Source organism: Salmo salar, chromosome 18, assembly GCF_965601325.2.
Source record: "Salmo salar chromosome 18, fSalSal1, whole genome shotgun sequence".
Taxonomy (NCBI): domain Eukaryota; kingdom Metazoa; phylum Chordata; class Actinopteri; order Salmoniformes; family Salmonidae; genus Salmo; species Salmo salar.
Window position 1 is genome coordinate 78,230,844 of NC_138308.1, and position 60,948 is coordinate 78,291,791.

Genomic DNA, 60,948 nt, shown 5'->3' on the forward strand with positions numbered 1-60,948 from the left:
ATTTGGAGATGGAGACATTCTCATTATTAAAGGTACACAATCTGAATTTAGAGAGCAAACAAATTGAAACTAATGTTCTGCAACTATAATCTATAATCATTTTTGCACTTTACGTTTTGGATATACTTACAATGTCTTAATAAAATTTGAGGTATTTGCAAAATCAGAAATTGCTGCAGCTTAAGTTTTCAACAAATGTTCAGTTAGCACACAAAATAGCAAACATTACTGACATGAAAACCTTTTTATCAGGTTCAGCATCCAGAAACATAATTGTTGTATAGCAGTCTATGTCTGAGTCAGTCCAGCCAGGAGAATCTGTGACTCTGAACTGTAGAATATACACTGAGACCTGTGCAGGAGAACACAGTGTCTATTGGTTCAGACATGGCTCAGAAGAATCCCACTCAGGAATCATTTACACCCATGGAGACAGGAGTGATCAGTGTGAGAAGAGCCCTGAGGCTGGGTCTCCTACACAGAGTTGTGTCTACAACCTCCCCAAGAGGAACCTTAGCCTCTCTGATGCTGGGACTTATTACTTTGCTGTGGTCTTATGAGGGCAGATACTGTTGGAAATGGGACCAAGTTGAAGATCAAGTGCAGGTGAAACAACTTACATTTTTGTTTATATCTATTGTATAATCTACTGTGTAAAACTGTACATAGTACTAGTTATTTAGATCACATAAGAAATTGTGCAATCATTTTCCCAAACAATGGCGCAGAACCTATTCTCTTGGTGTACTGCCTAAGTGCAGCATTGGGTCTCTCATTTATCCTGATCATTGTCCTTGGTAGCATCATGTACAAGATGAACAAGAGAAAGTGTCTGCAGTGTAGAGGTAAGTGAAGTCCATATAAAAAAATGAATGATGTATGTAACAGGTATAATCCTTCATAGAAGTTGCTCTTCTTTGATATCACCAGATGTATCTGTAATGGAAGAAGCAGTTGTATCTTTATATTTTCAGTCTTTCTTTTCAGGACCTGTCTCTCAGACAAGAGGTCAAGCAGTCTCTTCTTCAGATGCAGCGGTAAATAGAATTCCTGATGTTGTATTACCATATAAATAAGTGTGAAAGGGGTTACAATAAAAACATATAGTAAAATTCTCCTCCATTATATAATTGTTCTTCAGAGGCCCAAGATGCAGACAGTCTCCATTATGTAGCTCTGAATCTGAGAAACAAGAAGAACAGGTCTAGAAGACAGAGAAGCAACATGTAGGATGAGATGATGTACTCTGGGATCAGACAGTGGAACTGGATGAATGATACAGCCTTAATTGCTAACTTTGTTAGCTGTAACTGTAATGAATTAGGTTCATTGCTTCTTTGACACACTCATTTAACAATTACTTACTTGTGATAAGATAAATTAAGCGTTTAACAATAATCAAGACAAAGGAAGTTGAATGTATTTATGTAGGCCATATTCAGGCATCTTTATGCTGCAGTGATGAACAGTTGTTTCTCTTCTCATGCCACTAGCACCACCTCACACACACAGCAACCTATTTACAGGTACTCTGATGTCATTTCTTAATTCAGAAGAAAATAAGACATGGTAGTACGCCTTTTGAGAAGAGGTTTCAAGTATTTTGCATGTTATGTAATTTGTCTTTTAGTGGGGACCCCTTCTCCTCAAAGCCAGTATGGGAATCCTCATGCCAACACGTCAGATCAACAGGTTAGCAGAATTGCTGTATCAAGAGTGAGACTGGATAAGAGTATTAAAGCAAAAGAGTACAGTATTAGTTTTGACCTAGAATCTGAACTGAGTGTGTGTTTCATCCTCATAGCTCCACGGAACAATGGTGCCCTGAACTATATTGGCATGAAGTTCACTGACAAGAAGAGTACCATACCCAGGAGACAGAGGAAAGAACAGAGAGAGGAAGAAATCTACTCTGGTCTGTCATAGAGACAGGATGTGACATGTGAGAGTCATCCAATAGGCATCATTCTAAGTTAAGACCCACCCCTCCTCTGAACTCCACATTGATCTTGACTGTTCCTGTCACATCCTGACCAGTGTAAGGGGTTATTGGTTATTGTAGTTTGGTCAGGACTTGGCAGGGGGTATTTGCTTTATGTGGTTCGGGGTTTAATGGGAGATGTATTTATGTAAGAGGGGTGTTTGATTTATGTGTTCCTGGGTTTTTGGGTATGTTCTTGTTTTGTATTTCTATGGTTTTCTATGTTGTGTATTTCTTTGTGTTGGCCTGGTATGGCTCTTAATCAGGAACAGCTGTACATCGTTGTTGCTGATTGAGAGTCATACTTAGGTAGCCCTGTTTCACCTGTCTGTTTGTGGGAAGTTGTATTCGTGCACTGCTATGTTTAGCCTGCAGAACTGTTAGCTGTCTTTTGTTTTTGTGTGGTGTTCGTAATAAAATAAATATGAGCAGTCACGTACCCGCTGCATTTTGGTCCACTTCCTACGACGACTGTTACAGTTCCAGTGTGACCTGGCGATTATATACATTTCTAACTTGCTGTAGGATGCCATTGCAGGGGCCAAGCTTCGCCTCATTTAATTGTAAAAACACTCAGATGCAGAGCATAATTTTTCAGCAAGTGTGAAAGCTGATGCTAGGATGGTTTCATGAGTCTCAAATCCTCACCAATAGTGGCTGAGGTTGACTGACTGGATACATTTGTTTTTGTAGAAGTGTACCACAAAATGTATATAATAATTTGGCATTTATCTGAACTTTTACTTTTGATGATAATAGTTGTAAAATGGACCTCTGGAACCTGCCTTTATGCCTGTGTGATATTTCAATGAACATATTTTTATTTCCTAAGTTTAATGACTTGCCTAATTCTTACCACTTACTTGCACGAGGTATCAAAGTATCGCATCTTTATTTTATTTTTAAAAGTTACCGAACTCATCGGAGTTCACTTCCTATGATGAAAAAATACAAACCAGTAACTCTGACAGTACACCGTTTGAAGGGCTGCTGTAACTATGGTATGCTACAGGGCACATGTTAGATTGTAGTTTTTATCACATGTTTTATGCCTGTTCAGACAGCCAATAATATCACTCAGTTCAGAGTTTCCGCCTACTTCATAATGATTAACCAATGAGTGTCATCATATAAAAGGTGCCCCGTTGTCAGACCCCACACTCTATACTGTTCAGAAAGGACATGATTATATATTGGACAATCTTTTTGTTTTATGCCAATTTTGGTAACTAAGAAATATTAATATGGTTCCTTTTATTTTGTATATCATAGTCTTTTGAATCAATTTTGATGACTATGTAGTCTGAATAATTTTTTACATTACATTTACATAATGATAATAATGTATATTTCTGTACTATAACTTTGTCTGATTTATTTAGTTTGTTTGCTTCACAGGTTGTGCACTTAACAAGGATGTAATCCAACCAGACCCTGTGATGGTTACACAACTGGGACAAAGTGTATCTCTCACTTGCTTTTGTCAATCTAATTTGATGGTCAGAATCGCTTGGTTCAAGCAAACTGTTGGAGAGAAGCATTTTCTCATGGCATCATCATATTATCACACTAAAAATATTTTTTATTACAACAACTTTAACAAAGACTTTACTGAGACTAAACGTTTGAGTGTGAAGAGAGGAGTTGACAGCTTTAACCTGACCATCTCCAAGACAGAGTCAGGGGACTCAGCTACATACTATTGTGTTGCTATGGTAGTGAGTGAATTCAAATTTGGAGAAGGAACTGTTTTAATTGTCAAAGGTAATATAAGTTGCTTTTGAAAAAGTTTGTAATGATGTGTCTTCATATAATGCTAAATTAACGTATCCAGCAGGAAAATAGAATGTACACACAATGATCTTACGCACTTTCTTCAAATTCAGGTTCCAACTGCATGTCTGTGCTCCAGCAACCTGTGTCTGAGTCAGTCCAACCAGGAGACTCTGTGACACTGAATTGTACAATAAACACTGAGACCTGTGCAGGAGAACACAGTGTCTATTGGTTCAGACATGGCTCAGGAGAATCCCATCCAGGAATCATTTATACCCATGGAGACAGGAGTGATCAGTGTGAGAAGAGCCCTGAGGCTGAGTCTCATACACAGAGCTGTGTCTACAACCTCCCCAAGAGGAACCTCAGCCTCTCTGATGCTGGGACTTACTACTGTATTGTGGCCTCATGTGGGGAGATACTGTTTGGGAACGGGACCAAGCTGGACATCGAAGGTAAGCTGTGCATAACCAAAATACCAAACATTTTCTCTCAAATGGTGGAAAATATCAATATTTAATTCCATGACTTTCAATTCGTATTAGATTTTAAATATAAATTGTATATCTAATTGTTATGCCAAAATCACTGAGGAATAAAGAATAATAGAAAATAATCAAGCCTTGTTTTTTAAGTTTCAGACATGTTGCGCGATCAGAGTAATCTTCTTTTCCGCATCAGTATATCTTGCCTGACAACTACTGTGATTCTGAGTGTGATTGTCAACGTTATCCTCTGTGTGAGAATGAAGAGGTCACGATGTGAACACTGTGCAGGTACAGTAAAAGTCTTCATACTAATAGTAATAGTAATAATAGTTACAGATCAAAAAGAGGAATGAAGGCTCGCCCTCCTTTTACCACTTCCCTCTCTGGCCTACTTCATTTTGAAGCAGAAAATATGACATTCACAGCAGTATGTGTTTTTATTTGTAAAGAAGAAAAGGTTTCCAATATATTGAATGTTTTTACATTTGCCTTTTAGTAGGGACCCCTTTTCAACAAAGCCACTATGGGAATCCTCATGCCAACACTTCAGAACAACAGGTTAGCAGGATCAATTGTACTGTATCAAGAGTGAGTCTGGAGAAGTTTGTTAAAGCACGAGATTACAGCACTAGATTTGACCCAGAGTCTGAAATGAGTAAATCTGTGTTTCATCCCAATAGCTCCACGGTGACGATGATGGCCTGAACTACGCTGGCCTAAAGTTCACTGATAGGAAGCCCAGGAAACAGAGGAGAGAACAGAGAGAGGAAGAAACCATCTACTCTGGTGTGAGTCATCAAGTCAGGATGTGACAGTCCTCCAATCAGCATCATATTAAGTTGAGCCCTACTGACCTCCTTTTTGAGCTTGACTGTGTCCGTGCGACTTGGCTATTTTGTACTTTCCTCATTTGTTGTAAAATGTAATATTTGGGTCTAGCTGAAGAGACTGTCACTGCATTGGCATACTCTCCCACTATCAATGTATAATCACTCAGATGCAGAGTATAATTGATCAGGAAGTGTGAACGCTGATACTAGATGGTTTCAGAACTCTCAAATCCTCAGCAATAGTGGTTGAGGTTGACTGACTGGATACATTTGCTTTTGTAAAAAGAAGTGTAGCACAAAATACTGTATGTTTAATGATTTAGCAAATGTCTGAATTCACGATAATGGTTGTAACATGGAACTCTGTAACCTGCCTTTATGCTTGTGTGATATTTCAATAAACATGTTTTTATTTCCTACGTTTATTGACTTATTTGAATGAGGTAATATTATGTTTGAATTTCTTCCACTTTCACATTAGTGTTTTGTGTACATCGTTGACAATTGTGTACAAATTACAATTAAATCAATTTTAATACCACTTTGTTACGCAATAAAAATGTCATCCAATGTTGGTGTAGACTTTCTATAGGCACTGTATGTGCCACCAGTCTCAGCAACCAACCAAAATGATGAAAAAATACAAACCAGTAACTCTGACTTTACACCATTTGAAGATGAATATCAGAACTCTTTGATAGCGGAAGCATTTTAAAAGAAACACACCATTGATTCATCAATGAATACAGACTGTATCTGTATGTAAGTTGGGAATCCTGTCTAAGAATCATTTACACCTATGGAGACACAGAGCTGTGTCTACAACCTCCCCAAGAGGAACCTCAGCCTCTCTGATGCTGGGCCTTACTACTGTGCTGTGTCCTCATGTGGGGATATAGTATTTGGGCATGGGACCAAGCTGGACATTGACCATAAGCGATATTTCTGACATTTCTGAAAATGTCTAACATACTTTCACGTTGCTGTGAACAAATTGTATGTCTGGTTTAACAAAATTTCCTGATTCTAATCTAATGATGAAGATGACACAAAGAGCCAACGCTACACCCAGACAGTACACCAAGAGAACCTGGTCCTCCTTACAACCATCTGTATTTCCACAGATGGTTGTAAGGAGGACCAGGTTCTCTTGGTGTACTGTCTGGGTGTAGCGTTGGCTCTTTGTGTCATCTTCATCATTGTCCTTGGTTGTGTTATTTAATAGATGACCAAGAAAACATCTCTGCTGTGCAGAGGTATGCGTTGTCATTGCCTACAATATATGTAGAATGGTGCCGGAGAGGATGGCTGACGTTTTACGTACTCCTAACCAACTGTGTTATTTTTTTCTTTTTCTATTGTTTATAACTTATTTTTTTACTTATTTTGTTCATAATGTTGCTGTTACCGTCTTTTCTGACCGAAAATAACTTCTGGACATTAGAACAGCGATTACTCACCACGAACTGGTAGAAGCTTTTTATTTTAACCTCTCTTGGGTAGGGGGCAGTATTTTGACGCCCAGATGAAAGGCGTGCCCGTAGTAAACTGCCTGCTACTCAGGCTAAGAAGGTAGGATATGCATAGTATTAGTAGATTTGGATAGAAAACACTCTGAAGTTCCTAAAACTATTTAAATGATGTCTGTGAGTATAACCTGTTTGGGATAGGGGGCAGTATTTTCACGGCCGGATAAAAAACGTACCCGATTAAATCTGGTTATTACTCCTGCCCAGAAACTAGAATATGCATATAATTAGTAGATCTGGATAGAAAACACTCTAAAGCTTCTAAAACTGTTTGAATGGTGTCTGTGAGTATAACAGAACTCATATGGCAGGCCAAAACCTGAGAAGATTCCATACAGGAAGTGCCCTGTCTGACAATTTGTTCTCCTTCTGTTGCATCTCTATCGAAAATACAGCAAAGGTAATCCAATTTTTCTTATAGAAAATCTGAGTTTGGTGAGGGCCAAACTTGGTGGGTGTCAATGATGGCCGGGCTATCTACTCAGAATATTGCAAAATGTGCTTTCACCGAAAAGCTATTTTAAAATCTGACACCGCGATTGCATTAAGGAGTTCTGTATCTATAATTCTTAAAAGAATTGTTATGTATTTTGTAAACGTTAATCGTGAGTAATTAAGTAAATTCACAGGAAGTTTGCGGTGGGTATGGTAGTTCTGAACATCACATGCTAATGTAAAAAGCTGGTTTTTGATATAAATATGAACTTGATTGAACAAAACATGCAAGTGTCCCACCTTGCGCAGGGAGGTTAACCTAGCAAAGACTTATAGATGACCTGGAGCCAGTGGGTCTGGCGACGAATATGTAGCGAGGGCCAGCTGACGAGAGCATACAGGTCGCAGTGGTTGGTAGTATATGGGGCTTTGGTGACAAAATGGATGGCACTGTGATAGACTACAACAAGTTTGCTGAGTAGAGTGTTGGAGGCTATGTTTGGCGGCATGAATGAAGGAGGCTTTGTTGCGAAATAGGAAGCTGATTCTAGATTTAAATTTGAATTTGAGATGTTTAATATGAGTCTGGAAGGAGAGTTTACAGTCTAGCCAGACACCTAGGTATTTGTAGTTGTCCACATATTCTAAGTCAGAACCGTCCAGAGTAGTGATGCTAGTCGAGCGGGCGGGTGCAGGCAACGATCGGTTGAAAAGCATGCATTTAGTTTTACTTGCGTGTAAGAGCAGTTGGAGGCCACGGAAGAAGTGTTGTATGGCATTGAAGCTTGTTTGGACGTTTGTTAACACTGTGTCCAGAGAAGGGCCAGATGTGTACAGAATGGTGTTGTCTGCACAGAGGTGGATCAGGGAATCACCCGCAACAAGAGCGATATCGTTGATATATACAGAGAAAAGAGTCGGCCCGAGAATTGAACCCTGTGGTACCAGGCCCTCCGATTTGACACACTGAACTCTATCTGAGAAGTAGTTGGTGAACCAGGCGAGGCAGTCATTTGAGAAACCAAGGCTGTTGAGTCTGCCGATAAGAATACTGTGATTGACAGAGTCGAAAGCCTTGGCCAGGTCGATGATGACGGCTGCACAATACTGTCTTTTATCGATGGCGGTTACGATATCGGGCGGTTACGATATCGTTTAGTACCTTGAGCGTGGCACAGCGGAGAAGGTTAGGTGAGATTCGAAATGGTTGGTGATCTGTTTGTTAACTTGGCTTTCGAGGAGCAGGATGGATATAGGTCTGTAACAGTTTGGGTCTAGAGTGTCACCCCCTTTGAAGAGGGGGATGACCGCGGCAGCTTTCCAATCTTTAGGGATCTCGGACAATACGAAAGAGAGGTTGAACAGACTGGTAATGGGGTTGCAACAATGGCGGCGGATAATTTTAGAAGGAGAGGGTCCAGATCGTCTAGCCCAGCTGATTTGTACGGGTCCAGGTTTTGCAGCTCTTTCAGAACATCTGCTATCTGGATTTGGGTGAAAGAGAAGCTGGGGAGGCTTGGGGAAGCATCTGCGAGGGGTGCGGAGCTATTGGCTGGGGTTGGGGTAGCCAGGAGGAAAGCATGGCCAGCCGTAGGGAAATGCTTCTTGAAATTCTCGATTATCGTGGATTTATCCATGGTGACCTTGTTTCCTAGCCTCAGTGCAGTGGGCAGCTGGGAGGAAGTGCTCTTCTTCTCCATGGACTTTACAGTGTCCCAAAACATTTAGGGATTTAGAGCTACAGGATGCAAATTTCTGGTTGAAAAAGCAAGCCTTTGCTTTCCTAACTGACTGCGTGTATTGGTTCCTGACTTCCCTAAAAATGTTCATAACACGGGGACTATCAGATGCAGGTGCAGTCAGTCACAGGATGTGCTTGTGCTGGTTGAGGGCAGTCAGGTCTGGAGTGAACCAAGGGCTATATCTGTTCTTAGTTCTACATTTTTTGAAAGGGGCATGCTTATTTAAGATGGTGAGGAAATTACTTTAAACTTCTATGGGAAACGTGGGACGTGAGCGTCCCACTCTATGCAACAGCCAGTGGAAGACTGTGGCGCGAAATACAAAACCTTAAATATGCTTTAACTTCAATTTCCCAAACATCTGACTATTTTACACCATTTGAAAGATAAGACTCTCGTTAATCCAACCACATTATCCGATTTCAAAAAGGCTTTACAGCGAAAGCAAAACATTAGATTATGTTAGGAGAGTACCCAGCCAGAAATAATCACACAGCCATTTTCAAAGCAAGCATATATGTCACAAAAAACAAAACCACAGCTAAATGCAGCACTAACCTTTGATGATCTTCATCAGATGACACTCCTAGGACATTATGTTATACAATACATGCATGTTTTGTTCAATCAAGTTCATATTTATATCAAAAACCAGCTTTTACATTAGCATGTGATGTTCAGAACTAGCATACACACCGAAAACTTCTGGTGAATTTACTAAATTACTCAGCATAAACGTTCACAAAATACATAACAATTATTTTAAGAATTATAGATACAGAACTCCTCTATGCAATCGCGGTGTCAGATTTTAAAATAGCTTTTCGGCAAAAGCACATTTTGCAATATTCTGAGTACATAGCTCGGCCATCACAGCTAGCTATTCAGACACTCGGCAACGTCGAGGCTCAGTAAACTCAGAATTACTATTAGAAAATTGGATTACCTTTGCTGTTCTTCATCAGAATGCACTCCCAGGACTTCTACTTCAACAAAAAATGTATTTTGGTTCCAAATAATCCATAGTTATATTCAAATAGCTCCGTTTTGTTCGTGCGTTCAGGTCACTATCCAAAGGGCGACACGCGGGCGCATTTTGTGACAAAAAATGTCAAAATATTCCTTTACCGTACTTAGAAGCATGTCAAACGCTGTTTAAAATCAATTTGTATGCAATTTTTCTCGTAAAATAGCGATAATATTCCAACCGGACAACTTTGTATTCATTCAAATAGAGAAAGAAAAACATGGTGGTCTCTCGTGACCTCGCATCTCCAGGCTCTGAGCCACCAGGCTGACCACTCACAAACAGAGCTCCTGAACCTTGCCCAGAGACAGCAGACGCCCCAATCCACTTTCTGGCGCCTTCTGAGAGCCAATGGAAGCCTTAGAACATGTCACGTAACAGCAAAGATACTGTAATTTCGATAGAGATAACCCAGAAGGAACACAAATTGTCAAACAGGCCACTTCCTGCTTGTAATCTTCTCAGGTTTTTGGCTGCCATATGAGTTCTGTTATACTCACAGACACCATTCAAACAGTTTTAGAAACTTTAGCGTTTCCTCTGTGAATCTGCCCCCTACATGAACATCCTTCAACTTCTTCTCTCTGGTCTGTAACAGAACAACTGAGATGAGGGTCAAGAGACAAAGTGAAGTGACAGCATCAGCAGAAATGTGAATCTACATGCACCACAGGAGGCACAACATTTAGGTTGGCTCCATTGGTTGTTTGAAGAGGAAGTGAGGTTGAGAAAATGTCCCACCTTACAGACAGATACAGTGTGTACTCATTGATGAATCACTGATGCGTCTCTCTAAAAATGCTTACACTATCAAGAAGGTGTATCTTCAAATGGTATAAAGTCAGAGTTACTGCTTGTATTTTTTCATAATTTGAGTTGGTTTCTGAGACTAGTAGCACATACAGTGCCTATAGAAAGTTTACACCAACATTGGATTTCTTCACATTTTATTGTGACACAAAGTGGGATTCAAATGGATTTAATTGTCATTTTTTTGTCAACGATGTACACAAAACACTCATGTCAAATTGGAAGAAATTCAAACATAAGATTAATGGTAAGAATTGGGCAAGTCATTAAACATATGAAATAAAATCATGTTTATTGAATTATTACACGCATATAGGCAGGTTACAGAGTTCCATGTTACAACTATTATCATCAAAGGGAAGAGTTCTGACATTTGCAAAATCATTATATATATTTTGTTGTACACTTCTACAAAAACAAATGTATCCAGTCAGTCAACCTCAGCCACTATTGCTGAGTATTTGAGACTTCTGAAACCATCCTAGTATCAGCTTTCACACTTGCTGGACACTTATGTTCTGCATCTGAGTGATTCTATGTCATTATTAGGAGAGTATGCCAATGCAGTGACTGTCTCTACAGCTACACTCGACTGTTACATGTACAAAACAGCCAAGTCACACGGACACAATAAAGCTCAAAAAGGAGGTCAGTGGGGCTCAACTTAAATAATGATGATGATTGGAGGACTATCACATCCTGTCTTGATGACTCACACCAGAGTATATGGTTTCTTCCTCTCTCTGTTCTCTCCTCTGTCTCCTGGGCTTGATACTCTTCTTGTCACTGAACTTCAGGGCAGTATAGTTCAGAGCATCATAATCACCGTGGAGCTGTGGGGATGAAACACAAACTCACTCAGTTCAGACTCTTGGTCATATCTAATGCTGTACTCTTTTGCTTATCCAGACCCACTCTTGATACAGTGGAACTGATCCAGCTAACCTGTTGGTCTGAGGTGTTGGCATGAGGATTCCCATAGTGGCTTTGCTGAAAAGGGGTCCCTGCTAAAAGACAAATGTCAAAACATTCAATATATTCTAAACCTTTTCTTGTTTACTAATTAAAAGACATACTACTGTTAATGTCATATTTTCTGCTTCAAAATGTAGTAGGCCAGAGAGGGAAGTGGTAAAAGGAGGGCGAGCCTTCACCCTACATTATGATCTATAACGATTATTACTATTACTATTAGTATGAAGACTTTTACTGTACCTGCACAGTGTTCACATCGTGACCTCTTCATTCTCACACAGAGGATAATGTTGACAATCACACTCAGAATCACAGTAGTTGTCAGGCAAGATATAATGGCAAGGAAAATTATATTACACTGATCACCCAACAGGTCTGAAACTAAAAAAACAAGGCTTAATTATTTTCTATTATTATTTATTCCTCAATGCATTTTACAAAAAAGTTAGCTATTAAAGTTATATCATTTGAAATATACTATATTTCAAACCATTTGAGAGAAAAGTAGTGCTGTATTTTGGTTATGCACAACTTACCTTCAACATCCAGCTTGGTCCCGTTCCCAAATAGTATTTCCCCACATGAGGCCACAGCACAGTAGTAAGTCCCAGCATCAGAGAGGCTGAGGTTCCTCTTGGGGAGGTTGTAGACACAACTCTGTGTAGGAGACTCAGCCTTAGGGCTCTTCTCACACTGATCACTCCTGTCTCCATGGGTGTAAATGATTCCTGGATGGGATTCTCCTGAGCCATGTCTGAACCAATAGACACTGTGTTCTCCTGCACGGGTCTCAGTGTGTATTGTACAGTTCAGAGTTACAGAGTCTCCTGCCTTGGCTGATTCGGACACAGGTTGCTGGTGCACAGACATGCAGTTGTTCCCTGAATCTGAAGAGAGTGAATAAGATCATGGTGTGTACATTCTTTCCTGATATATTAATACATTTAACATTATTTGAACGCACTTCAGTACCAACATTTCTAAAAACGTAAGATACCTTTGACAATTAAAACAGTTCCTTCTCCAAATGTGGCTTGCCTCGCTAACATACTAACACAGTAGTATGTAGCTGAGTCCCCTGACTCTGTCTTGGAGATGGTCAGGTTAAAGCTGTCAAATCCTCTCTTCACATTCAAACGTTTAGTCTCAGTAAAGTCCTCGGTAAAGTTGTTGAAATAAAAACTATTTTCAGTCCCATAATATGATGATGCCATGAGAAGAGGCTTCTGTCCAACAGTTTGCTTGTACCAAGAGACACTGATCAAATGAGATCGACAAAAGCAATTTACTGATACACTTCTTCCCAGTTGTGTAACTATCACAGGGTCTGGTTGGATTACATCCTTGTTAAGTGCACAACCTGTGAAGCAAACAAACTAAATAAATAAATCAGACAAAGGTATAGTACAGAATTATAAATTATTCAGACTACATAGTCATTCAAATGGATGAAAAAAGACTGACATAAAAAAGCAAAAGGAACCGTATTAATAAGTCTTACTTACCCAAATTGGCGTAAAACAAAACGATTGTCCAATATATAATCATAATTTCCTTTCTGAACTGTACAGTGTGTGGGTCTGACAACAGGGCACTTTTTATATGATGACACTCATTTGGTAATCATTATGAAGTAGGCGGAAACACTGAACTAAGTGATTTAATTGGCTGTCTGAACAGGCATAAAACATCTGATTAAAACTACAATCTAACATGTGTCCTGTAGCATACCATAGTTAGAACAGCCGTTCAAATGATGTAAGGTCAGAGTTACTGGTCTGTATTTTTCATCATTTCGGTTAGTGGCTGAGACTACTGGTACATATGTCCTCTTTGACATACACAGTGGGTTTACATTGTTTTTCTCACTACATGTCTGTAGATGGCAGTTTAAGCTTTCAGGAGGAAGTGAACTCTGGTGAGGTTGGCACTTTTTTGAGAAAATAAAGATGTGATCCTTTGATACCTGGTGCAAATAAGTGGTAAGAATTGGGAAAGTCATTCAATTAGGAAATAAAAACATGTTTATCAAAACTTCACACAGACATGAAGACAGGTTACAGAGTTCCATCAACTATTATCATCAAATGGAAGAATTCAGACATTTGCAAAATAATTATATATATTTTGTTGTACACTTCTACAAAAACAAATGTATCCAGTCAGTCAACCTCAGCCGATATTGCTAAGGATTGGAGAAATCTGAAACCATCCTAGTATCAGCTTTCACACTTGCTGGACAATTATGCTGTGCACCCGAATGTTTTTACATTTATATTAGGCGAAACTAAGCCCCTGCAATAGCATCCTACAATAAATGAGAAATGTATATAATAGTCAGTTCACACTGCCTCTGTCAGGATCAAAGTGGAGTTCAGAGGAGGGGTGGGGCTTAATTTAGAATGATGCTAATTGAAGGACCCTCATATGTCACATCTTGTCTTGATGACTCATACCAGAGTAGATAGTTTCTTCTTCTCTCTGTTCTCTCCTCTGTCTCCTGGGCTTGGTACCCTTCTTGTCGGTGAACTTCAGGGCAGTATAGTTCAGGGCATCATAATCATTTATCTGTAGGGATAAAGCAAGGACTCAGTAAATTCAGAGTATGGGACAAATCTAATGCTGTAAACTTTTGTTTTAATACTCTTTCCCTGTCTCATCCTTCTAACCTGTTGGTGTGACGTGTTGGCGAGAGGCATCATATTCTGGCTTTGCTGAGAAGGGGTCCCTGCTAAAAGAGAAATGTCAAAACATTTGAAACCTCTTCTTGTTTACTAATTAAAGGCATACTACCATGTCTAATGTTCTTCTTAATTAAGAAATGACACCAGAGTACATGTAAACAGGTTGCTGTGTGTGTGAGCAGATGTTAGTGGCATGAGAAGAGAAAAAAACGGTTCATCACTGCAACATAAAGATGCCTGAGTATGGCCTAAATAAATACCTTCCTTTTGTCATGTCTACTCTCGCCGGTTTAGGAACCACCGGTCCTGGCCTTCATCATTACGCGCACCTGGAATTTATCATTAGGCACACCTGGACTCCACTTCACTGATTACCTCCTCTATGTCTGACACTCCTTTAGTTCCATTCCACAGGCAGTTCTTTACTGACTTGCCTAGTTAACCTCTCTAGGGTAGGGGGCAGTATTTTCACGGCCGGATAAAAAACGTACCCGATTTAAACTGGTTACAACTCTTTTCCAGAAACGAGAATATGCATATAATTGATAGATTTGGATAGAAAACACTCTAAAGTTTATAAAACTGTTTGAATGGTGTCTGTGAGTATAACAGAACTCATATGGCAGGCCAAAACCTGAGAAGATTCCATACAGGAAGTGCCCTCTATGACCATTTCTTGTGCTTCTGTGGCATCTCTGTCGAAAATGTAACGTGACAATTTCTAAGGCTCCCATAGGCTCTCTGAAGGCGCCAGAAAGTGGAATGAGATCTCTGCAGTCTCTGGGCTAGGTACAGGAGCGCTGTTTGTGAGTGGTCAGGCTGGTGGCTCAGAGACAGGAGATGCGCGGCCCCGAGAAGTGGCCATGTTTTTCTTTCAGCCTTTGAACGAAAACAACGTCGCCCGGTTGGAATATTATCGCTATTTTACGAGAAAAATAGCATAAACATTTATTTTAAACAGCGTTTGACATGCTTCTAAGTACGGTAATTGAATATTTTGAAATGTTTTGTCACGACATGCGTCCACGCGTCACCCTTCGGATAGGGACCTGAACGCACGAACAAAACGGAGGATATTTGAACATAACTATGGATTATTTTGAACCAAAACAACATTTGTGGTTGAATTAGAAGTCCTGGGAGTGCATTCTGACGAAGAACAGCAAAGGTAATCCAATTTTTCTACTAGTTATTCTGAGTTTACTGAGCCTCGATGTTGGCGAGTGTCTGTTTAGCTAGCCTTGATGGCCGAGCTATCTACTCAGAATATTGCAAAATGTGCTTTTGCCGAAAAGCTATTTTAAAATCTGACACCGCGATTACATAAAGGAGTTCTGTATCTATAATTCTTTAAATAATTGTTATGTATTTTGTGAACGTTTATCAAGAGTAATTTAGTAAATTCACCGGAAGTTTTCGGTGTGTATGCTAGTTCTGAACAAAACATGCTAATGTAAAAAGCTGTTTTTTGATATAAATATGAACTTGATTGAACAAAACATGCATGTATTGTATAACATAATGTCCTAGGAGTGTCATCTGATGAAGATCATCAAAAGTTAGTGCTGCATTTAGCTGTGGTTTTGGTTTTTGTGACATTATATGCTAGCTTGAAAAATGGCTGTGTGATTATTTCTGGCTGGGTACTCTCCTAACATAATCTAATGTTTTGATTTCGCTGTAAAGCCTTTTTGAAATTGGACAATGTGGTTAGATAAAGGAGAGTCTTGTCTTTAAAATGGTGTAAAATAGTCATATGTTTGAGAAATTGAAGTTATAGCATTTTTAAGGTATTTGTATTTCGCGCCACTCGATTCCACTGGCTGTTGACTAGGTGGGATGATTTCATTAAGTAAAGGTTAAATAAAATAAGTGTTGACTATGTGTTTCATGTCTATACGCTACTTGTGTTTGTTATATTGTTCTATGTTCCACTTATTATTAAACTCACCAGCTGCACTTCTTTTCCGACTCCCAGCGTCTACATTACAGAATACTGCCTAAAGAAATGGAAGCAGCAGGTAATCAACACATCTCCCAGAAGGTTGAAGAGAGTGAGCCAGCAACCAGCGAGCCAGCACACCAGTCCAATCAGCAGTAAACCCAAGTTAACCTCTTACATCTAGATGTTCCGCTAGCGGAACACCTGCTCCAATATCCAATCATGGGCGTGGCGCGAAATACAAATTCCTCTAAAATCCGAAAACTTCCATTTTTCAAACATATGACTATTTTACAGCATTTTAAAGACAAGACTCTCGTTAATCTAACCACACTGTCCGATTTCAAAAAGGCTTTACAGCGAAAGAAAAACATTAGATTATGTCAGCAGAGTACCCAGCCAGAAATAATCAGACTACCCATTCTTCGATCATCCACAGGAGGGAGTGCAGAGAGTGGGGTGAGCGCCTATTCCATCTGGGGCAGGATGACCAGACTGCTGCTGAGTACACGCTCACCTTCCGGACATTAGCAACATCCAGCTGATGGAATGAGCCGGCAGTTCGTACGCTATTCAGAAGAGGAATGCGCGAGGAGGTCCAGACGGAACTGGCATGTCGAGATGACAACCTCTCCTCGGACACACTCATCGCGATGGCCATTCTTCTGGATAACCTACTTCGGGAGCGTCGGTATGCTCATCGCTTCTCTCCCTCCCTCTGTGACCACTCTGTATCAGAGCCTGAGCCCATGGAGGTAGGGGTCACATGCCTCCCCGTAGCTGAACAATGTAGACGGAAACAGCTGGGGCTCTGTCCCTATTGTGGTCAAGGAGGGCTCCAGCTTCAGCAGTGTCTGGTACGTCCTCACTCGGGATCCACTAGAGCAGAGGGACAGTCATGTGACCTTCCACCCCCTGGGGCAGGTGTGAGTACCTCATCCTCATCATTTTCTGCCAGACACTTTTTAGTGTCTATCACACTAGCTGCCTGTCCCTCAGGTGCTGTTTCTACAGCGCTAGTGGATTCTGGTGGAACTTTATTGACCAGACCCTTGCCTCCTCTCTTAATATCACCTCATACCCATTCTCCTCTCCGTTTCCGGTCCAAGCCCTTGGTAATTGACCACTTGGATCCGGAACACATCACCACACCACTCACCCTCACTGTAGAGACCATTCATCAGGAGAATATTCCCTTCCTCATCACGAGTGCACCAGATCACAAGATCATCCTCAGCCTCCCATGGCTCCAACACCACACCCCCACCATCTTACGGTTAACCTGTTAGGGCTAGGGGGCATTATTGACACGGCCGGATAAAAACGTACCCGATTGAATCTGGTTACTACTCCTGCCCAGTAACTAGAATATGCATATAATTATTGGCTTTGGATAGAAAACACCCTAAAGTTTCTAAAACTGTTTGAATGGTGTCTGTGAGTATAACAGAACTCATATGGCAGGCCAAAACCTGAGAAGATTCCATGCAGGAAGTGGCCTGTCTGACAAGTTGTGTTTCATCTTGGCTCTTTTTATTGAAGACTGAGGAACTTTGCTATAACGTGACACTTTCTACGGATCCCATAGGCTCTCAGAGCCTGGGAAAAAGCTGAACGATATCGAGGCAGCCTCTGGCTGAAACACATTATCGCTTTTGGCAAGTGGCCGATCAGAGTACTATGAGCTTAGGCGCGTGCCCGAGTCGACCCCATGCTTTATTTTCTTTCGTCTGTTTACCTAAACGCAGATTCCCGGTCGGAATATTATCGCTTTTTTATGGCATAAAAATTGATTTTAAACAGCGGTTGACATGCTTCGAAGTACGGTAATGGAATATTTATAATTTTTTTGTCACGAATTGCGCCATGCTCGTCACCCTTATTTACCCTTTCGGGTAGTGTCTTGAACGCACTAACAAAACACCACTATTTGGATATAACAATGGATTATTTGGGACCAAACCAACATTTGTTATTGAAGTAGAAGCCCTGGGAGTGCATTCTGACGAAGACAGCAAAGGTAATAACATTTTTCTTATAGTAAATCTGACTTTGGTGAGTGCTAAACTTGCTGGGTGTCTAAATAGCTAGCCCTGGGATGCCGGGCTATCTACTGAGAATATTGCAAAATGTGCTTTCACCGAAAAGCTATTCTAAAATTGGACATATCGAGTGCATAGAGGAGTTCTGTATCTATAATTCTTCAAATAATTGTTATGCTTTTTGTGAACGTTTATCGTGTTATTCTGCTCAAATTAAGAAGCTAGGAGTCACGGTCAGCCTCACTTCCGGGTACCCGGCCTCAGTCCAACGGGCAGGTGGAGAGGATGAACCAGGAGCTGGGGAGGTTCCTGAGGAGTCACTGCCAGGACTGACAGGGGGAGTGGGCCCGATTCCTTCCCTGGGCAGAATACGACAAGAATTCATTACGTCACTCCTCCACCAGCTTTGTCCCTTCCCGTGTGTCCTGGGTTATCAGCCGGCCCTGGCTGCGTGGACTCTGAGCCAGACCGAGGCCCCTGCGGTGGATGAATGGTTCCGACGAGCAGAGGATGTGTGGAGTGATGCTCATGTGAGGCTCAAGCATGCCGTCCATTGCCAGTAGGAGCAGGCGGATCGCCACCACAGTGAGGTGCCCATGTTCCATCCTGTTGATCGCGTCTGGCTCTCCACCAGGACAATCCCACTCCGTATGCCCTGCTAGAAGTTGAGCCCCTGGTTTGTGGGGCCGTTCAAGGTTCCCCGGAAGGTCAATGAGGTGATGTATAGGTTATAGCTTCCCAGTGACTACCGTATCTAACCTTCGTTTCATGTCTTCCTTCTCAGGCCGTCCAGGGAGGTCCCATCTATACCGTCAGGTCCCTACTGGAATCCCGACGTCGTGGGGATTGGCTCAAGTATCTGGTGGACTGGGAGCGGTATGGCACAGAGCAGTGGTGTTGGGTTCTGTTGGAGGACATTCTGGACCCCAACATCGTCCGTGACTTCCAACTTTGCCGACTGGCCCCCTCCTCGTCCTCAGGGCCGTCTCTCTGGCTGGCATCGTCCTGCGGTTGGAGCCATGCTTCGGGGGGGGGGAGGGGTACTCCCGCACCTCCCCTCCAGCGTTCGACATTGCCGGTTTACCAACCACCGGTCATGGCATTCATCATTGCTCTCACCTGGCATTCATCATCATGTGCACCTGCAATTCATCGTTAGGCTAACCTGGAGTCCATCATTTCACTGGTTACATCCCTTATATCTGTCACCTCCTTAGTTCCATTCCCCAGGCAATATTGACTGTGTGTTTCATGTCTGTTTGCTACCTGTGTTTGTTATATTGTTCAATGTTCCGTTTCTTATTAAACTCACAAACTGCACTAGCTTTCAGACTCCCAGCATGTACATAGACCTTTGTCTTGATTATTGTTAAATGCTTCATTTATCTTCTTACAAGAAAGTCATTGTCAAATGAGTTTGGCAGAGAAGCAATGCACTTAATTCATTACAGTTAAAGCCAATAAAGTTAACAATTAAGCCTGTATCATTCATCCATTTCTACTGTCTGTTCCCAGAGTACACCGTCTCTTCATCCATGTTGCTTCTCTGTCTTCTAGACCTGTTCTTCTGGTTTCTCAGATTCAGAGCTACATAATGAAAACTGCATCTCAGGAATTCTGCTTACCACTGCATCTGAAGAAGAGACTGCTGGACCTCTTGTCTGAGAGACGGGTCCTGAAAAAAAAGACAGAAAATATGAAGATACAACTGTTTCTTCCATTACAGATACATCTGGTGATATGAAAGAAGAGCAAGTTCTAAAAAGGAATTTACTTGCTAGATACAATATTAATTTATTTGTTATGGACTTCACTTACCTCAACACTGCAGACACTTTCATCTTGTACATGATGTAGCCAAGGAAAATTATCAGGATAAACGAGAGAACCAATGCTGAGCTCAGGCAGTACACCAAGAGAAGAGTCTGCGCTATTGTCTGTGAAAATAAATGATGATTGAAGTATACTAACTATATAGAGGATTGCACGTTTTCTTATGTGATCTAAATAACTAGTACTGTATACAGTTGGATTACGCAATAGTTATGAACAAAACTGTAAAATGTATCACGTACCCTTAATGTCCAGCCTAGTCGCGTTCCAGAACTGTATCTCCCCACGAGGCCACAGCACAGTAGTAAGTCCCAGCATCAGAGAGGCTGAGGTTCCTCTTGGGGAGGTTGTAGACACAGCTCTGTGTTGGAGACCCAGCCTCAGGGCTCTTCTCACATTTATCACTCCTGTCTCCATGGGTGTAAATGATTCCTAGATGGGATGGGATTCTTCTGAGCCATGTCTGAACCAACAGACACTGTGCTCTCCTGCACAGGTCTCATAGTGTATTCCGTTTTGATGTTGTGCCTAAGGATGGTAGAGCACAAAAAAGCATGGTTACAGAACATGACTAATAAAATATAAATAATATTAAAAAGTAGAATATTTGTAATATTTTCACTTGTCAGCATTAACATGGTTCCATCATCAAAGAGCATGTGATTCAAGAAAATCTTCCCACAATGGTAGGTCCCAAGGTCCCTTTGTGGCAGAAATGGTAGGGTGAAATGTGTTTTTTCTTGCAATCACAGTCAATCAGCCATCAAATTAATTGTTGAATAGGACATCACTCAGGTACTTCAAAGATTTAGTGATGTACTGAAGCACTGATGTTGTACCATACCATGTAGTTTATGTTCTCACTTGTCATGTGGCGTTCAATAGTCACATTACCTCCCAGCTTTGCTTTCTGGGAAGAAGTGGGCTGAACAAGAACTGGTGTTTGAGATGCACCTGTAAAAAACACTATATTTACTGCATTTATTGCATTTATTACATTTAACAAACGCCTATAGTAAGCACTTTAAATGTATAGAGAACATGTATAAAATTAGTCAATTGAGCTAGATGTTACTGTCATGCTTTCCAAATCAAAAGAAATGTGAGTAGTATATTCATCTTGGTGGCTCCTTCACTGGACAAGACTGACCTGTGTAAAATGCAGTCTCTCTTCAGAAAAGAATGGAAACTTGCGTCTGTGTTGTACAACTTTATAACATGGCAAGTTTGAATATGTCGATGTTCAGTTTTGTTAATTTTTTAAAATGTGACTACTGTGGATTTATAATGTATTAGTTATTAGTTATTAGTTATTATCATACTGTCTACAATACTATGTACTGCAGCTAGCCAACAGAGGGCTTGTCCACCCAAAGTAAGAGACACAACAGCAAGAGGCAATTGATCCTTTACTTAATGTTTTTCTTCCATTGTGGTCCATGGGAGTCATACAGTAGACCTGGTTGTCCACATGTTATAACACTGACATCCTCTAGGGCCTCTATGAGTTCCATACAGTCACTTTATAATAGAGACACAGAAAACATAATAGTCTTTACTTAACCAGCAGTATCTCATATACTATTTATTCTTATAAGGGCACAAGGCGAGACCCATATGCAGACACAGGAGGCAGATGGTTAGAGTCCAAGATGTTTATTAACAATCCAAAAGGGGTAGGCAAGAGAATGGTCATGGACAGGCAAAAGGTCAAAACCAGTTCAGAGATCCAGAGGTAAAGAATGGCAGGAGGGCTCGAGGTCAGGGCAGGCAGAATGGTCAGGCAGGCGTGAATGGAGTGTAGAAAACAGGCAAAGGTCGAAACCGGGAGGACTAGTAGAAGAGCATAGAAAAGTAGGATCACGGGGAAAAACATGCTGGTTGACTTGAACATACAAGACAAACTGGCACTGAGAGACAGGAAACACAGGGATAAATACACCAGGGAAAATAAGCTACACCTGGAGGGGTTGGAGACAATCACAAGGACAGGTGAAACAGATCAGGGTGTGACAATTATTTAATGTATTGATGGATAAAAGCCCTCCCATTATATAGTTAGAAGGAGGCTCTTCTTCTTCTTGGCCCAGATGATGATGATACTTTACATCACACTTCAAACCATGCTTTGTGTTTAGCTACGGACTTCTGATGTCTAGGTCAAATTACCTAATAAATAGTTAATTGTGTTTTTACACAGATTTCAGTCGACTATGTATAGTTAACTCGATGCCTCATAAAAATAGTGTTCTATTGTTGATAAAAAGGGCAACATGAAGAGTGAAAGAGTATGTCATACAACTGACTGACACCACTGAGATCCTGCTGAAACCACATGAAGAGAGACAGAAAGAGACAGAAAGAGACAGAGACAGAGAGTGTCATGTGCAGAAGGCCAACAGGCCTTACCAAAGTGTAGATAGGTACAGCCTCGTGTTTTGTTCATAGCAGACCACAGAGTACATGTAAATATGTTGCTGTGTATGTGAGGGGGTGTGTGGCATGCAATCAGTAGGCATATGTCTTAAATAGAAAACAACTACAACTGGCCTGTCCTCCTGTGGTGGTGGCTGTTGTGCCACTTTCACTGTGAGTAATTATGTTGAAAGAGGCCTACGTTATATACTGTAACATGATGCAAGGGAATACCTGACTTCACATAAATGAGAAGACGTTGACCTTTACATTGTAAGCACTGTGTTTAGAGAACATTGTTGCACTAAGGGGTATGAACTGGCCTGGCCCTGAGAGGAAAAGTAAAGTACAGTGTGTTGCAGCAGGTCTGTCTTCCTGTGTTAAATGACTATGAAAGGTTAGTTTCCAATGGTGGAAAGTCACTGTAACACCCTCCACTATGACCACAGAGGTGTGTGAACAGAATGCAACTTATTCAACTTATTCAAATTAATTTGGTTTAACAGTTGGAAATGCTTTATTTTTCTATTTGTACTTTGTTATACACTTGAAAATACTATGACCACAAATGTCATCACATTTTACTGAAGCATTCATATAAAGCTAATAAAGTTAGAGCTAGTTAAAGAGCTATCTGATATGAAAGGACAACTGTTTCATTCATCAAATTCTACTGTCTGATCCCAGAGTACACCGTCTCTTCCTCCATGTTGCTTCTCTGTCTTCTAGACCTGTTCTTCTTGTTGCTCAGATTCAGAGCTACATAATGGAGGCTGTCTGCATCTTGGGCCTGTGAAGAACAATAATAAAATGGAGGGAGAATATGACTACACGTTATTTTTAAATATATATATTTTTACATAGTAGTGGTGTGGGGGCTGTGGTTTGGCAAAGTGGGTGGGGTTATATCCTGCCTGTTTGGCCCTGTCCGGGGGTATCATCGGATGGGGCCACAGTGTCTCCTGACCCCTCCTGTCTCAGTCTCCAGTATTTATGCTGCAGTAGTTTATGTGTCGGGGGCTAGGGTCAGACTGGCTAGGGTCAGGACCATGCCTCAGGACTACCTGGCATGATGACCCCTTGCTGTCCCCAGGTCACCTGGCCGTGCTGCTGCTCCAGTTTCAACTGTTCTGCCTGCTGCTATAGAACCCTGACCTGTTCACCGGACGTGTTACCTGTCCCAGACCTGCTGTTGTCAACTCTCTAGAGACAGCAGGAGCGGTGGAGATACTCTCAATGATCGGCTATGAAAAAGCCAACTGACACTTACTCTTGAGTTGCTGACTTGTTGCACCCTCGACAACTACTATCATTATTATTATTTGACCATGCTGGTCATTTATGAACATTTGAACATCTTGGCCATGTTCTGTTATAACCTACACCCGGCACAGCCAGAAGAGGACTGGCCACCCCTCATAGCCTGGTTCCTCTCTAGGTTTCTTCCTAGGTTTTGGCCTTTCTAGGGAGTTTTTCCTAGCCACCGTGCTTCTACACCTGCATTGCTTGCTGTTTGGGGTTTTAGGCTGGGTTTCTGTACAGCACTTTGAGATATCAGCTGATGTAAGAAGGGCTATATAAATACATTTGATTTGATTTGATTAGTAAGAGAAAATAGAATGATTTTTACTTACCCCTGTATCTGAATAAGAGATTGCTCGACCTCTTTTCTGAGAGACGGGTCCTGAAAAGAAAGACAGAAAATCTAAAGATACAACTCTTTCTTCCATTACAGATACATCTGGTGATGTGAAAGAAGAGCAACTTCTATGAAGGACTTTACCTGCTACAGTGATCGAAAAAAGTATTTGATCCACTGCAGATTTTGTACGTTTGCCCACTGACAAAGAAATTATCAGTCTATAACGTTAATGGTAAGTTTATTTGAACTGTGAGAGACAGAATAACAACAACAAAAATCCAGAAAAACGCATGTCAAAAATGTTAGAAATTGATTTGCGTTTCTCAACCAGAAAGATTTCTGGCTCCCAGGTGTCTTTTATACAGGTAACAAGCTGAGATTAGGAGCACACTCTTAAAGGGAGTGCTCCTAATCTCAGTTTGTTACCTGTATAAAAGACAGCTGTCCACAGAAGCAATAAGTCAATCAGATTCCAAACTCTCCACCATGGCCAAGACCAAAGAGCTCTCCAAGGATGTCATGGACAAGGTTGTAGACCTACACAAGGCTGGAATGGGCTACAAGACCATCGCCAAGCAGCTTGGTGAGAAGGTGACAACAGTTGGTGCGATTATTCGCAAATGGAAGAAACACAAAAGAACTGTCTATCTCCCTCGGCCTGGGGCTCCATGCAAGATCTCACCTCGTGGTGTTGCAATGATCATGAGAACGTTGAGGAATCCTCCCAGAACTACACGGGAGGATCTTGTCAATGATCTCAAGGCAGCTGGGACCATAGTAACCAAGAAAACAATTGGTAACACACTACGCCATGAAGGACTGAAATCCTGCAGCACCCGCAAGGTCCCCCTACTCAAGAAAGCACATATACATGCCAGTCTGAAGTTTGCCAATGAACATCTGAATTATTCAGAGGACAACTGGGTGAAAGTGTTGTGGTCAGATGAGACCAAAATGGAGCTCTTTGGCATCAACTCAACTCGCCGTGTTTTGAGGAGGAGGAATGCTGCCTATGACCCCAAGAACACCATCCCCACCGTCAAACATGGAGGTGGAAACATTATGCTTTGGGGGTGTTTTTCTGCTAAGGGGACAGGACAACTTCACCGCATCAAAGGGACGATGGACGGGGCCATGTACCGTCAAATCTTGGGTGAGAACCTCCTTCCCTCAGCCAGGGCATTGAAAATGGGTTGTGGATGGATATTCCAGCATGACAATGACCCAAAACATACGGCCAAGGCAACAAAGGAGTGGCTCAAGAAGAAGCACAACCTCTTCACTATAGGGGGCAGTATTTTCATGGCCGGATGAAAAACATACTCAAATTAAACTGCTTCCTACTCAGACTCAGAAGGTAGGATATGCATATTATTAGTAGATTTGGATAGAAAACATTCTGAACTCATATGGCAGGCAAAAACCTGAGAAAAATCCAACCAGGAAGTTGGACCTCAGAGGGTTGTGGTCATTTCAAATGAAGTTCTATCTAAAATACAGTGTCTGTGATGTCATATTGCACTTCCTAAGGCTTCCACTAGATGTCAACAGTCATTAGAACCTTGTTTGAGGCTTCTAGAATGCAATTTGATAGAATAACACCCGGAACAGTAAGTGTTCTCACTGGGGTCACTGGCTTACCTCGCGCGCACTCACAAAGGATTAGCCATTTTTATTTTTATTCTGTAATGAATCTGCTATTGTCCGGTTGGATTATAACACCCTAAAGATTGATTGTGAACATGGTTTGACATGTTTCTACAAACGCTGAGGGAACTTTATAACTTTTCGTCGACGGTGGATAGATACATTTTGGAATGGGGATCTGGACGCGCCATCAAAACTGATTTATTTCGACATAAATTATGGACTTTATCGAACAAATGAACATTTCTTGTGGAAGTGGGAGACCTTCCGAGTGCATTCAGCTGAAGATCAGCAAAGGTAAGATAATATTTTTAACATATTTCAGCGTTTTGTGGATGCCGTGGCTGGACGGCTAACTGAATAGCATGGTGCTCAGTACTCAGAATATTGAACAATGTGCATTCTACGTAAAGTTATTTGAAATCTGACACAGCGGGTGCATAAAAGAGTACTGTATCTATAATTCTTAAAATAATTGTTGTGTGTTTTGTCAACGTTTATGATGAGTATTTTTGTAAATTCACCGGACATTTTGGGGTGTATACATTTTCTGAACGTCACACGCCAATGTAAATTTTTTTTTTATATATAAATATGAACTTGATGGATATCTTTAAAATGGTGTAAAATAGTTGATTGTTTGAGAAAATTGAATTGTGGTATTTTAGTTGCTTTTGTATTTCGCGCCATGCGATCCCATTGGCTGTTGGCTAGGGGTCCCGCTGGCAGATCGGGGTGCTGCTAGCTGCTAGATGTAAGTGCTTTTAAGGTCCTGGAGTGGCCTAGCCAGTCTTCAGACCTTAATCCCATAGAAAATCTGTGGAGGGAGCTGAAGGTTCGAGTTGCCAAACGTCAGCCTCGAAACCTTAATGACTTCGAGAAGATCTGCAAAGAGGAGTGGGACAAAATCCCTCCTGAGATGTAATAAGGCCACTCTGGGCCAGAGTAGGAACCTGTTTAAATTGGGTACGTTTTTCATCCGGCCGTGCAAATACTGCCCCCTACACCCCAACAGGTTAACTTGTTATGGATAGGGGGCAGTATTTGCACAGCCGTCATGAAAGTTAGAGGCATAATCATCCAGAATTTTGCCAGCCCGGGCCGCGCATTCGATATGCAGATAAAATTTAGGGAGTCTTGTTTTCAGATTAGCCTTGTTAAAATCGCCAGCTACAATAAATGCAGCCTTAGGATAAGTGGTTTCCAGTTTACATAGAGTCCAATGAAGTTCTTTCAGGGCCATCGAGGTGTCTGCTTGGTGGGGATATACATGACTGTGATTATAATCGAAGAGAATTCTCTTGGTAGATAACACGGTCGGCATTTGTTTGTAAGGAATTCTAGGTCAGGTGAACAAAAGGACTTGAGTTCCTGTATGTTGTAATGATCACACCACGACTCATTAATCATAAGGCATACACCCCCGTCCTTCTTCTTACCAGAGAGATGTTTGTTTCTGTCGTTGCGATGCGTGAAGAAACCAGGTGGCTGTACCGACTCTAATAACGTATCCCGAGTGAGCCATGTTTCTGTGAAACAGAGAATGTTACAATCTCTGATGTCTCTCTGGAAGGCAACCCTTGCTCGATTTTGTCTACCTTGTTGTCAAGAGACTGGACATTGGCGAGTAGTATACTCGGGAGTGGTGGGCGATTTGCCTGTCTACGGAGCCTGACCAGAAGAGCGCTCTGTCTGCCCCTTCTGCGGCGCCGTTGTTTTGGGTTGCCTGCTGGGATCCGAGCCATTGTCCTGGGTGGTGGACCAAACAGCGGATACGCTTCGAGAAAGTGGTATTCCTGGTCATAATGTTGGTAAGTTGGCGTTGCTCTTTTATCCAATAGTTCCTCCCGGCTGTATGTAATAAGACTTAAGATTTCCAGGGGTAACGGTGTAAGAAATAATACATAAAATATTGCATAGTTTCCTTAGAACGCGAAGCGAGGGGGCCTTTTCTGTCGGCGCACATATAGCACATATACATATCGTCACCTTGTTCTCATATAGAACATACATATTGTCATCTTGTTCTGATGAATTCAAGATGACCATTGAAGGCCCTCTTCAACAGGGGGAGGCTTGCTCTATACGTTCTCAAACCTACTTTCACTAACTATCTGGAAGGGTCTCAGAAAGAGCTTGCATCTACAGTGCCTTCGGAAAGTGTTCAGACCCCTTGACTTTTTCCACATTGTGTTATCTTTATTCTAAAATTGATTTTTTTTAAACTAGCATTTTACACACAATACCCAATAAGGACAAAGCAAAAAATATTTTATTTTTATTTTTGCAAATGTATTCAAAATAAAAAACAGAAATATCTTATTTACATAAGTATTCAGACCCTTTGCTATGAGACTCGAAATTGAGCTCAGGTGCATCCTGTTTCATTGATCATCATTGAGAGGTTTCTACAACTTGATTGGAGTCCACCTGTGGTAAATTCAATTGATTGAACATGATTTGGAAAGTCACACACCTGTCTATATCAGATTCAACAGTTGGCAGTGAATATCAGAGCAAAAACTAAGCCATGAGGTCAAAGGAATTGTCCGTAGAGCTTCGAGACAGGATTGTGTTGAGGCACAGATCTGGGGAAGGGTACCAAACTATTTCTGCAGCATTGAAGTTCCCCAAGTACAGTGGTCACCATCATTCTTAAATGGAAGAAGTTTGGAACCATCAAGACACTTCCTAGAGCTAGCCGCCCGGCCAAACTGAGCAATCGGGGGGAGAAGGGCCTTGGTCAGGGAGTTCACCAAGAACCCGATGGTCACTCTGACATAGTGCTAGAGTTGACCTTCTGGAGAACCTGGTTGACCTTTTGGAGAACCTTCCAGAAGTACAACCATCTCTGCAGCACTCCACCAATCAGGCCTTTATGGTAGAGTGGCCTGACGGAAGCCACTCCTCAGTAAAAGGCACATGACAGCCCGCTTGGAGTTTGCCAAAAGGCACTTAAAGACTCTCAGACCATAAGAAACAAGATTCTGTGGTCTGATGAAAGCAGAGATCCTTGATGAAAACCTGCTCCAGAGTGCTCAGGACGTCAAACTTGGGTGAAGGTTCACCTTCTAACAGGACAAACGACCCTAAGTACACGGCCAAGAAAATGCAGGAGTGGCTTCGGGACAAGTCTCTGAATCTCCTTGAGTGGCCCAGCCTGAGCCCGGATTTGAACCCGATCTAACATCTCTCGAGAGACCTGAAAATAGCCTTGCAGCAACACTCCCCATCCAACCTGATAGAGCTTGAGAGGATCTGCAAAGAAGAATGGGAGAAACTCCAAAAATACTGGTGTGTCAAGCTTGTAGTGTCACACCCAAGAAGACTCGTTGCTGTAATCGCTGCCAAAGGTGCTTCAACAAAGTACTGAGTAAAGGGTCCGAATACTTATGTAATTGTGATATTTCACAACAACAACAACAAATTACCTGCTTTTGCTTTGTCATTATGGGGTATTGTGTGTAGATTGATAAGGGAAAATATGTATATCCATTTTAGAATAAAGCTGTAAAGCAACGAAATGTGGAAACATTCAAGGGGTCTGAATACTTTCCGAAGGCACTGTATATAGACATCTCCTTCATTTTTGTATCCTGTCAATACTTTCTCAAGTTATTGAAAGCATTCTGATATTTGTCAGACATCACGTGATTAAAGTCCCTGTTTAGGGGCCCTGCTTGGTCTGTTCCTGGTTCCGACCAACATTTTTGCTTAAAAATCTATCGGTGGACACCGTAGATCAACATTTCTTCCATTGAGCAATAGCCCTGGTTCCCACGGACACAGTAGTATATTTTTGTGTGATGTAGGATGTGAAAACTGAAACCACTTAAAGCTGGGATGTCCCTCCCACCATTTAATTCGCTCTTCCGACTGTCAATCAATTCGTGGCTGAACCCTACATAACAGCGCAGCAGGAGAGAGTGGTTTCATCGCTATAGCACATTAAGAGATCGATTTATAGCCATTCATCTAAAATAATTAATAGATTTTAAACAAAAAACACTTTCTGTTTGTCATAGATGGACAAGATTAGTATGAGATGAAAGACGAGTTCCTAAAGAGTTCACTAAACATACAGATATGCATTTTACAGTTATAAGGAAGTTTAAATCTATAGTTAGGTGTTTTATAATTTAATTATACTATATTTAGAAAGTGTTTTCAAGCCTTATTCATACAGTTTTGTTGAATAGAAAATATGTCATGCAATATTACATATTTAAAAAAAAACATTGTACTGTGTACTTGTTCTTTTGTCCTCAGTCCTAAGCAATTTATAACTATTTTTACCAGAAAGGTGAGATTTGAAACTTGGAGAATGCAGCATTACTACTTATTCTTTATGGCCGTCTCATGATAAATTATTACTTTTGGGGATTACATAGATTACATTTTAAATTATATTTTAAATTACATTGAGGAGGTTAAAGTATTTTGTTAACATTGTCAGATGAATATCATGACAACAACAGGTTGTGGTCTGCATATAAATGTAATGTGTGTATGATTCAGACAGGGTTTGGTGCAGAGGGTGAGGACGGAGACCTTGGTTGCATCCAAAATGGCACCTTGTTCCCAATATAGTGCACTACCTTTGACCAGAGGCACTTCTTTTGACCAGGGACCATAGGGTGCCATTTCAGAAGCACACTTGTCATTTGGTTGGTAACGGTTTTGTTATCTATAAGTAAACAGAGTGCATGGCCCTACCTACCTGAAAAGTGTGAAAACTATGGTCTGAAAGTGTTGGACCTGAGGGTTGGTTATCAACCTCCTCAGAATCCCTCTGTCCAGCATAAATAGTGATAAGGCTTATCACAGGCCTTAGAAACACAGTGAGACAAAGTATATGCATGCAAATCAAACTGCATTGGTAGCAAACCATAACAAACCCTTCATGTCACAGTAACAGACATGAAGACATGATGTCAGTTTGTTTAGTTGTTGAGTGGAAACGTTGGACCACAGAGATCTTTGTATGAGGTGTGTTTTTTCCATCCGTGTTCACGCCAGCGAGGTGACACTGACTACAGATCGAGGATGTTGCGTCTGCAGTGAATGCATCAGATGAGAGTCTGCAGAGAGCATTGACACCTGCCTCTGTACGCTCAACAATAGAGCAGTAGTTTTTTTGTTTATGGATGAATTCACTGTGCATGCAAATACATCATGGATGCACTATGACTGAAGTAGGCCTACAAGTGCTCAAAGTGTTCAAGATGTTGCATACAACACATTTATGGTCTTTTTGAACATAGGACACTAAAGTATGGTTATTGTACTAAAAAGCAGATGGCGGTGTGCAGGTGTCCCAAACCTCAGGTGTCCAACATACAGTATCATTGTACGTGATGCATTCAATTAAATTCAATTGTATTATGATAACAACAGTAGATAAGTGTTTGTCTTATCTACTGAGAGAGAGAGAGAGAGAGAGAGAGAGAGAGAGAGAGAGAGAACTTCTGTGAGTGTAATATTTACTGTTCATTTTTATTGTTTATTTCACTTTTGATTATTATCTACTTCACTTGCTTTGGCAATGTTAACATATGTTTCCCATGCCAGTAAAGCCCTTGAATTTAATTTAATTGAATTGAGACGGAGAGAGAGTGGTGTGAAGAGATGAGAGAGAGAAAGAGAGAGCGAGAGAGAGAGAGAGAGGTGTGAAGAGAGAGAGAGAGAGAGAGAGACCAAACCTGAAACACAGATAATATACATTAAAGGGGGAATCAGCAGTTGCTACATCCATTTTCGGACTTATAAATTCATGATATGTACCCATTGATCTTCAAGAATATAACTTATAACTGCCTCATGAGTTTAGTTCAACTGTCGTACTCCACCCAAAATATAAGCTTGTTTTACTCGAACATTTGGAAACAAAGAAAGTGTAAACAAACACTTTACAGGCTCAAAACATGGTTAAAACTATAAGTTTGATATCATGGATCGTCAGTCTTTGCAGCCATAGTTATGTCTATGAATTTGAGAGTGGTTACAATTATCCAGCCCTATCCCTCAGCTTTTTCTGTTGTTCTTGTTTCTACTGCTAATAAATTTGCTAAATTTACATTTACATTTAAGTCATTTAGCAGACGCTCTTATCCAGAGCGACTTACAAATTGGTGCATTCACCTTATGATATCCAGTGGAACAACCACTTTACAATAGTGCATCTAAATCTTTTAAGGGGGGGGGGGGGGGGTTAGAAGGATTACTTTATCCTATCCCAGGTATTCCTTAAAGAGGTGGGGTTTCAGGTGTCTCCGGAAGGTGGTGATTGACTCCGCTGTCCTGGCGTCGTGAGGGAGCTTGTTCCACCATTGGGGTGCCAGAGCAGTGAACAGTTTTGACTGGGCTGAGCGGGAACTGTGCTTCCTCAGAGGTAGGGGGGCCAGCAGGCCAGAGGTGGATGAACGCAGTGCCCTTGTTTGTGTGTAGGGCCTGATCAGAGCCTGAAGGTATGGAGGTGCCGTTCCCTTCACAGCTCCGTAGGCAAGCACCATGGTCTTGTAGCGGATGCGAGCTTCAACTGGAAGCCAGTGGAGAGAGCGGAGGAGCGGGGTGACGTGAGAGAACTTGGGAAGGTTGAACACCAGATGGGCTGCGGCGTTCTGGATGAGTTGTAGGGGTTTAATGGCACAGGCAGGGAGCCCAGCCAACAGCGAGTTGCAGTAATCCAGACGGGAGATGACAAGTGCCTGGATTAGGACCTGCGCCGCTTCCTGTGTGAGGCAGGGTCGTACTCTGCGAATGTTGTAGAGCATGAACCTACAGGATCGGGTCACCGCCTTGATGTTAGTGGAGAACGACAGGGTGTTGTCCAGGATCACGCCAAGGTTCTTAGCACTCTGGGAGGAGGACACAAGGGAGTTGTCAACCGTGATGGCGAGATCATGGAACGGGCAGTCCTTCCCCGGGAGGAAGAGCAGCTCCGTCTTGCCGAGGTTCAGCTTGAGGTGGTGATCCGTCATCCACACTGATATGTCTGACAGACATGCAGAGATGCGATTCGCCGCCTGGTTATCAGAAGGGGGAAAGGAGAAGATTAATTGTGTGTCGTCTGCATAGCAATGATAGGAGAGACCATGTGAGGGTATGACAGAGCCAAGTGACTTGGTGTATAGCGAGAATAGGAGAGGGCCTAGAACAGAGCCCTGGGGGACACCAGTGGTGAGAGCGCGTGGTGCGGAGACAGATTCTCGCCACGCCACCTGGTAGGAGCGACCTGTCAGGTAGGACGCAATCCAAGCGTGGGCCGCGCCGGAGATGCCCAACTCGGAGAGGGTGGAGAGGAGGATCTGATGGTTCACAGTATCAAAGGCAGCAGATAGGTCTAGAAGGATGAGAGCAGAGGAGAGAGAGTTAGCTTTAGCAGTGCGGAGAGCCTCCGTGACACAGAGAAGAGCAGTCTCAGTTGAATGCCCAGTCTTGAAACCTGACTGATTAGGATCAAGAAGGTCATTCTGAGAGAGATAGCAGGAGAGCTGGCCAAGGAGAGAAAAGAAAGAAGGGATACTGGTCTGTAGTTGTTGACATCGGAGGGATCGAGTGTAGGTTTTTTCAGAAGGGGTGCAACTCTCGCTCTCTTGAAGACGGAAGGGACGTAGCCAGCGGTCAAGGATGAGTTGATGAGCGAGGTGAGGTAGGGGAGAAGGTCTCCGGAAATGGTCTGGAGAAGAGAGGAGGGGATAGGGTCAAGTGGGGAGGTTGTTGGGCGGCCGGCCGTCACAAGACGCGAGATTTCATCTGGAGAGAGAGGGGAGAAAGAGGTCAAAGCACAGGGTAGGGCAGTGTGAGCAGGACCAGCGGTGTCGTTTGACTTAGCAAACGAGGATCGGATATCGTCAACCTTCTTTTCAAAATGGTTGACGAAGTCATCCGCAGAGAGGGAGGAGGGGGGGGAGGGGGAGGAGGATTCAGGAGGGAGGAGAAGGTATCAAAGAGCTTCCTAGGGTTAGAGGCAGATGCTTGGAATTTAGAGTGGTAGAAAGTGGCTTTAGCAGCAGAGACAGAAGAGGAGAATGTAGAGAGGAGGGAGTGAAAGGATGCCAGGTCCACAGGGAGGCGAGTTTTCCTCCATTTCCGCTCGGCTGCCCGGAGCACTGTTCTGTGAGCTCGTAGTGAGTCGTCGAGCCACGGAGCAGGAGGGGAGGACCGAGCCGGCCTGGAGGATAGGGGACAGAGAAAATCAAAGGATGCAGAAAGGGAGGAGAGGAGGGTTGAGGAGGCAAAATCAGGAGATAGGTTGGAGAAGGTTTGAGCAGAAGAGATGATAGGATGGAAGAGGAGAAAGTAGCGGGAGAGAGAGAGCGAAGGTTGGGACGGCGCAATACCATCCGAGAGGGAAAAGGATACAAGGTAGTGGTCGGAGATTTGGAGGGGAGTTGCAATGAGATTAGTGGAAGAACAGCATCTAGTAAAGATGAGGTCAAGTGTATTGCCTGCCTTGTGAGTAGGGGGGGAAGGTGAGAGGGTGAGGTCAAAAGAGGAGAGGAGTGGAAAGAAGGAGGCAGAGAGGAATGAGTCAAAGGTAGACGTGGGGAGGTTAAAGTCACCCAGAACTGTGAGAGGTGAGCCATCCTCAGGAAAGGAACTTATCAAGGCGTCAAGCTCATTGATGAACTCTCCAAGGGAACCTGGAGGGCGATAAATGATAAGGATGTTAAGCTTGAAAGGGCTGGTAACTGTGACAGCATGGAATTCAAAGGAGGAGATAGACAGATGGGTCAGGGGAGAAAGAATGTCCACTTAGGAGAGATGAGGATTCCAGTGCCACCACCCCGCTGGCTCGATGCTCTAGGGGTATGCGAGAACACGTGGGCAGACGAGGAGAGAGCAGTAGGAGTAGCAGTGTTATCTGTGGTAATCCATGTTTCCGTCAGCGCCAGGAAGTCTAGGGAATGGAGGGTAGCATAGGCTGAGATGAACTCAGCCTTGTTGGCCGCAGACCGGCAGTTCCAGAGGCTGCCGGAGACCTGGAACTCCACGTGGGTCGTGCGCGCTGGGACCACCAGGTTAGAGTGGCAGCGGCCACGCGGTGTGAAGCGTTTGTATGGCCTGTGCAGAGGGGAGAGAACAGGGATAGACAGACACATAGTTGACAAGCTACAGAAGTGTTGTTTCTTGTATTATTGTATCTTATGTCTTTAGAGAACTGTTTCACTTTGATATCCTTTTTCTTCTGTCCTGATTTTCTCTTTCTTTTCTTCTGTTAACTAGATATTCTTTGTTGTTCTTCATTAGCTAGCTAGCTTCTTCCAAAAGAGTCCCTAGCAACTGCTTAGCAACTGGTAAACAATTCAGCTAGCTAAGATAACTACAATTTTATGAAAAATAGTTATTTTTCAAAAGCCTATCTTCTTTGTTTGTTGCTTGTTTTTTCTCCTATTCAGTCTTGCAGTTTTCTTTAGCTTTTTTCCGATGTACTTCACTCTAAAAACCATGTAAATTTCAATATTTGTAGGAGCTCATTTTTCAGCTGCTGCTGCTCAAATTGGAGTTCCGGAATAAATGAAATGTATATTTAGCAAATGAGCTAAGATACTGTGCTTACCATTCTGTTGGCATATACTCTGTCCTCATATTAGATTCTAGGATGGATGATGCAGTCAATCTTATTTTCTATGTTAGGTTTAACAGTAGCCTACTTACTCAATACATAGACCAGTAGAGCTGGAATATAGGTTCTCAACATTATGTGTTTAGATCTGTCCTGCCTCATCTGGCTATGAATCAGAGAATATCTCTTAATTCACTCTGAGATCAGACTGGGTCAAAGGGCATTTCATTGGCAGAGGGAGCTGTTGTTGGTTTTGGACCACAATGTCAATTTACAGAAAGCAGAATATACACTCTTACAGAGGTTTTATGTGGAATGTGTATATCAAAATGGATATTGGTGAGTTACAGTAAAACAGCCCATAGCGTTTGACATGTTTGGGGAAGTGTTTGTGTTCGGTTGAGTTCATAGGTGACCACAAGGCCATTCTCGGGGTTACTGCTGCTGGTAATGCTTTATTTGGAGAGATGGTTTATAGATGTTCAACTAATTATGCGCTAACCCCAGCACTATCCATAACCCTAGCCATACCCCTAGCCTAAGTCTAGCTCTAGCCTTAACCCTAGTCCTATAGCCCTAGTCCTAACCCTAAAGCTAACCCTATAGCCCTAGTCCTAACCCTAAACCTAACCCTATTGCCCTAGTCCTAACCCTAAAGCTAACCCTATAGCCCTAGTCCTAACCCTAAAGCTAACCCTATAGCCCTAGTCCTAACCCTAAAGCTAACCATATCCCGGCTGTAGCTACAGCTACAAAGGTAGACAGGTATTTTCAGAGACAGGTCTTATAGCTCATCATCAAAGCCTGCAGTTCTGTCTGGGTGTCAGAGCTACTAACCAATAATATCAGGTCATCTCTGGCTCCAGACTTTTTGTTCCTGTCACCTCACACTGTGGTTGATGCTCTTGTCATCTTTCTAATGTCAGTTAGACCATGAAGAACAAACCATAGGACCTTTTATTCACATGAGTTTCAGTCAAACTCTAATACGACAACATATTACAGTTGAAGATCACACATAGGTCTATTCATAATGAACTTCATGGACGTCATGGAGAAATGGAAAAGTAAATATTAAAATTCTATTTCATTTAATAACTTGAATAAATGGTAGGTAGCCTAGTGGTTAGAGCCGTTGGACCAGTAACCAAAAGGTTGCTGGCTCAAATCCCCGAGCTGACAAGGTAAAAATCTGTTGTTCTGACCCTGAACAAGGCACTTTTAACCCACTTTTCCTCGGCCGCCGTGGACGTCGATTAAGGCAGCCCCCTGCACCTCTCTGATTCATAGGGGTTGGGTTTAATGCGGAAGACCCATTTCAGTTGAAGGCATTCAGTTGTACAACTGACTAGGTATCCCCCTTTCATTCATGTACGGGTACAGTGTAAAAATATGAAACAGAGAAAAATGTGATTACTTATAACTTTCATATAAGCAGAACAGTTGGTACAGCCAATCAGACCTGTGGACCATCACTCCAGCCATGTAAGACAGCCAACCCACTCACTCTCATCTGACAGAAAAGACAATTAGTAAACACATAAGGAAGAGGACAATGATGAAACTCTATTAATTTGAGCAGGTAAGGTGTCATACTATTTGGACTAAATCATGCATATTTAACCTCTTTGGGCTAGGGGGCAGTATTTTGACATTTGGATGACAAGCGTGCCCAAAGTAAACTGCCTGTTACTCAGGCCCAGAAGCTAGGATATGTATATAATTGGTATATTTGGATAGAAAACACTCTAACGTTTCTAAAACTGTTAAAATAATGTCTGTGAGTATAACAGAACTGATATGGCAGGTGGAAACACGAGGACAACAATTCAGACACTATCCGAAAGGGTAAATAAGGGTGACGAGCATGGCGCATTTCGTGACAAGAAATTTCTAAATATTCCATTACCGTACTTCGAAGCATGTCAACCGCTGTTTAAAATCCATTTTTATGCCATTTTTCTCGTAAAAAAGCGATAATATTCCGACCGGGAATCTGCGTTTAGGTAAAAAGAGGAAAGAAAATAAAGCACGGGGTCGACTCGCGCCTAAGCCCATAGTACTCTGATCGGCCACTTGCCAAACGCGATAATGTGTTTCAGCCAGAGGCTGCCTCGATATGATTCAGCTTTTTCCCGGGCTCTGAGAGCCTATTGGAGCCGTAGGAAGTGTCACGTTATAGCAAAGATCCTCAGTCTTCAATAAAAAGAGCCAAGATGAACAACAACTTGTCAGACAGGCCACTTCCTGCATGGAATCTTCTCAGGTTTTGGCCTGCCATATGAGTTCTGTTATACTCACAGACACCATTCAAACAGTTTTAGAAACTTTAGGGTGTTTTCTATCCAAAGCCAATAATTATATGCATATTCTAGTTACTGGGCAGGAGTAGTAACCAGATTCAATCGGGTACGTTTTTTATCCGGCCGTGTCAATACTGCCCCCTAGCCCTAACAGGTTAACGAGAGTCTTGTCTTTAAAATGGTGTAAAATAGTCATATGTTTGAGAAATTGAAGTAATAGCATTTCTAAGGTATTTGAATAACGCGCCACAGGATTCCACTGGCTGTTACGTAGGTGGGACGATTTCGTCCCACCGACCCTAGAGAGGTTAACAACACCCAGTTTACAACAACGAAGAGTGGAACCAGTTTTGTGCTGGCATATTCAGATGCTAGACCATCAGATATGGGGATGTATAACTGTGCTGCATGCGATTATGATGCCATGATCTTCGAGAAGGGTGTGTTTCTGATGCATGAGGGTAAGTAAAATATATACACTGAGTGTACAAAACATTAGGAACATCTTCCTAATAAGTGATGACATCTTCCTGATATTGCCTTCAGAAGAGTGGTGCAGCGGTCTAAGGCACTGCATCTCAGTGCTTGAGGTGTCACTACAAACACCCTGGTTCGATTTCAGGCTGTATCACAACTGGCTGTGATTGGGTGTCCCATAGGGCGGTGCACAATTGGCCCAGCGGGATAGACGGTGTAGGACGTCGGGATAGACGGTGTAGGCCGTCATTGTAAATAAGAATTTGTTCTTAACTGATTTGCCTAGTTAACCTGTTGGGGCTAGGGGGCAGTATTTTCACAGCTGGATAAAAAAACGTACCCGATTTAATCTGGTTACTAATCCTACCCAGTAACTAGAATATGCATATACTTATTATATATGGATAGAAAACACCCTAAAGTTTCTAAAACTGTTTGAATGGTGTCTGTGTATAACAGAACTCATTTGGCAGGCAAAACCCTGAGACAGATTCTGACAGGAAGTGGATACCTGATGTGTTGAATTACCTTTAAGCCTATGCCATTGAAACACACAGGGGCTTATTAATCTTTTGGCACTTCCTATTGCTTCCACTAGATGTCACCAGCCTTTACAAAGTGTTTTGAGTCTTCTACTGTGAGATCTGACTGAACAAGAGCCTTGGAACGGTGATGGCCGATTAGACTCTGGCGCGCGAGGTCATGTTGGGTACCCTCGTTCCAATACGTTTTAAAAGAGAATGCATTCGTCCACCTTGAATATTATTCATGTTCTGGTTAAAAAAGGCACTAATGATTTATGCTATACAACGTTTGACATGTTTGAACGAACGTAAATATATGTTTTCCCCTCGTTCATGAAGTGAAGTCCGGCGGGCTTAGATCATGTGCTAACAACACGGAGCTTTTTGGACATAAATGATGAGCTTTTTTGAACAAAACTACATTCGTTATGGACCTGGGATTCCTGGAAGTGACATCTGATGAAGAGAATCATAGGTAATGGATTATTTACATAGTATTTTCGATTTTAGATCTCTCCAACATGGCCGTTTGTCTGTATCGCAAAGCGTATTTTTCTGGGCGCAGTGCTCAGATTATTGCAAAGTGTGATTTCCCAGTAAGGTTATTTTTAAATCTGGCAAGTCGATTGCGTTCAAGAGATGTAAATCTATAATTCTTTAAATGACAATATAATATTTTACCAATGTTTTCTAATTTTAATTATTTAATTTGTGGTGCTGACTTGACTGCCAGTTATTGAAGGGAAACGATTTCCTGAACATCAACACCATAGTAAAACGCTGTTTTTGGATATAAATATGAACTTGATAGAACTAAAAATGCATGCATTGTCTAACATAATGTCCTAGGAGTGTCATCTGATGGAGATTGTCAAAGGTTTGTGCATCATTTTCGCTGGTTTTATGGTTTTGGTGACGCCTGTCTTTGAATTGACAAAACATTACACACAGCTATTGTCAATGTACTCTCCTAACATAATCTAACTTTATGCTTTCGCCGTAAAACCTTTTTGAAATCGGACAACGTGGTTAGATTAAGGAGATGTTTATCTTTCAAAGGGTGTAAGATAGTTGTATGTTTGAAAAATTTGAATTTTGACATTTATTTGGTTTCAAATTTGCCGCTCTTGAAATGCACCTGCTGTTGATAGGGTGCACCACGGGTGGCACGCTAGCGTCCCACATAGCCCCAAGAGGTTAAATAAAGGTTAAATAAAAATAAAACATGTGTTATAATTCGTAGGGCATGGACTACAATGTGTCGAAAGCATTCCACAGGGATGCTGGCCCATGTTGACTCCAATGCTTCCCACAGTTGTGTCAAGTTGGCTGGATGTTCTTTGGGTGTCGGACCGTTCTTGATACACACGGGAAACTGATGAGCATGAAAAACCCATGCAACATTGTCATTCTTGACACACTCAAACAGATGTTCCTGGCACCTACTAGAATTCCCCATTCAAAGGCACTTGCATCTTTTGTCTTGTCCATTCACCCTCTGAATGGCACACATACACAATCCATGTCTCAAGGCTTAAAAATCATTCTTTAACCTGTCTCCTCCCCTTCATCTACACCAACTGAATCCTACAGACGAAGAACCATATATGTGACATTTTTCAAAAAAAAGAGATATACATGAAAAATCGTTATTGGACACCCTTTTTCTATAGTGAACCGGTTTCACAAGCTTTCCACGCGCTAATTAACAATATTTTTAAATTTAAAGATAGGCTCTCGTGGAATAACCGTTTATGTGCACCACTCAGAATGGACGGACAAGCGCACAACTTTTCTGTTGCTGATGAAAATCGCCGAAATGTGGGAAAGAAACGTAAAACTAAACTAAAAGAATGGAAAGACAGGCAAAGGAAGATCTTACGGGATGCGGGAAAACCCTATACAAATCGTAAGGGTCAAGAAAAAACTGGAAAAAGCTGTCCAAAAGAGGTATGTGGAAGAACCGTATATCAAACAATCTAGCTAGCTAGCTATTGAGTACAGTAACTAACATGTATGTTCTGGGTTGTCTAATTTGTAACTATAGAGAAAACATATTAGCTAAAGTTCGTTGGCTACTAACTTATACATTATCGTTACAAATGTTATTGCTAGATTATAGAAGAAACATAGCTAGCTACTTTTTCTCCATCCACCGGATGATTCGACATGGCTACAGTAGCTAGCTAGTTATATGTAACGTTACACTGTATCCTGCAGGGAAGAGCGTGTTCCACTACGTGCAGAAAGGATTGTGGAAAGTTGACTGATGAGCGCAAGCTGCATCTGTTCAACACTTTCTACACTGTCCCATACGAGAAACAACAAGCGTTGATTCTCTCCGGCTTAGAACAGGTTAGAAATAGGACAAAACTCCTATTATTATAATAGCTATATTGAACACTTGCATAGTTTAACTTTGACAGTAATGATACGTACATTAACGTTAACTCTAAAAGTGCAGTGTTACACAATGGTGCAACACAAACTCATTCTGTGTATAGGTTGGGAGTGTGTGAAAGATGGAGGTCCTGATCAAGCAATACCCTGAATGTGCTACCGTATATTAAATTCTGAATTTATCATTGTCAATTTTTATTGCAGCATGAGGTGAAACGGAGACGTAAACCTGAGGATACAAAGGAGAACAAACGACGGAAACAAACCTTCAAATACCATGTACAGCAAGCAGGCCAGAGATTGAATGTGTGCAAGGTCACTTTCATGTCTGTGTTCCAGCTAACCAACAGCCGTCTTCAGGCAAGTGAAAATATGAATTAATGTCTATATGAATATCAATTACAAACATATTGTATTCTTTGTACTAGTTTTTTTAGAACCTGCTAATTGAAATGTAATTGTTTTGGTCAGGTTGTTCAGGAAAAGTTAGGAGTTGAAGCTGAGGCAGGTGAGGTTGCAGGGTCTCCAGATCAGGCTACTGAGGCTAGGTCTCCTTTAGAAGATGGAAGAGGGAAGCATAGCAATAGGTAATGCGCTATGGATTCCAGCCTGGATTATTTCACTATAGCAGTGCTCTAAACAATCTTCTAAACATTAACATAGAGTATCGAATGGATGAATAGCGAATTCTGAAACAAAAATATAAAAATGTTTATTACTTTTAAACAAAATGATGGTAATCTAGCTGTCCAACTACAACCTGAGCATTGAGGACTGAGTGCCGATTACCTTCCCCCTCCCACCGGACGGCACTGGCCTAATTCTCGCCGCCCTACAGGACCCCCCGGCCACAAACGGCAATGGCGTGACCGGGATTTGTACCCCGGTTATAGCGACACAGTTGCACTCTAAGGCAGGTCCCTAGACCATTGAGAGAATACAAGTTCAACAACATCTTGTTGTCTCCTTACAGGCCACATCGGATACATGCTACAGTGAAAGAGGGCATCAAGGAGCACATTTTATCTTTCCCAAGAACCCAGAACCACTACTCTCGGATGAAGGGGGATGTACACAGAGAATACCTCAGCCCTGATCTGAATTTGTTGCGAATGTACCGACTCTACAAAGAGAAGAATACCACATCATCTGCAAAATTCTGGGTTTATAGGGACATTTTCAAACAGCAGAGTCTCAATTTCGGCCAACCCAGGAGTGACACCTGTGGCAAATGTGACGCATTCTTCACTAAGATGTCAGCAGCAACATCTGAAGAGGAGAAGAGGAAGATTGCAGTTGAAAGTGAGTTGCACCATCGAAAAGCCGAAAAGGCCTACACACAGCTTCAAAGTGACACTGAGTGGGCTAAAGCCAATGCTGACTGCCATGTCATTTCTGTGGATCTACAGGGGGTGATGTACACCCCTAATCTGACCCACTCCAATGTCTACTACCAGCGGCAGCTGTCAAATTTTAACCTTTGCATCCAGGAACTTGGAAAAGAAGATCCTGCATACATGTGTGTTTGGCATGAGGGGATTGCACACCGAGGTTCCATTGAGGTAGCAAGCTGCATATTGAAGTGGGTGAAGACAAAATTCACGCCACTCCCCAAACCAGAGGTGTGCAAGTTGATCATCTTCAGTGACAGATGCTGTGGGCAGAATAACAACTGGCGGATGCTCAATCTGATGTCGATGCTCGTCTCTATGGGTAACTTTACCCAAGTTGAGCAGAAGTTCATGGTCTCTGGTCATTCTTTTCTTCCTTGTGATCGATCTTTTGCCACCATTGAGAAGAGGCGCAAGGTGTCAGTCCTTCATACACCTGATGATGTTTCAAAGATGATACTTGAAGCACAACCAGCAAAACCATTCAAGGTGATGAGGATGCAATGTGAAGACTTCAGGCACCTTCCAGATTCTGTCCTCAAGCGACCAGCTGGACTACAGATCACCTCAGTGAGGTGGTTAAAAGTCACAGGTATTGGGAAAGGAATCGATCACAAACATTGGCTCATTCTAAGATCCGATGACAGTATATCACAGGTATTGCACAGAGAATAGTTTACTAACATTCATCATCAACATGCAACATGTTGTTCTAACAATAAAATATCCTAGTGCTTGACTGTGAAAGTTGTTTATTGATGTCAGGAACTTAAATTTCAGTTGAGGATCCTTGGAATCTGTACGCCAGACAGAGCCACAGTCTATTTGAGGGATGGAAATCGTGGCTGATCTCCAAACCAAAACAAGGAGCTACACCTCAACCTCCCTATTTTGCAAGCCACTACCCTAGAGCATATGAGAGTCCTCTGCCCATCAAAAAAAACAAGTACCAAGATCTGATGACCATGCTCAACTACTTGCCAGCTGCTGCACGCTCTTTTTATAAATCACTGCAGAGTGAATAATTTGATGTTAAACCAAGCTACATAATTAACCGTTTTTTCTGTGAGTTTATGATCCCCTGAACCTGTATAGTATGTTGAATCTGAATACATTTCAGAAAACATGTCACCCCTATTGTAGGAATTTTCTATGTGAATCAATTTGTGTATGATTTCAACCAGCACAATATATTGAATTAATTTAATTTTAAGATGTTGTTCCTAGTGTAGAAAATGTTATGTACAATGTGTTCTGTTGAGAATGATTTTGTGTGTGATCATTTGAACCTTTTTTAAATCTGAATTAATTAAAAACAAACAAGTCATCACATACAGTATGTGAGTATTCATTTGATCTTGATTCCCTTTTGTTATTCATTACAATACACAGTACGTCTCTCTGTCACCACATTTAGCATCAACTCTAAGCAGTTAATACTTATTTACTGCTGTCACCTCAGTACAGGACATTTCTTGCCTTTAGCATGGGTTTAACGCAATTCAAAACTTAATTGCTGATCATAGTGTTAAACGCAAAGAGAATGGGTTTCTGAACGTTTTGTAATATTGACCTTAGGGACCTGCATATTGGCACATGACATTGATCCATATTTGATATGTAGAAGTTGTGCTTCTTTTGATTGAATTCTATTTTTGTAGTTATTCTATGGTATGTTCACATTGAGGGCTTCATTTTAAATGAGACTAAGATTTCATGACTCAACTTTTATGAAAAGTCATCAGTGCTAAAGTTGATAGACCACCTTTAAATGAACCTCCATACAAATGAATGAACTACATATTGCATTTAAGTTATTTACATGAAGGGCATCTGCACTTGAAAGTACTTAAAACATCATATCAGGTGTTAAAAAAGGACATCTTACAAGTGTCATGCAAAATGTCACATATACTGTTCTTCCACAAACTGAAATCATCACTGGAGATATACTGTTCTTCCACATTCTAAAAATTAAAACGGCAATAAAAAAAGTATTTTTTGAAATAACAAAAAAATATCAATTGTTGTTGGAAGATATGAGTATGGTGAATTATTTGTCAACCATAAAACACCTAATGTGGTACACACAATTAATAATATAAAAATAACTGATTATCTTAAAATGGAAAAATTGTCACATATATGGTTCTTCGTCTGTAGGATTCAATTGAAGTGGATTTAACAGGTGAAATCAATAAGGGATCATAGCTTTCACCTGGATTTACCTGGTCAGTCTATGTCATGGAAAAAGCAGGTGTTCTTAATGTTTTGTACACTCACTGTATATTTATTAACATGTGACTATCAGGATCTCCTAGTGGTTATATTGTAATATAACAAACATTTAGTAGAACCTTGGTTTTATTGTGTAAAAGGTGCAGATTCCAGGAGGCTAGCATCCCACATACCCCAAAGATGTTAAAACTGCATTGTTGGTTAAGGGCTTGTACGTAAGCATTTCACAGTAAGGTCTACAGCTGTTGTATTCAGTGCATGTGATAAATACAACTTGATTTGATTATGTGACTGCTTCACCACTAGAGTCGCAGCAACTTTTAAAAGTTGTGAAAATGCGTGTAGTCATAATACCTGTCAATAAAGACCCAACAAAGACACTGTGTGGCTGTTAAGAATCTATAACAAGGTAATATATACATTTATTACATACATATTAGATATCTGTATCATGTTATAAATCCATTTCAGAATCATAGAGTCACATGCATCAAACAGGCTAGGTAGTCATCATCACTGGATCATTACTACTAACATCAACTAAGTTACTATAAAGTGTAGCTTAGATACCAGGAGGAGCCACAGAATCACTCAAAATAAAATGGGTCGCAGAATGATCTCTATATGATGAAGACAATGACTCATGTGTTTGTGTGTAGTTTTGTATTAAATTCTAGGGAGTAGTTGAATAAGTATGGGAGAAAACCTTTTTATTCAAGTCCACTCTCTGCAATATGTTGTCCTCTTTTAGTTGTGTTGATAGCATGTCACTCACACCCACCCCCACACAGTGAACAGTTTCACAGGTACTCTGCAGTCTGCTGTAAGCCCAAGACGAGGCTGTATCTACTCTTTGGTCAGGTGGGCCTGCTGGTTTTGTGCACACAGGACCCTCCTACCTGCTCTCTGTGTCTCTGTGTCTCTATGTGGTTTTCAGCAGGATGTCTATGTGATGTCACTGTTGTTCTCACTATCTTTACTTGTTGTTCATGTTGCCCCTGACAGCTTACAACCACAACAAAACAGTTATTTATCAAATTGACTGTAATATATTTGTAGTTATCTGAAATCAGTTACAAACCACAAATAACTGCTAATGAACCCTATGTGAACCCTCTGAGTTAAGCATCTCATGTGTTATACAGCACCATCTATTCTAACTTGTGGTCCAGGGGGAGGGGCCATTTGGTGCTAATGGCATGTGAGAATGTTCATTACATTCTCAAACAGACATGTCTTTTGAAGCACAAAAACTACTACAGGTTTCTCTGTCAGAATGAGACCAATAGAGGAGGATCCTCCTTCTGATAGATTGCTTCCTTTTAGAACCACACTAACCACAGACTAAAACAGACTAGATAAAGTGTGTCATATTAGCTGGTTGTCTGGGGTATCCAATCAGGCATGCACTATCAGGTGTTACACTTAGTGAATATTTCTGTGAATGATATACTAGAAATGTAAGACTGATAAAAAATGTACTTGTTTCATTGTTTAGGTGTTTACCCCACTCATGTCCAAACTTGTACATATACTATATATACAAAAGTATGTGAACACCCCTTCAAATTAGTGGATTTAGCTGTTTCAGCCATACACGTTGCTGACAGGTTTATCAAATCTAGCACACAGCCATGCAATCTCCATAGACAAACATTGGCAGAGCTGCCTAGGTAAACTGTACGTGATGTTATTGTGAGGTTGGAACATCTAGGAGCAACAATGACTCAGCCGGGAAGTGGTAGGCCCCACAAGCTCACAGAACGAGACCACTGAGTGTTGAAGATCATAGCCCATAAAAATAGCTTGTCCTTGGTTGCAACACTCCCTACCGAGTTCCAAAATGGCTCTGGAAGCAATGTCAGCACCCGGCGTCAGCACAAGAACTGTTCGTCAAGACCATCATGAAATGGGTTTCCATGGCCGACCAGTAGCACACATGCCTAAGATCACCATGTGCAATGCCAAATGTCAGCTGGAGTGGTGTAAAGCTCAATGCCATTGGACTCTAGAGCAGTGGAAACGCGTTCTCTGGAGTGATTAATCACGCTTCACTATCTAGCAGTCCATCAGACAAATCTGGGTTTGGCGAATGTCAGAAAAATGCTACCTGCCCCAAATCATAGTGCCAACTGTAATGTTTGGTGGGGGAGGAATAATGGTCTGGGGCTGTTTTTCATGGTTCGGGCTAGACCCCTTAGTTCCAGTGAAGGGAAATCTTAAAGCTACATAATACAATGACATTCTAGAGGATTATGTGCTTCCAACTTTGTGGCAACAGTTTGTGGAAGGCCCTATCCTTTTTCAGCATGACAATGCCCATGTGCACAAAGCGAGGTCCATAGAAAAATTGTTTGTCGAGATCAGTGTGGAAGAACTTGACTGGCCTGCACAGAGCCCTGACCTCAACCACACCGAACACCTAATCGCCCAACATCAGTTCCCAACCTCACTAATACTATTGTGGCTGAATGGAAGCAAGTCCCCGTACCAACTTTCCAATCTAGTGGAAAGCCTTCACAGAAGAGTGGAGGCTGTTATAGCAGCAAAGGGGTGACCAACTCCATATTAATGCTCATGATTTTGGAATGAGATGTTCGACAAGCAGGTGTCCACATACTACTGGTCAATTATTGACTTACGGTATCAACTAATGCCTGTAGCAATATAGTGGAGTGATACGGTATACACTGAGTATACCAAATATTGGGAACACCTTCCTAATATTGAGTTGCACCCCCCACATCTTTTGCCCATCAGAACAGCCTCAATTCATCTGTGCATGGACTCTACAAGGTGTCGAAAGCATCCACAGGGATGCTGGCCCATGTTGACTCCAATTTTTCACACAGTTGTGTCAAGTTGGCTGAATGTCCTTTGGGTGGTGGACCATTCTTGATGCACACAGGAAACAGCAAGCATCCTTGCTTATGCCATATGTGTTAATTGATTGAATTGCTCTCCTGAAATCCCTGTGTACAGAACGCATCTTCTTTTTGCATTAATAAACATCTATTTAACTGATATGGATAAAAAAAATACTTTTTCCATCTCTTGGGTGTTGTACATAAAGTGTGCCTGTATGAATGTTTGTCCAGAGGGCTTCTGCAGAGACAACCTACTGTTACCATGGTAAACCCACCCACACATCATGCACTCATTGAGCTGTTCGCAGGTACCTGAACACTATGGTCTGTTTTGAGCTCAAGACAAGGCTGTGTCTTTGCTTTGGACAGGCCTGGTTGGCCTTTCACTCACTATGTGGTTCCAGAAGGATGTTTACATTTTATAAATTCTTGAACTGTAATCATTAGTTTACAGAGTGTACAGTAGAAGGTGTATCCAGGTTACAGCCAAGAGCCCTACCCACCCAGGTACAAACCCTGACTCCTACTAAACTCTCAGGTGTTACACTACCCAGACAATGATACTCTCTGTTATTATCAATACATAGTCACTTTAACCTCTATGGGCTAGGTGGGACGCTTGTCCCACCTACTCAACAGCCAGTGTAATCCCATAGCGCGTTATTCAAATTCCTCAAAAATGCAAAAACTTCAATTTTTCAAACATATGACTATTTTACACCATTTTAAAGACAAGACTCTCGTTAATCTAACCACACTGTCTGATTTCAAAAAGGCTTTACAACGAAAGCAAAACATTAGATTATGTCAGCAGAGTACCCAGCCAGAAATAATCAGACACCCATTTTTCAAGCTAGCATATAATGTCACATAAACCCAAACCACAGCTAAATGTAGCACTAACCTTTGATGATCTTCATCAGATGACAACCCTAGGACATTATGTTATACAATACATGCATGTTTTGTTCAATCAAGTTCATATTTATATCAAAAACCAGCTTTTTACATTAGCATGTGACTAGCATGTGACTAGCATTCCCACCGAACACTGCCGGTCACATCATTCTGATTACGGTAGTCATTTTGTCACCCTCATCATGGCAAAGACACGGAGAAATGCATATGATGCAGCTTTCAAGTTGAAGGCGATTGATCTGGCTGTTGGAAAAGGAAATAGAGCTGCTGCACGGGAGCTTGGTCTTAATGAGTTGATGATAAGACGTTGGAAACAGCAGCGTGAGGAATTGACTCAGTGCAAAAAGACAGCTAAAGCTTACTGCAAATGTTTTATTTTTTGTTACAAGCCGTGTTTCGTTAAAGTCTATTTATTTTTGTTACAAGCCGTGTTTTGTTTAAGCCTGTATAAAGTTAATTTGTTTCAATGTACCGGTAGGCACCTGCGGCTTATAGACATGTGCGGCTTATTTATGTTCAAAATAATATATATTTTTTAAATTCAGTGGGTGCGGCTTATATTCAGGTGCGCTTAATAGTCCGGAAATTACGGTACTTCCATTACCTCGACTAACCGGTGCCGCCGCACATTGACTCTGTACCAGTACCCCCAGTATATAGCCTCGTTATTATTATTTTACTCCTGCTCTTTATTAATTTGTTACTGATATTTGTTATTCTTATTGGTATTTTTTTATGTTATTTTTTAAACTGCATTGTTGGTTAGATTCCTTGTTATTATTCAGGGCATGTGACAGATATCATTTGATTTGATTTGATATTTGATATGCTTAAACTGTTGGTGCAGTATACATTAAATGTTTTAGTCATGAAAATGGGTTAATTCATTTTATGATGATGATGATGATGACATAACACTTGTCCAGCTGTTGCTGATTCAACATGTTTTTTTCATTCAAATACGAAAATAAGCATTTACCTATAGGTGTTGTTTCACTATAAATATTTGAGTCTAATGAACACTTATTTTTGCTATTCCTCTCAGGATCAAGATGCTGGAAACTCCATGACGCCGCTCTGAACAACATCCACAAGAAAGTAAACTCCGGGAGACAGAGGGTTGCCATGGAGAGAGATTGTTTACTCGGATGAGATGACAAAATATGGACAGAAATGTAGACCTTTGCTCTTTAATAACTTGCCTTGATTTTGTTTTCTACACTATATGTATAACTATGGCTTTTTCATTGTGTGTTACAATTACTTTCTGTTAATCTCCTTTTAACATTGATACTGTTGTGTATTTTAATTCAAATAAAGCATTCAAATGCTTTCATATAGAGATATTGTTTGATTTGATATTTTTCCTCTGTCCTTAAATTTCATCCACAAATTCAGTGTGCAACAACTATATTAGGCTGATGCTCAATGTAACAAAGCAATTTTTGGTTGCATAATGCACTGTGAATATGCATCTATTGACTGGTGTTTTAGTTTGTCTCAAACTATTTTTTAACTGTATCCTGAAAACGTCTCTGTGGTGTTCTGAATACCCTAAATAGATTTAACACTCAGCTAAACTCATCTCTAACCCCCAGCAATGACTGTCAGTCCTCACCACGTGCTCTCTACACACACCTCATTGCATCTAAACCACAATCAACCATGTCACTAAGAGCACAACTCACTCTTTTCATGAGAATAGCCTTGAAGTAAAAATAAACATCTTAGGTGAATATACTTTGAACAGAATTTATATTGTTGAGACTGACTTCAGATATGACAATGTACACATTGTGACAGCAGTTTCCACAAACTATTGACAAAACGTGAACGTATAAGTGCACCTTGCAGGATTGCAATTCATGTATCTTTCAATAGGGAGCAGCAGTGTGTATGAAGGTCCTTGTGACTGCTTCAAATCAAATCAAGTGAATGGCGCCAGAGGGGATGGCTGCTGTTTTACGGGCTCCTAACTAATTGTGCTATTTTAAATTGTTTGTAACTTATTTTGTACAAAATGTTGCTGCCACCGTCTCTTATGACCGAAAAGAGCTTCTGGATATCAGAACAGCGATTACTCACCTCGAACTGGACAAAGATTTTTTATTTAATGAGTCTGACACGTAGGATATAATGTTGCTCCCGGACAAGGCCCAAATCCCCATTATTCACATGAAGAAAATAAGGAAATACAGGGGGCGCAGATCAGGGTGCCTTGTGAGAATTCGTCAGCGAGTGGGTAACCCGCCTCTACCATCCATTCTATTGGCCAACGTGCAATCACTGGAGAATTAACTCAATGAGCATAGTGACTTTACAAATGACCTCGACTAACCTGTAAGACCGCACATTGACTCAGTACCTGTACCCCATGGATATATCCTCCTTACTGTTATGTAATTTTCTTGTGTTCTTTTTTTTATTACATTTTTTTACTTTAGTGTTGTAATAAATATTTTCTTAACTCTATTTCTTGAACTGCTTTGTTGGTTAAGGGCTTTTAAGTAAGCATTTCACAGTAAGGTTGTATTCGATGCATGTGACAAATACAATTTGATTTGATTTTAGACTATCCTACCAACGGGACATTAAAAACTGTAATATCTTATGTTTCACTGAGTCGTGGCTGAACCCGACACAGATAATGTACAGTTGGTTGGGTTTTCCGTGCATCGGCAGGACAGAACAGCTACATCCGGAAAGACAATGGGTGGGGGGTTGTGTCTATTTGTCAATAACAGCTGGTGCGCGATGTCTAATATTAAGGTAGTCTCGAGGTATTACTAGCCTTAGATAGAGTACCTCTTGATAAGCTGTAGACCACACTATCTATATTTTTCGTAACCGTCTATTTACCACCACAAACCGACGCTGGCACTAAGACCCCACTCAACAAGCTGTATTAGGCCATAAGCAAACAAGAATATGCTCATCCAGAAGCAGTGCTCCTAGTAGCTGGGGACTTTAATGCAGGCAAACCTAAATCCGTTTTACCTCATTTCTACCAGCATTTCACATGTGCCACCAGAGGGAAAAAACTCTACACCACCTTGAACTCCATTTGGTAAATATGACCGCATTTCTATCCTCCTGATTCCTGCTTACAAGCAAAACCTAAAGCAGGAAGTACCAGTGATTCACTCAATATGGAAGTGGTCATATGACGCGGATGCTATGCTACAGGACTGTTTTGGTAGCACAGACTGGATTATGTTCCGGGATTCATCCAATGGCACTGAGGAGTAAACCACCTCAGTCATCGGCTTCATCAATAAGTGCATCAACAACATCGACCATACGTACATATCCCCACCAGAAGCCATAGATTACAGACAATGCCAGCATCAAGCTAAAGGCCAAAGCTGCCGCTTTCAAGGACCGGGACACTAATCTGGACGCTTATAAGAAATCCCAACATGCCCTCAGACAAACCATCAAACAAGCAAAGTGTCAATACAGGATTAAGATTGAATACTACTACACTGGCTCTGATGCTCGTCAGATGTGGCAGGACTTGAAAACTATTACAGATTACAAAGGGAAACCCAGCTGCGAGCTTCCCAGTGACGTGAGCCTACCAGTCGAGCTAAATGCCTTTTATGCTCGCTTCGAGGCAAGCATCACTGAAGCATGCAGGAGAGCACCAGCTGTTCTGGACAACTGTGTGATAACACTCTCGGTAGCCAATGTGAGCAAGACATTAAAACATGTCAACATTCACAAAGCCGTGGGGCAAGACAGATTACAAGGATGTGTACTCCTAGCATGTGCGGACCAACTGGCAAGTGTCTTCATTGACATTTTCAACCTCTCCCTGACCGAGTTTGTAATACCTACATGTTTCAAGCAGAACACCATAGTCGCTGTGCCCAGGGAAGCGAAGATAACCTGCCTAAATAATTATCGCCCCGTAGCAATCACATCGATAGCTATAAAGTGCTTTGAAAGGCTGGTCATGGCTCACATCAACAGCATTCTTCCGGATAACCTAGACCCACTCCAATTCTCATAACGCCCCAACATATCCTAAGATGACGCAATCTCAATCGCACTCCACACTGCCCTTTCTCACCTGGACAAAAGGAACACCTATGTGAGAATGCTGTTCTTTAACTACAGTGCAGCGTTCAACAACATAGTGCCCACATAGCTCATCACTAAGTTAAGGACCCTTGGACTAAACACCTCCCACTGAAACTGGATCCTGAAATTCCTGACGGGCCGCCCCCAGGTGGTAAGGGTAGGCAGCAACACGTCTGCTACTCTGATCCTCAACACTGGGGCCCTTCAAGGGTGTGTGCTTAGTCTCTTCCTGCCATCCAGGACCTATATACTAGACGGTGTCAGATGAAAGACCAAAAAAAGACACCAGTCACCCAAGTCCTACACTGTTTTTTCTGCTACCGCACGGCAAGCGGTACCAGAGTGCAAAGTCTAGGACCAAAAGGCTCCTTAACAGCTTCTACCCCCAAGCCATAAGACTGATAAACAATTAACCAAATGGCCACCGGATTATTTACATTGACACCCCCTCCCTCCATTTGCTTTTTACACTGCTGCAACTCGCTGCTTATTATCTATGCATAGTCACTTCACCCCTACCTGCATGTACAAATTACCTCAACTAATCTGTACCCCTGCACATTCACTCGCTACCGGTACCCCCTGTAAATAGCCTCGTTATTGTTATTTTATTGTGTTACTTTTTATTATTTTTCACTTTAGTTTATTTGGTCAATATTTTCTTAACTCTTTCTTATACTGCACTGTTGGGGGCTTATAAGTAAGCATTTTACGGTAAGGTCTACACCTGTTGTATTTGGCACATGTGACAAATAAAGTTTGATTTTATTTTGATCATTACAACACCTGACACCATCGTTATGCACACCTGCGCCTCATTATGAGTCTCACCTGGTCTCCATCACTTCACTGATTACCTCCCCTATACTGTATCTGTCACTCCTTTAGGTTCACTCCCCAGGCAATAATAGTCATGTGCTTCATGTCCAGATGCTACTCTTGTTTTGTATCGTTCCATATTTCTTGTATTATTAAACTCACCCCCTACAGCTGCTTCTCGACTCCCAGCGTCTCCGTTACACTTGTACAGCTTTATTCTGCTTTGCACAACTTTATCACACAGCAAGTTTGATTTGTTTAAACAATGTGATTACTGTGGACTTATCCTTTATTAGGCCTAACTGCAGCTCACACTGTCTACAATACTATGTACTGCAGCTAGCTAACAGAGGGCTTGTCCATCCAAAGTAAGAGACACAACAGCAAGAGTCAGTGGATCCCTTTACTTTATGTTTTTCTTCCATTGTGGTCCATGGGAATCATTAAGTAGACCTGGTTGGCCACATGTTATAACACTGTCATCCTCTAGGGCAGTGGTTCCCAAACTTATAATAGTCCCGTGCTCCTTCAAACATTCAACCTCTAGCTGCGTACCCCCTCTAGCACCAGGGTCAGCGCACTCTCAAATGTTGTTTTTTGCCATCATTGTAAGCCTGACACACAGACACTGTACGATACATGTATTAATAAAAAGAAGAATGAGTGTGGGTTTTTATCACAACCCGGCTCGTGGGAAGTGACAACGAGCTCTTATAGGATCAGGGCACAAATAATAAATACTATAATAATCTTGTCTCTTTATTTAGCCATCTTACATATAAAACCTTATTTGTTCATCAAAAATTGTGAATAACTCACCACAGGATAAGGAGAAGGGTGTGCTTGAATGGATGCACATACAGTTGTTCCTCCATTAAAAGTTGTGAGCTTACACAGAGGTACCCAGTGTCACGGCTTCATTGCTCCAGACCACCACAAGGGGGAGTTAGAGCACTCATTATGCATGACCAATCATATCAAGTGGTTCCAATGACGAATTTGACGCGAGCCTCCGCTTCTGGTGACTTTCTTTAGCAAAGGTGGCTGACAAAACATTACAGGAGAAGCAAATGTAAGTAAATATAACGTCATAACGAGTCAAGCTAAAAATGTAAAATTGAGAGTAATATGTTAGTTAACCTCTCTAGGGTATGTGGGACGAAATCGTCCCACCTACTCAACAGCCAGTGGAATCCCGTGGCGCGATATTCAAATACCTTAGAAATGCTATTACTTCAATTTCTCAAACATATGACTATTTTACACCATTTTAAAGACAAGACTCTCGTTAATCTAACCACACTGTCCGATTTCAAAAAGGCTTTACAATGAAAGCAAAACATTAGATTATGTCAGCAGAGTACCCAGCCAGAAATAATCAGACACCCATTTTTCAAGCTAGCATATAATGTCACAAAAACCCAAACCACAGCTAAATGCAGCACTAACCTTTGATGATCTTCATCAGATGACACTCCTAGGACATTATGTTATACAATACATGCATGTTTTGTTCAATCAAGTTCATATTTATATCAAAAACCAGCTTTTTACATTAGCATGTGACGTTCAGAACTAGCATACCCACCGCAAACGATAAACATTCACAAAAAACATCACAATTATTTTAAGAATTATAGATACAGAACTCCTTTATGCAATCGCGGTGTCCGATTTTAAAATAGCTTTTCAGCAAAAGCACATTTTGCAATATTCTGAGTACATAGCTCGCCATCACGGGCTAGCTATTTTGACACCCACCAAGTTTGGCACTCACCAAACTCAGATTTACTATAAGAAAAATTGGATTACCTTTGCTGTTCTTCGTCAGAATGCACTCCCAGGACTTCTACTTCATCCACAAACGTTGTTTTGGTTCAAAATAATCCATAGTTATGTTCAAATATCCTCTGTTTTGTTCTTGCGTTCAAGACACTATCCGAAGGGTGACGCACGGACGCGTATCGTGACAAACAAATTCTAAATATTCCATTACCGTACTTCGAAGCATGTCAAACGCTGTTTAAAATAAAAATTTTATGCGATTTTTCTCATAAAAAAGCGATAATATTCCGACTCAAAGTTGAAAATGGCCTCTTCACGTGCACGCGCCCGTCTCATTGTTCTCAGATCGACCACTTACCAAATGCGCTACTGTTTTTCAGCCATGGGCTGCAAAGTCATCATTCAACGTTCTGCCGCCTTCTGAGAGCCTATGGGAGCCGTAGGAAGTGTCACGTTACAGCAGAGATCCTCAGTTTTCAATAAAGAGAGTGTAGAAGGCCAAGAAATGGTCAGAGAGGGCACTTCCTGTACAGAATCTTCTCAGGTTTTTGCCTGCCATATGAGTTCTGTTATACTCACAGACACCATTCAAACAGTTTCAGAAACTTTAGGGTGTTTTCTATCCAAATCAAACAATTATATGCATATTCTAGTTTCTGGGCTGTAGTAATAACCAGATGAAATCGGGTACGTTTTTTATCCGGATGTGAAAATACTGCCCCCTACCCTAGAGAGGTTAACATAGAGACAAACGATTGTGCATATTTATTTGTCATAAAGTTAATTTACGAAAATCGCGATTTAGCAAGATAACGTACTAATATTATCCAGCTAGCTAGCTGGTGTTATGACTTGAGTATGAAAATGTAATTCGTGTTGTTTCATGTTTTAAGGACTCCTGAGAAAACCAGCAAACCAGGCTGTCGTCTTGGGAAGCAGTGGATGTAAGGAATCTAGCTAGCTAAAGCATTTACTGCAAATTGAATATACAATTGTGTAAGCTGCCTTGCAATGCAGCTGAAGTAACATAGCTAGCTAACTATTTACTTGCTTATTGTGTAATGGAGGATAAAAATAACTGTATGCCTATGGATGTGTGAACCTCAGCTATCATAGTTGTTGTATCAACTTCCAAGTCTGAATGGCATTAATGAAGCCAATCGATTGAGTAAAATATAATAACTTAATTGTGCCAAGGATGCAAGTCCTATATACATGTACTGTAGTTATTACCACACATGAGATCCCCAAATTGTAGCCTGTACAGTTGAAGTCTGAAGTTTACATACACCTTAGCCAAATACATTTAAACTCCGTTTTTCATAATTCCTGGTATTTAATCCTAGTAAAAATTCCCTGTCTTAAATCAGTTAGGATCACCACTTTACTTTTAAGAATGAGAATAATTTATTTCAGCTTTTATTTCTTTCATCACATTCCCAGTGGGTCAGAAGTTTACATACACTCCATTAGTATTTGGTAGCATTGCTTTTAAATTGTTTAACTTGGGTTAAACGTTTCAGGTATCCGTCCACAAGCTTCCCACAACAAGTTGGGTGAATTTTGGCCCATTCCTCCTGACAGAGCTGGTGTAACTGAGCCAGGTTGGTAGGCCTCCTTGCTCACACACGCATTTTCAGTTCTGCCCCCAATTTTCTATTGGATTGAGGTCAGGGCTTTGTGATGGCCACTCCAATACCTTGACTTTGTTCTCCTTAAGACATTTTGCTACAACTTTGGAAGTATGCTTGGGGTCATTGTCCATTTGGAAGACCCATTTGCGACCAAGCTTTAACTTCCTGACTGATGTCTTGAGATGTTGCTTCAATATATCCACATCATTTTCCTGCCTCATGTTACCATCTATTTTATGAAGTGCACCAGTCCCTCCTGCAGCAAAGCACCCCCACAACATGATGCTTCCACCCCCGTGCTTCACGGTTGGGATGGTGTTCTTCGGCTTGCAAGTCTCCCCCTTTTTCCTCCAAACATAACAATGGTCATTATGGCCAAACAGTTATATTTTTCTTTCATCAGACCAGAGGACATTTCTCCAAAAAGTACGATCTTTGTCCCCATGTGCAGATGCAAAGCGTAGTCTGGCTTTTTTATGGCGGTTTTGGAGCAGTGGCTTCTTCCTTGCTGAGCGGCCTTTCAGGTTATGTTGATATAGGACTCGTTTTACTGTGAATATAGATACTTTTGTACCTGTTTCCTCCAGCATCTTCACAAGGTCCGTTGCTGTTGTTCTGGGATTGATTTGCACTTTCGCACCAAAGTACGTTCATCTCTAGGAGACAGAACTCGCCTCCTTCCTGAGCGGTTTGACAACTGTGTGGTCCCATGGTGTTTATCCTTGCGTACTATTGTTTGTACAGATGAACGTGGTAACTTCAGGCATTTGGAAATTGTTCCCAAGGATGAACCAGACTTGTGGAGGTCTACAATTTTTTTTATGAGGTCTTGGCTGATTTATTTTCATTTTCCCATGATGTCAAGCAAAGAGGCACTGAGTTTGAAGGTAGGCCTTGATATACATCCACAGTTGGGGCTAGGGGGCAGTATTGAGAATTTTGAAAAAAATATGTGCCCATTTTTAACTGCCTCCTACACCAACTCAGAAGCTAGAATATGCATATTATTAACAGATTTGGATAGCAAACACTCTGAACTTTCTACAACTGTTTGAATGGTGTCTGTAAGTATAACAAAACTCATATGGCAGGCAAGAACCTGAGAAAAATACAAGCAGGAAATGAGAATTTTGTGGCTGTACTATTTTTGAGTCATTGCTAATAGATCACACAGTGACAAAGGATTCATTTCGCACTTCCTACGGCTTCCACTAGATGTCAACGATCTTTATAAAGTTGTTTGAAGCGTCTATGATGAACAGAGAACGAATGACAAGGAAGATAAGTTGACGTCCCTGGGATGTCGTCACTTCATTATTGCGCGCACCTGCGCGTTCATGTGAGGCGAGACATTTTTCAAAACGTTTTTCAAGACACAGGAGAGGTCGGGTTGAAATATTACTGATGTTTCACGTTAAAAATGGCCCTAAAGATTGATGCTAAACAACGTTTGACATGTTTGAACGAACGTAAATAGATTTTTTTTTTTACTTTTCGGCGTGTCTCTCCCCCCCCCCCCCCGCCCTACATTTTGAGGATCCTACTGAACGCGCTAACAACATGGAACAACTTGGCGTTATTTGGACATAAATTATGAACTTTGTCGAAAGAAACCACATTTGTTGTGGACCTGGGATTCCTGGAAGTGCCTTCTGATGAAGATAATCAAAGGTAAGGGATTATTTACATAGTATTATTGATATTAGATGGTTACAAGATGGTGCTAACCTGTATATCCTAGCCTATTGTTCTTAGCATAGCACCCCGTTTATTGCAAAGTGTGATTTCCCAGTAAAGTTCTTTTGAAATCTGGCAATCTGGCAATGTGGTAGCATTTACGAGATGTTAATCTATAATTCTTTGAATGACAATATTATAATTTACCAATGTTTTCGAATAGTAATTTTGTAAATTGTAACGCTGATTCACCGGAAGCATTTGAGGGGGAAAAAAATCAGAATTTCACCGCCACTGTAAAATGCTCTTTTTGGATATAAATATGAACTTGATGGAACAAAAAATGCATGTATTGTATAACATAATGTCCTAGGAGTGTCATCTGATGAAGATTGTCAAAGGTTAGTGCATAATTTTAGCTGGTTTTCTGCTTTTGGTGACGCCTGTCTTTGAATTGACAAAACATTATACACAGCTATTTTCAATGTACTCTCCTAACATAACCTAACTTTATGCTTTCGCTGTAAAGCCTCTTTGAAATCGGACAATGTGGTTGGATTTAGGAGATGTTTATCTTTCAAATGGTGAAAAATAGTTGATTGTTTGAGAAATTGAAATTATTAGATTCTTGCAGTTTTGAATTTCCCGCCATGGTATCTTGTCAATAAATCCCGTTACCGGGATCAGAGCGGGAAGGGGTCCTCTAGAGGTTAAAGGCACATTCAACTTAGTGTTTATAAACTTATGACCCACTAGAATTGGATACAGTGAATTATACGTGAAATAATCTGTCTGTAAACAATTGTTGGAAAAAATGACTTGTGTCATGTACAAAGTAGATGTCCGAACTAGCTTGTTAACCTCTATGGGCTAGGTGGGACGCTAGCGTGCCACCCGTGGTGCACTCCATCAACAGCAGGTGCATTTCAAGAGCGGCAAATTTGAATCCAAATAAATGTCAAAATTCAAATTTTTCAAACATACAACTATTTTACACCCTTTGAAAGATAAACATCTCCTTAATCTAACCACGTTTTACGATTTCAAAAAGGTTTTACGGCGAAAGCATAAATTTAGAGTATGTTAGGACAGTACATTTACAAGAGTTGTGTGTAATGTTTTGTCAAGTCAAAGACAGGGTCACCAAAACCATAAAACCAGCTAAAATGATGCACTAACCTTTTACAATCTCCATCAGATGACACTCCTAGGACATTATGTTAGACAATGCATGCATTTTTAGTTCTATCAAGTTCATATTTATATCCAAAAACAGCGTTTTACTATGGCATTGATGTTGAGGAAATCGTTTCCCTCCAATAACCGGCAGTCAAGTCAGCGTCACAAATTAAATAATTAAAATTAGAAAACATTGGTAAAATATTATATTGTCATTTAAAGAATTATAGATTTACATCTCTTGAACGCAATCAACTTGCCAGATTTAAAAATAACCTTACTGGGAAATCACACTTTGCAATAATCTGAGCACTGCGCCCAGAAAAATACGCGTTGCGATACAGACTAGACGTCATGTTGGGGAGATCTAAAATCGAAAATACTATGTAAATAATCCATTACCTTTGATTCTCTTCATCAGATGTCACTTCCAGGTATCACAGGTCCATAACGAATGTAGTTTTGTTCAAAAAAGCTCATCATTTATGTCCAAAAATCTCCGTCTTGTTAGCACATGATCTAAGCCAGCCGGACTTCTCGTCATGAACGAGGGGAAAAAATATATTTACGTTCGTTCAAACATGTCAAACGTTGTATAGCATAAATCATTAGGGCCTTTTTTAACCAGAACATGAATAATATTCAAGGTGGACGAATGCATACTCTTTTATAACGTATTGGAACGAGGGTACCCAACATGAACTCGCGCGCCAGGTGTCTAATGGGACATCATCGTTCCATGGCTCTTGTTCGGTCAGATCTCCCTCCAGAAGACTCAAAACACTTTGTAAAGGCTGGTGACATCTAGTGGAAGCAATAGGAAGTGCCAAAATATTCCTCAGCCCCTGTGTTTTTCAATGGGATAGGTTTAAAGGTAATACAACACATCAGGTATCCACTTCCTGTCAGAAAATGTCTCAGGGTTTTGCCTGCCAAATGAGTTCTGTTATACTCACAGACACCATTCAAACAGTTTTAGAAACTTTAGAGTGTTTTCTATCCATATATAATAAGTATATGCATATTCTAGTTACTGGGTAGGATTAGTAACCAGATTAAATCGGGTACATTTTATTTATCCAGACGTGCAAATGCTGCCCCCTAGCCCTAACAGGTTAACAAGACATTTGTGGAGTGGTTGAAAAACAAGTATTAATGACTCCAACCTAAGTGTATGTAAACTTCCGACTTCAACTGTATATCGACTATGAAACAAATAGGACATGGCCTGCTTATGAGTTGCCATGAAAAAAAAGCTAGATTAATTCAACTGAGAATGGCGAG

General features: G+C 41.2%; 3 protein-coding genes across 3 annotated transcripts in view; 2 read left to right on the top strand and 1 right to left on the bottom strand.

The window, feature by feature from the left end:
* The window catches only part of LOC106577712 (uncharacterized), a 21,587-nt gene extending 15,563 nt beyond the window's left edge, over positions 1-6,024 (top strand). Inside the window, 2 exon segments of the mRNA XM_045700584.1 lie at positions 3,894-4,212; positions 5,861-6,024. Of these exon segments, the coding sequence (XP_045556540.1) occupies positions 3,894-4,212; positions 5,861-6,024 (483 nt within the window).
* Positions 6,025-11,310: 5,286 nt separating this feature from the next.
* LOC145861693 (uncharacterized) lies at positions 11,311-14,292 on the bottom strand. The gene is made up of 6 exons (XM_082964561.1): positions 14,263-14,292; positions 14,050-14,161; positions 12,591-12,953; positions 12,130-12,480; positions 11,564-11,625; positions 11,311-11,451 (listed from the first exon to the last, which is right to left on the bottom strand). Exons 1-6 carry the CDS (start codon positions 14,290-14,292, stop codon positions 11,311-11,313), a joined length of 1,059 nt encoding a protein of 352 aa, XP_082820687.1.
* A 27,263-nt stretch (positions 14,293-41,555) lies between these two features.
* LOC145861761 (uncharacterized) lies at positions 41,556-43,791 on the top strand. The gene is made up of 2 exons (XM_082965167.1): positions 41,556-43,118; positions 43,242-43,791. Exons 1-2 carry the CDS (start codon positions 42,129-42,131, stop codon positions 43,308-43,310), a joined length of 1,059 nt encoding a protein of 352 aa, XP_082821293.1. The 5' UTR covers positions 41,556-42,128; the 3' UTR covers positions 43,311-43,791.
* Positions 43,792-60,948: the final 17,157 nt, after the last annotated feature.

Coding starts and splice junctions, on each gene's coding strand:
- LOC145861693 (XM_082964561.1), bottom strand. CDS start 14,292: ATGCCTCTCGCCAACACGTCACACCAACAG. Junction 14,162..14,262: donor CCAACACGTCACACCAACAG/GTTAGAAGGATG, acceptor TTATCCCTACAG/ATAAATGATTATGATGCCCT. Junction 12,481..12,590: donor AACTGTTTTAATTGTCAAAG/GTATCTTACGTT, acceptor CACTCTCTTCAG/ATTCAGGGAACAACTGCATG.
- LOC145861761 (XM_082965167.1), top strand. CDS start 42,129: ATGAAGGGGGATGTACACAGAGAATACCTCAGCCCTGATCTGAATTTG. Junction 43,119..43,241: donor CCGATGACAGTATATCACAG/GTATTGCACAGA, acceptor CTTAAATTTCAG/TTGAGGATCCTTGGAATCTG.